Here is a 72089-nt window from a genome sequence, read left to right on the forward strand (position 1 = left end):
TCACATTATGCACAGCTCTGGGTGTCAGTGGGCTGTGGACAGAGAAATGCAATAGTACTATCAGAATACAGTGAAAAAATAATACACTGGAGTGGTTCTGTGCCTGCAAATTAATGAGGCAACAGCAGTAGTGTGCGCACAGCTCTGGGTGTCAGTGGGCTGTGGAGTGTCACACACACACACACAAAAAAAACACCACAGGAGGCCGATGTGCTAGCCCTCCAAAAGGGCTGTTTGGGGTGCTTTTACAGCTAGTGAGGAACAAGAACACAGGCCTAGCTAATGCTTTCCCTACCTATCTGCAGCAAGCCTGTCCCTGCTTTCACTAACAGTCAGCAGCCAGCAGAGAATTGATTCAATATGGCCACAACAACTGCTTTTTGATGGTGGGGGGCTGGGGGCTCCGGGAAGGGATGCTAGCTGATTGGCTGCGATGTATCTGCTGACTGTAAGGTAAGGGGTCTAAGTTTAGCTCAATGATAATGTATAGGGGGCGATTCGCACATGCCAAATGTTCACTGTTTGCCGCAAATGCAAATAGCCGGTGTTCACAGAATACTGCTCGCCAGTGAACTGTTCGTGCCATCTCTACTTGCTAATGGCAGGTAAATGTCTGTGAATTGACGCCATTATCTAGGAAATTGACTATGGTAAGGACATTAGCCTATGACCACTAGGAAGTTTAGAATGTGAGCAGGTAGTGACAAAAATGATTACATTTACTTTGTACTGTAGTGCATAAAATGTCAGCGTCACATAAATGCATAATAATATTACAATGATGCTTTTCTAATAGGCACAACATTAAATATTGTTGCTGGTGTGACTTTGCCAAATGCTGGTCTGTTTTGCTTTTGTTTTTGCTTGACTTTGCTTATGCTCTGAAACCAACTTTATCCATGCAAAACCTTTTTACAATGTACTATTTTACAGTTCATGTGAGACCTCAAACAGCCACTAGGTGGCGGACTCTGTCCACTTTCTTCTTACAGATCATCATTATTCAATGTTTGGTCATTTAGAGTTCTTCACCAAATCTGCAATGGAAGACTGTCATAACATGGAGTTATCATCTTTCCCTTCCACCTTAAAGGGAACATGAGGTAGTAGTGCGCCAGCGCAGAACGCTCCTGGTGCTCACAGCCTCACTGCACCTGTGCCGACTGGCCCTGACAGAAGGAGGAGGACAACGAGGGAGCAGCCTGGAGGAGGCTTTGAGGAAGGAAATGGTTTTTAAACTCGGTAAAATGTCATTTTGCTGAGTTTAAAAACATTTCTCCTTTGAATTTTTAAAATCGGTTTTCTGAATAACTACAAGGTCTTTTTGAAACATTATTTTTTACTTGTTCCCAGTATTCCCCTTAAAGTGACACTTAAGACAAAAAAAAATGAGTTTTACTCACCTGGGGCTTCCCTCAGCCCCCTGCAGCTGATCGGTGCCCACATCGAGTCGCTCCGATCCTCCTGTCCCCGCCGGTGGCTACTTCCGGTTTCACCGTCACCGGCCGTCAGGCTGGGAACGCGAGTGATTCTTCGCGTTCCCAGCCACAATATCGCCCCCTATGCTGCTATTGCGGCAAGGAAGGCCGCAATAGCAGCATAGGGGGAGATATTGTGGCTGGGAACGCGAAGAATCACTCGCGTTCCCAGCCTGTCCGGCAAGGAAGGCCGCAATAGCAGCATAGGGGGAGATATTGTGGCTGGGAACGTGAAGAATCACTCGTGTTCCCAGCCTGTCGGCAGCTGACGGCGAAACCGGAAGTAGCCACCGGCGGGGACAGGAGGATCGGAGCGACTCGATGTGGGCACCAATCAGCTGCAGGGGGCTGAGGGAAGCCCCAGGTGAGTAAAACTCATTTTTTTTTGTCTTAAGTGTCACTTTAACATATGTAGCAATTTTGGTGATGATAACATGTACTGGAGGCTTGCTATAAACTGCTAAAGTTGGCACAAAATGATGCGTAATTGCACAAAGTTACAAGTAGATCATTCAAAATTAGTTGAATTTCCAAATTGTATTTACAAATGGTCGTAATTGCGAAACATATTCAAAATTTAGTGTGATTGTAATTAGCAGATTACCATCATCACTAGTGGTGTACCATGCACAGTTTGGAGAACAATAGCATAATAAATATGTGCCCTATAAGGTATTATCTTAATGGATCAGGTACACAATTGATGAATACAATGTATGAATACTGTATGTACAAAAACATCACAACTTTAATGATATAGAAAATTCAATAAAAAATCTCAAACCGTATATAAAAACAGGAACAAAATATCAAATGGGAGTAAAAATCAGTCAAGTGTGTTATTCGATTCCACAAAATCTCACTTATGCTGTGACAAGTAGGACTGCAAGGATAATGCCTATATTTTCAGTTTAGCTGACTTGACTTTTTGGTAATGCAGCATTCCACCATTAGGGCTGTTTAGACGGGTTGTAAACGTGGCATTTTGGCGGTTGACAAAAGCGTGTTTTAAAAGGGATCAATCTCTGTTGCATTCAAATGGATAAACAACAGTGATAGCTTTTTGCGTTGTTCGCGTAAACACTGCAGTAGATGTCATTGTCTCGTCATACATGTAGCATCCCAGACAGCTGCTGTTCCATGTCTACCTAGAGGCTCAAAATTGAGCGCAGTAAAAACAACACAGATTTGGGCACAGCCAGCACCACCATAGGCCATAATAGGAATTACGGCTATAGAGGTGCTCAGTGAGTAATTTGAGCGCCATCAAAAATGGAGCACAAATTACTACAATAACACTGTAATTTGTCCGCCAGCAATAGCCGGCAGCCGAATAACATCTTTCCCCCACTATCAATGGGGTCTGGAGGGAGAATAGTAATTAACGCCGCCGGGACTTGTGCAGGAGCAGGGTGAGCCGTGTGCTCAAATCTCCCAGTGGCTGATTCATAGGTACACCTCAAAATGTGACGCCACAGCAAATTTCCCAGAACCCATGTCGAACGACTTTCTTCTTGGAAGCAGAAAAGCTTTCACCACCGGCTAAACGAACCGCCGCCAGCCGGCCCGCAGGAGCCAGTGTGAACAAGTCCTTCAATGCAGGAGGTGTGGCTTAGGACCTTTTTCGGTACTTGACGGCCATGGGTTGTGGAAAACTCGGATAAACATGGAGATTTCCTTTAAGGCAGGACTAGTGTTCATTGAGGGTCTCCCTCTTTTCTGCTGACCTCTGGCATTTCTTCATCTCTGCTGCCTTCTTTTGTTGTTTTCACAACGGTTTTTATAAGCATGTGGTCAATGTTAAATGCAGTAGCTCCAATGTTTATGACAGAACTCACAGCATCGTCAGAAGCATCCCCAGCTTTTTCTCCATACCTGGATCACAAATGATATGCGTCAGAAACAGTTCCTCATATTGCAATGAGTTGCAATAAGTTTACAGCACACATAGACTTGTTTCATGCTGCACTTAACAGATTTCACTGCACCATTTATATCACTAACTGTCCCTTGCCAGACATCACATGCGACACATGGTATATGCGCCACCACGTTATGGTGCTCGGTGTGATGGCGGCGCTTGGGGGAGAAAGCGGAGGAGGCCATAAGTTGGTGCAGCTGGACAGGTGAGATTTACAATACACAGACACTGGGGGAAGGGGGCGTTAACATCTGGGGGGTGGCCAGGTGGCCGGAATCGGCAGTGTCGCGAGGCACTAGATGTAGGGGGCTAGGGGCACCTTTAAAGGTAACCCGAGGTGAGAGACATATGGAGGCTAACATGTTTATTTTTATTTTCTGTTAAACAATGCCCATTGCCTGGCTGTCCTGCTGAGCCATTGCCTCCATTGCTAAATACGCACGATGCAATTTCCTGTCCAATTGACGGGAATAGGACGATTATTTCCGACATGTCCAATCTGCTCCCATTTGATAACGGATTGATTTTGCAAGGGAAAATCAATCCCATTATTGATTGGTATCTTTTTGGACATCTACATCAATATAACGTCCCGTCAGATTACTTGTCGGATGGGAAATTGAATCGTATGTACCCAGCACAAAACTTTTAGCCATAGACTGTGAACAAGCATGCAGATCAGATGATTCTGACAAAAATCTGATAGGTTTAGCCTGTTTCAGGTGTGTGATTTAGACGCTACAGACCAGACAGATCAGCAGGACTGCCAGGCAACTAATATTGTTTAAAAGGCAATAAATATGGCAGTAACAATGTGTCTCACACCCCGGGTTCCTTTTAAAGGAAACCTGAGATGAGTATAAAAGAAAAATGTATACGTACCTGGGGCTTCCTTTTGCCCCATGTACTCGGTGGGCTCACTCACTGTCCTTCCGGGCGGCTCCATTCTTCAGCAATCTTCTCGGTCAGGAAGGCTTGGGGGTGTGCACACGGCTGGGCATGCGTAGTGCAGCCTGATCACACAACTGAAGAAGATTGCGGAGCGACAGAGCCACCCAGGAGGATGGTGAGGGAGTACATGGGGCAAAATGAAGCCCCAGGTAAGTATAAATTCTTCTCTTATACTCATCTCATGTACACTTTTTAACCAATCAGTGGTATGATCCTTATTTAAAACTTCCTGCAAAAAGATACTTGTAACTTACAAAACTCTATTGCCCAACAGAGGGATAGAAATTGAACCAATCAAAGGCTCCAGTGGTTGGTTAATTACGCAGATGTTAGCTAGCTGGTCACCAGTTACGTTGCCCAGTTTCTAACTTTTATTTTTTTTCTCTAAATTGTGTGTTTGGTTCCTTTGGGAGGGCAATGGTAACTTTCAGAGGCTGATATTTTATGAAGGCAACATTAATATGGTATACTTGACAAAAGGTTTCTTTAACCTCCTTGGCGGTAATCCCGAGCTGAGCTCGGGGTATGCCGCCGGAGGTCGCCGCTCAGGCCCTGCTGGGCCGATTTACATTCTGAAAAAAGCAGCACACGCAGCCGGCACTTTGCCAGCCGCGTGTGCTGCCCGATCGCCGCCGCTCCGCGGCGATCCGCCGCGTGCAGCGGCGAAAGAGGGTCCCCCCAGCCGCCCGAGCCCAGCGCAGCCGGAACAAACAGTTCCGGCCGGCGCTAGGGGCTGGATCGGGCGGCTCTGACGTCAGGACGTCGACTGACGTCCATGACGTCACTCCGCTCGTCGCCATGGCGACGAGGAAAGCGAAACAAGATAGGCCGCTCATTGCGGCCTATCTTGTTACTTTCGATTGCCGGAGGCGATCGAAAGTACGCTACCGGAGCGCCCTCTAGTGGGCTTTCATGCAGCCAACTTTCAGTTGGCTGCATGAAATATTTTTTTTTTAATTAAAAAAAAACCACATTGCAGCCTCCCTGGCAAAATAAATAAACCGCCAGGGAGGTTAAAGTATACCTGAAGTGAAAAAAAACTTAAGAGACAATTAATTGTATATGTAGTATGGATGATAAATAGAACATTAGTAGTCTCATATTTTTATTTTCATTTTTAGAACGTAATTTCAAGATTGTGTCACTGCTGCTGTTTATAATCTACACTTTGCCTTAGTTAATGGAAAAGGATACACATTAACCTTTGAACTTTCCCACAGTAAAACTTAATTAGAATCCTTATTTCACTATTTCTCAGCTATTTTGGCTTCTATTCACTGTTCAGGAAACCGGGCTGAATTCGACAAGCTGTTGACAAGCTCTTTTTTTTTATTTATTTTTTTTAACTCTTGCTGTACTGGAAAGTGACTTCAGATAATTTCTTAGCAGGGATAGTACGTACTGTATGTGTATATGTTTATCTAATCATGTCACTTGTCACTTCAGGTACACTCTAATTAACTTTCCCTCTGAATTATACATTTTAACAGAAAGATTTCCAAGGAAGACTGACATAACACTCACTTGTATTTGACAGTATGTACAGTCTCTGTGGCCACACTCTTAGCAACATTCTTCCCAGCATTCTCCAGGCCCTGCCAGACTGTTACGAATCCTTTAAAATAAAATACCTTACTCAATATTTGTTGCAGTTGGTGGATTGTAGAGGGAAAAAAATGATCTTTATGATCTTGCAAATACCTTGTACACCACCAGTCACCACTGCTACAGCGCCATCTAATGGAGATTTTCCATCCTTGTCTGCCTTGAGAGATTGGGGAATGAGCCTGCTGCCGTGTTTCTTCACATGGGGACTCAGCCCTCTCGTAATGCTACACAAACCATCCACTAGAAGAGAAAACACACTGGGGATGATTACTTAAGTAGGACAACAGCGGAGAAGAAAAGTTATCCAGCAAATCTGGACTGCATTTTTATTTAAAGTGGGCCTGAGGTGAGAGTTATATGGAGGCTGCCATATTTATTTTCTTTTAAGCAATACCAGTTGCCTGGCTATCCTGCTGATGCTCTGCCTCTAATACTTTTAGCTATAGACCCTGAACAAGCATGCAGCAGATCAGATTTTTCTGGCAACATTGTCATATCTGACAAGATTAGCCGCATGCTTGTTTCTGGTGTGATTCAGACAGTACTGCAGCCAAATAGATCATCAGGGCTGCCAGGCAACTGGTATTGTTTAAAAGGAAACAAATATGGCAGCCTCTATATCCCTCTCACCTTGGGTTCACTTTAAATGTCTAAAGTTAGGCAAACGGGTGCAATTCTTCCCTGAGTTGTATCAAAATACAGTAAGGGCCCTTTTCCACTAGATGCGAAATAATCTGAAAATTGGGCCACTTGTGTTTTTCTTCTTAATTAAGAAGTCAATGTTTTTTCCACTAGTGCGGTTCTTTTTTCTCTGCATATTTGCTGTAGTTGTGCTATTATACTTTGTTAGGCGCACAGGAAAATCCCATAGCAATTGCATCGCTGTGCGATTCGGCAATTCCCCTCCAAGTTTTATTTCTTTCCTGTCAGAGATTGCAGATGCATTGCAATTGCACCAAACATCTGATGGATTGCGGCAAAATTAGGGCAGTGAAAACAGAAAGAAATACGGTCACATTGCGGTTCTTAGTGGAAAAGGGCTCCAAGGATTGTTGAAAGGTTAATGAACTAGAGCTATCGCCAGCACCACCAGTGCATGGACTTATCTGTAAATACTATTTCCAGGTTTTTTCAAATTCTATTAGTAATCACTCCCATAATCACCTTCAAGGGCCTTCAGTTTCAGGGTCACATGATTCCCCCATACTGATGGACAACCACAGAGCTGAAGCCATTCTGAGCCACTTTGCCGATGGTCAGTGCTGCCCCCTAAGAACCCCCATGGGACCGAGCGCTGTTAAAACAACGCAGGAGATTTGGGCTCTGCCGGCGCCACCATGGACCATAATAGAAATTACAGCTATAGCGGCGCTCAGTGAGTAACTTTGGTGCCTTCAGAAGACGGAGATGAAGTTACTTATAAAACACTATTTGGCCCCCCGCCAATAGCTGGAAGCCACATTACATCATTCCCCACCATCCATGTGGACCTAGAGGGGGAATAGGAATTAACGTTTCTGGGACTTGTGCAGGAGCAGGGTAAGCCGTATATCGGCTGTATCCTGCGCCCAAGTCTCCCGACGGCTTTGTCATACGTATACCATGGGACTCCCACATTACTGCATCTCCTGGCGCTGAAACCATGCTCTCTGCTGCTCAGTATTCTGGGTGGAGGTCCATGCCTGCATCTGCCATGCCTCTCATTTTGATGCATCGATTGTTTGTTTTATAGAATTGAGCTGCTATAGACCCATGCAGGGCTGCTATCAGATCCCATAAAAGTTTTGTAGGCTCCTAATAAGGTACACTTCAGAGAGGTGTAAACAGGGGAACCGAAGAGTGTTTTTATAATGATTACCACTATTAAAGCGGTCTAACACCCAGAATTACAACTTTGCTTTAAAAGATTGCTTACAGCTTACAAACTATTATGCCAGATTTTTTTTTAAGCAGAAATTCACTGAATGGGTTAAACATGACATTTTAGTGTTGGATTCAACTAGGTATCCGCATCCGTTCTTATCTTTTAGTTACAAATGTATCTTTATTTGTTATACAAATAGACCTTTGAAAAGCCTGCTGGGGAAGCCCTCTTTGTTCTCTCAGAGCAGTGTTTGTTTGTTACATTGTAGATAGATACATTTGTAACTAAACAAGCAAGCACGAGGAGGATCTCTAGCTAAATGCAGCACTAAAATGTCATGTTTAATCCATTCAGTGAATTTCTGCTAAAAAAAATCTGGCATAATAGTTTATAAGCTGTAAGCAATCTTTTAAAGCAAAGTTGAAATGCTGGGTGTTAGACCACTTTAAAAACACATACTGAGGAGATCAGATTACCAGCATAGCACCAATTAAAATGTATACTGCATTTGAAGGAGGGTATCACCTGATGTAAACCCATGTAAACTGGCCTCCAGCTCTGATTTGTCACTTGCTTGCTTTGTTTGCAAGCAATGAATGATAGAAGTGCCCTCTAGTGGCCTTTTGTAGTAATAAGCCTGTGGATTCACTGTAGCTCATCTGCTCACATTCCTTTTAAAGTGGACCTGAACTCTTGCACAGGACAAAAGGAAAACAGAGAAAATTGCACCTTATATGTTTTTAGAGAGTTGAATTCCCCCTCATTTGTGTCTAATCACTAGTTGTAATTTGCTCTCTCCCCTGTGTTGCATGACTGCCATTGGCAGATAAGCTCATTTGAAAGCACAGGTTGTAAACAATATGTCTGCTTCCATGAACCACGAAGAAGTAGAAACAGTGCAGATTTATGTTAGGATTTGTATCAGCTGTAACAGTGAAATGTTTTTGTTTAAAGGTTATTATGCTGGTGTGCATCTTTTAGAGCAGAGAGGGGTTCTGAGTTCAGGTCCACTTTAAAGCAGACCTGAACTCAGAACTTCCTCTCTGCTCTAAAAGATAAGCAACAGCATAATAACCTTTATAGAAAAACATTTCTTTGTTTACAGCTTAGAGAACTCCTGCAATAAATCTGCAGTGTGTCTACTTCCTGCTTTCATGGAAACAGTCAAAGGGTTAACATCCTGTGTTTACATATGAGCTGTGTCTGCGGACGATTGACAAATTTCTTTGCTGACACAGCTGAGAGATCACATTTTATTGGTGATTACTTACAGATGAGGGGTAATTATACAAGCTCTTCTCTCTAAAAACACACAGGGCACATTTATCTCCGTTTTCCTTGTGTCCTGTGCAAGAGTTCAGGTCCACTTTAATGGCATTGTTCACCCTTTTCAAACTGTGAATTATGATATGTGAAGTATGTGTGCAAAAGTAAGAAAAAAATACTATTAGGAACCCAAATTCATGTTCGTCATCAGTGGATGTCAAAGTGCCTGATTCACAAAGCGTTTCTGTTAAATTATCTCACCTTATTTATTAACTCACAATTTATCTCTCCTTAAATGACTTAGCTCATGATTTACCTTTCGTTATCTAACTTAACTTATGGTTTAGCTCTCCTTATCTAACTTAAATCATGGCTTAGCTTTCTTTATATAACTTAAATCATGGTTTAGCTCTCATTATTTGACACAACTCATGGTTTAGCTCTCTTTATTTGACACAACTCATGGTTTAGCTCTCCTTATTTGGCATAACTCATGGTTTAGCTCTCCTTATTTGACACAAATCATGGTTTAGCTTTCCTTATTTGGCATAACTCATGGTTTATCTCTCCTTATTTGGCATAACTCATGGTTTAGCTCTACTCATGGTTTAGCTGCCCTTATTTGGCATAAATCATGGTTTAGCTCTCCTTATTTGGCATAACTCATGGTTTATCTCTCCTTATTTGGCATAACTCATGGTTTAGCTCTCCTTATTTGGCATAACTCATGGTTTAGCTCTCCTTATTTGGCATAACACATGGTTTAGCTCTCCTTATTTGACACAACTCATGGTTTAACTCTCCTTATTTGACACAACTCATGGTTTAGCTCTCCTTATTTGGCATAAATCATGGTTTAGCTCTCCTTATTTGGCATAACTCATGGTTTATCTCTCCTTATTTGGCATAACTCATGGTTTAGCTCTCCTTATTTGGCATAACACATGGTTTAGCTCTCCTTATTTGACACAACTCATGGTTTAGCTCTCCTTATTTGGCATAACTCATGGTTTAGCTCTCCTTATTTGGCATAACTCATGGTTTAGCTCTCCTTATTTGGCATAACTCATGGTTTAGCTCTCCTTATTTGGCATAACTCATGGTTTAGCTCTCCTTATTTGGCATAACTCATGGTTTAGCTCTCCTTATTTGGCATAACTCATGGTTTAGCTCTCCTTATTTGACACAACTCATGGTTTAGCTCTCCTTATTAGGCATAACTCATGGTTTAGCTCTCCTTATTTGGCATAACTCATGGTTTAGCTCTCCTTATTTGACATAACTCATGGTTTAGCACTCCTTATTTGACACAACTCATGGTTTAGCACTCCTTATTTGACACAACTCATGGTTTAGCTCTCCTTATTTGGCATAAATCATGGTTTAGCTCTCCTTATTTGGCATAACTCATGGTTTATCTCACCTTATTTGGCATAACTCATGGTTTAGCTCTCCTTATTTGGCATAACACATGGTTTAGCTCTCCTTATTTGACACAACTCATGGTTTAGCTCTCCTTATTTGGCATAACACATGGTTTAGCTCTCCTTATTTGGCATAACTCATGGTTTAGCTCTCCTTATTTGGCATAACTCATGGTTTAGCTCTCCTTATTTGACATAACTCATGGTTTAGCACTCCTTATTTGACACAACTCATGGTTTAGCTCTCCTTATTTGGCATAAATCATGGTTTAGCTCTCCTTATTTGGCATAACTCATGGTTTATCTCTCCTTATTTGGCATAATTCATGGTTTAGCTCTCCTTATTTGGCATAACACATGGTTTAGCTCTCCTTATTTGACACAACTCATGGTTTAGCTCTCCTTATTTGGCATAACACATGGTTTAGCTCTCCTTATTTGGCATAACTCATGGTTTAGCTCTCCTTATTTGGCATAACTCACGGTTTAGCTCTCCTTATTTGGCATAACTCATGGTTTAGCTCTCCTTATTTGGCATACTGTATTTTCCGCCGTATAAGACGCACTTTTTCTCCCCAAAAAATGGGGAGAAAAAGTCCCTGCGTCTTATACGGCAAAGGCAGGGAATCCCCGACTTACGGACGCCCGCCGATACAAACCGCCGACCCGACGCCATCGGGTATTCCCTGCCTTGCCGCTGTGAGTCCTCCCCGCTTGTCTCCACCTCCCCCTGTGTCGCCGGGTCACCCCCCCTGTGTCGCCGGGTCCCCCTCTGTGAGAAGCGGCAGCGTCAGAAGCTTACCTCCTCCATCTTGCCCGCGGCGATTGAAGACCTCCGGCTCCTGTGGGCGGCTTCCTCTAGTGCCGGCTTGTAATGACGCGTCATCAATGACGCGTCATTACAAGCCGGCACTAGAGGAAGCCGCCCACAGGTGCCGGAGGCCTTCAGTCGCCGCGGGCAAGATGGAGGAGGTAAGCTTCTGACGCTGCCGCTTCGACAGAGGGGGGACCCGGCGACAGAGGGGGGGGGGGACCCGGCAACAGGGGGGGGACTCACAGTGGGATACACAGTGAGGAGGGCACTCGGGAGGACACTCGGGGGGCCAGGAGCACTTTGGGAAGACACTTGGGGGGGACAGGAGGACACTTGGGGGGGACAGGAGCACATTTGGGAGGACACTGGGGGACACTTGGGGGGCAGGAGGACACTTGGGGGTACAGGAGGACACTTGGGGGGGACAGGACACTTGGGGGGACAGGACACTTGGGGAGACAGGACACTTGGGGAGACAGGACACTTGGGGAGACAGGACACTTGGGGGAGACAGGACACTTGGGGGGGACAGGAGGACACTTGGGGGGGACAGGAGCACATTTGGGAGGACACTGGGGGACACTTGGGGGGGCAGGAGGACACTTGGGGGTACAGGAGGACACTTGGGGGGGACAGGAGGACACTTGGGAGGGACAGGAGGACACTTGGGGGTACAGCACTGACACATGGGGGTACAGCACTGACACATGGGGGTACAGAAAGGCCAACAAGGGGGTGACAGGAGGACACCTGGGGAGACATGGGGACACAGGAGGGCACCATTTGGGGGAGGTCATGTACAAGACGCTCCTGAAATATGGACGCACCAGGTTTAGTTTATATTTTTTTTCCCTGGTTTTTGCCCTCTAAACCTGGGTGCGTCTTATATGCCGGAGCGTCTTATACGGCGCGAAATACGGTAACTCATGATTTAGCTCTCCTTATTTGACATAACTCATGGTTTAGCTCTCCTTATTTGACACAACTCATGGTTTAGCTCTCCTTATTTGACACAACTCATGGTTTAGCTCTCCTTATTTGACACAACTCATGGTTTAGCTCTCCTTATTAGGCATAACTCATGGTTTAGCTCTCCTTATTTGGCATAACTCATGGTTTAGCTCTCCTTATTTGACACAACTCATGGTTTAGCTCTCCTTATTTGACACAACTCATGGTTTAGCTCTCCTTATTAGGCATAACTTATTGTTTAGCTCTCCTTATTTGGCATAACTCATGGTTTAGCCCTCCTTATTTTACATAACTCATGGTTTAGCTCTCCTTATTTGACATAACTCATGGTTTAGCTCTCCTTATTTGACATACCTCATGGTTTAGCTCTCCTTATCTATATCTATTTATCTCATGAATTATCTCCCCTTATTTGTTTATCTCCTGCATTAGCACTCTTTGCGGTTAAGGTAAAAAATAAGTAACCTTTGTGAATCAACCTCAAAGTGTTTTTATTTAATTTAAGGGGACCACATTTGCTTTTAATATAATAAATCCTGCTACTGTGCTGAATACATAACAGCAGCATTGATCACAAGGCGTGCCACGTATTAAAGAGGGGCTGTAGTGAAAATAACATAATTAATAAAATCAATTATTTTTTAACAATATTCGTTTACAAATTATTTTGCCAGAGTCTTTCCTCATCCGATATACAGCACATTTACAGTACATTTTGAAATGTAATTCACGTGTGGCAACATCTTTAGTCCTGTCAGATGATCTCTGCATGATGTTTGTTTGCCAAGAGTTCTAAAGACAGTAGAAAATATATCTGGTCTTTAAGAATGCTCTGAGGGTGAGGCTAAGCATTTCTGGAAGGGCAGGGCTACAATCAATGTACAGCAATATATAGATACAGGAAGTGTTTCTGATGCTGAAACCAGGAAAATGTCTGTAAAAGTGGGTATCCTAAATGATTTTCTACTTTATGTCACCACAGTGCCTCTTTAAATTACCGCAGCACTACTGACCATGAACAACCATTTTTTTTCAGTTAAAGCCCATTACCAGTATTTGAAAATAAATAAAACAAAAAACAAACATATGTACATTTCCTACTCCTGCAGAAGTAGAAAACTAGTAAATGAAAGGTATAAAATATAGTGCAAACGCTGTAACTGAGCGTCCAATCACATGACCTGTGGGTTAGGCTCCACCTCTGAGGTTTTTCATGATACCAAAAGTAGAATAGACTGCAGTGTGTTTGTTCTCAGCACTGCTTATACCACCAAAGTCCTGCAAGCTGATAATGAATGGGAATGTTTATTACCTAGGAAGTGGCTGACTTTCACTGCTCCACTAGTGGCCTGCTTCGCCACATGAAGACCTTTGGCCACGGTGGGGTTGACCTCCCGAGGTGTATCTTCTGGCGTCATTTGCTCTCTTAAATATGTACCACCTTTGTGAATGGCATTTCCTGCCATCTCTGCTCCCTTCGCCAGGCCAGAGCTCAGCCAAGAAGCCCCTGAAGAGAAAAACCAGCAGTGAGGGTTATTGTAAACTCCACAGAGAAACAATGTAATACGCTTCTAATTAGGTTTGACACCTGGAAGGTAGAGACTAATTATTTAATTTTAAACAATACATACTGCCTGGCTGTTCTTCTGATTCTCTGTCTAAAAGTGGCCACACAACTACCAGTTTGCTCATTTTATCAAGTCTGTGCTGCAGCAAGCATGCCCGATAGACGATTAGACTGATTTTGGGCCAAAATTAGTAGAATTTATCGATTAAGCAAGCTGGAAAATCTCGGCCTGACATGGTTGATCGGATGCATGGTGGTAATGGTGCGCAATGTCATGACGACTGTCAAATGCCATGGAACCCCTGGCTGATGCCCCCCTCCCAAATATTAATGCCCCCCCCCCCCCCCCCCCGCCTGTCCCCCGCTGGCCATGCATTAAGATCTTTCCCCCGTGCGGCCGCCACAATTGTCCAGCTGCTCCTGCTTCCTCCATTCAAGTTCCATGTGGCTGCCGTGCATAGCAATGCCGAATGTGCGACTCATACTATGTGCGGTAGCCACATGAGATGCAATCGGCATGCTTGTTGCTGCACCGATTTTATAAAATTATTGAATCGCTAGAATCACTAGATGTGTGGCCACCCTTAGAGACACAATCAGCAGGACAGCCAGACAATGTTGTTTAAAATTACATAAATATGTCAGCCTCCATACCCCTCTCAATTCAGTGAGAGTTTAGTAGGCCAACCATGGATGGATAAGACACACCTCCCAACTTTCTATGATAAGAAAGAGGGAAACGTAAGCCACACCCCTAATCACACCCCCAACACAACCCCTAGTCACGCATACCATAAAGATTTCATAGGAAAAATAAGTTGTTTTATAATTCAAACCCCACTGGTCCTTTTTATCCTGGTTCCTTTTCCTTCATACTAACATTTGGAAATAAGAAATATATCAATTTAAAGGATGGGGATAAAGTTTAGTCAATTTTACACAGTTTTCAGTAGAAAAATACATATATTTATATAGATTTGTTCATCAGTCCTGAATAAGGGACAAATGAGGGAGATGGAGGGACAGAGGGACAGGGTTCCCAAAGAGGGACTGTCCATCAACAAGAGTTGGGAGCTATGATAAGAGCTGGTGAATAAGCATTCAGATTCTGCATTGGTTGCATGTCTCTGTTCTTGAAATGGTTCAGCATATTGTTACTTTCTTTCGAAACAAAGTATAATTGCTTAGCTGGCAGTACAGAATCATTAGTATGTTTTCTGGTCTTTACCTTCCCGAAGCCCCTGTGCAACCTTCTCACTCCATGGCTGTACGTCCTCCGCCTGCTTTGCTTCAGGACCAGGCTCAGGTGCAGCAATAACATGCACAGTGTGACTCAGGTCTATCTCTCCCAGTGCTTCACCAGGCTTCAAAAACAGAGACAAAAGTGCTAATTTACTAAATGAGAAGCATTCTGAAGAGTGCTGAGCTTTAGCTTTGATGAATGAAAGAAAATATGAATGTTAATAATAATAATATTAAATCTATCTAGTGATCTCTTCTCAGCTCTCTACTTTTTACAGCAAGGTGCAGTTCATTTTCATCACTGCAAGGAAAGTATACTAATGTAGCTGACAGAGGAATGTGAACAAAACATAATGTTATCTCCTCTTTGGCTGCAGCAGCAAGCTTTCCTTTGAAGAAGAACTGTTTTAACCCTCCTGGCGGTCTATTAAAAACCGCCAGGGGGCAGCGCAGCAGTTTTTTGGTTTTTTTAAATCATGTAGCGATCCACCCCTCAGTGCTGCCTGGTGCTGATAGGCCAGGCTGCGCAAGAGGTCTGGGGGGCGCGGCGCGGCGGGTAGCGGCGCGGAGCGGCGGCGATCGGTGTGCACCCGCAGCTAGCAAAGTGCTAGCTGCGTGTAGAAAAAAAATATGCAAATCGGCCCAGCAGGGCCTGAGAAATCCTCCTACCCCGAACGTACCACCAGGAAGGTTAATGCTTTTCTGCATCAACTTTTTTGTGGTAGTAGATTTCATGCTGTAAATAATCATTTAGAGCAAAGAAGAAATGCTGAGTTTCAAACCACTTTAATTACTAAGTATGCTCAAAGTAGTGCATTGAGCCTGAGTACTCATGTACAGTACACACGAGCGCTTAGTGAAGTATGTCTCAGTATGGGACTTTCCTATTTTTAAAGATACAGTATGGATGTGGCTCCTTACTATCATACAGCTGTCTCGGCTATCTTCCTTCTAATTACCTGGATCCTCAGATCAGACAACTGACTCAGCAGATCGTCAAACATCTCCAGGTCAGCGGCTGGCAGCTCAGCAGATAGGACCACCCCTACGTAGGAGCTTGGAGCCTGGGACATCAGGTCTGGGAACATGTAGACTCCTGTGTTAGAGCGCAGTACTGGGGACTCAGTGCACATCAGTGGGTACAGCCAATCACACACCTGCCAAATAAAACACAATCTAAGGGTAATAAAGGAAAAAAACATATGGCTCAATTTACAAAAAGTAATTTATAGTGTATTTTACTCTGAGAAATGTATGCCGTATGTGCTTACATGTAGTTACAATCTTTCTGTAATGACGAGGGAGGTAAAATATGAATACTTACCTCAGTTCTGGGAATCCTCTGGATGGTTTAATGGCTTCCCAGATCCTGTTTGAGCTCACCGTTGCTGCCCAGGAGGACCTTCTTCTACTGCGTGTGAGGTCTGCACATGTCTTGTAGAATGAACCATTCAGGCTCAGAGTAAAAAAATCTGTGTAAGAGCAGCTTCTTTCTACTGGGCTTACATTGCCTTTACTCGCGCTTCTCTAGTCAAGATTCATTTGCATATGGTTGGAGTGGAAATTTTGGCGCCCAGCAAATAGTGGGTGCTGGTTCAAAGGGGTTGTTGGGTTTAGACATTACGCAGATAGCATGTGTGTGTGCGGGAGGGGTTTAGGCATTAGGCAGGTAGTGTGTGCGGGAGGGAGGGGGGAGGGTTATGGTTAGGCTTCGGCTGGGAGGGTTCTGTGTAGTGATGGGCTCACGCGAGTAGTCACAAGTCCCTAGGGACTCAAATTTGTGATTTAAATGAGGCTTAATTGCCTTATCTGTGCGGCTGGATGACAAGGGGTTAGTTAGGATTGGCCATAGTAAAATATCAGTTTTTAATACTGATATTTTACTATCGGCATTACTGGGTGCCCAAATTTCCAGGCGCCTTTATTGGTTAGACTGCAGCAGTAACAGCCACTGATTAGCAGTTGTTACTGTGCCAGCAGTAGTAACCGCCACTGATTAGCAGCTGCCACTGTGCCAGCAGCAGTAGCAGCCTCTGATTAGCATACGCCACTGTGCCAGCATTAGTAGCAGCCACAGATTAGCAGATGCCACTGTTCCAGCAACAGTAACAGCCACTGATTAGCAGATGCCACTGTGCCAGCAGCAGTAACAGCCACTGAGTAGCAGCTGCCACTGTGCCAGCAGCAGTAACAGCCACTGATTAGCAGCTGCCACTGTGCCAGCAGCAGTAACAGCCACTGATTAGCATACGCCACTGTTCCAGCAGCAGTAACAGCCACTGATTAGCAGATGCCACTGTTCAGAGCAGCAGTAACAGCCACTGATTAGCAGCTGCCACTGTGCCAGCAGCAGTAGCAGCCACTGATTAGCATACGCCACTGTCCCAGCATTAGTAACAGCCACTGATTAGCATATGCCACCGTGCCAGCAGCAGTAACAGCCACTGATTAGCAGATGCCACTGTTCCAGCAGCAGTAACAGCCACTGATTAGCAGTTGCCACTGTGCCAGTAGCAGTAACAGCCACTGATTAGCAGCTGCCACTGTGCCAGCAGCAGTAACAGTCACTCATTAGCATACGCCACTGTGCCAGCAACTGTAACAGCCACTGATTAGCATACGCCACTGTTCCAGCAGCAGTAACAGCCACTGATTAGCAGATGCTACTGTTCCAGCAGCAGTAACAGCCACTGATTAGCAGTTGCCACTGTGCCAGCAGCAGTAACAGCCACTGATTAGCAGCTGCCACTGTGCCAGCAGCAGTAACAGCCACTGATTAGCATACGCCACTGTTCCAGCAGCAGTAACAGCCACTGATTAGCATACGCCACTGTTCCAGCAGCAGTAACAGCCACTGATTAGCAGATGCCACTGTGCCAGCAGCAGTAACAGCCACTGAGTAGCAGCTGCCACTGTGCCAGCAGCAGTAACAGCCACTGATTAGCATACGCCACTGTGCCAGCAGCAGTAACAGCCACTGATTAGCATACGCCACTGTTCCAGCAGCAGTAACAGCCACTGATTAGCAGCTGCCACTGTTCCAGCAGCAGTAACATCCACTGATTAGCAGTTGCCACTGTGCCAGCAGCAGTAACAGCCACTGATTAGCATACGCCCCTGTTCCAGCAGCAGTAACAGCCACTGATTAGCAGATGCAACTGTTCCAGCAGCAGTAACAGCCACTGATTAGCAGCTGCAACTGTTCCAGCAGCAGTAACAGCCACTGATTAGCAGTTGCCACTGTTCCAGCAGCAGTAACAACCTCTGATTAGCAGACGCCACTGTTCCAGCAGCAGTAACAGCCACTGATTAGCAGCTGCCACTGTGCCAGCAGCAGTAATAGCCACTGATTCGCAGACACCACTGTGCTAACTGCTACCGTGTGTATATGGGTTTTTTCCAGTGGAAATGTCACCGGGATAGTGTACCTAATGACAAACAACAAAAAATTGTTTTTAATTTCGCTAGTTCAGCTCCCTAGCACTCTACAGAACAGCGATATGGCCCTTGCCCTAAAACGTTTCGACACCTCTGATCTAGAGGCTTTCTACTACTGAGGTAAGTATCTTTTGTTTGTTTTTTTCCCTTTAATTTCGCTTCAGGTTTAACAAATCTACAATTTATTAAGGACATTAATACAAGTCCACTCATTGATTTTTCTTGTAGTTCATTATTTGTAGTTCAGATTTGTTATTTGATATTGCAAAGAAAAACACTCAGCAACCACATGACAACACATCTACTAAAGTAAGATGTTTAGATTGCACGTGGGTTGATGAGTTGTACATGGGTTTTGATGTTGTTGCCAAGGCAGACAATTCATATAAACACTTAAAGGCAACAGTGGAGTATTGTACTGCATTACACAACAGTGAAACAAAAAAAACCTTGGAGTTAGGATGGCACTGTTTATTGACTAACTCCATAGGTTGAAAATGCTAACTTCTCAAACTGTTTAGATTTGTATGTCAAGGGTGACCCAGACTTTCATGACATCACTCCTGCACCACTCCGTTGGCCCTCCTCCCCCAGTATAGCAAGGGAACATGTCCACCAGCAGGCTAGTGATGTGTCTGTACAATGTCGGTCCTGTAGTGTCACCAAAGGGATCGATTACCGGTACCGGCCAGGTGGCTTGCCTCATGTGTGTACAAGGCTTGGCTGTTGCAAGTGTTACAGTACCATATGCTCACTTAGTTATGACCCTATGCTGCTTCCTCAGAGGCCCAGAAAATGATTTAATATAAATCTTGATGGACGAAAGGAGGAGGCCCAGCTCACTAGTGGGCTTGAAAGAGACAAGTTTGTGTGTAACAAGATGGAATATCTGGTGAAGAACTTGATTAAAAAAATCGTATAGTGCTTTTCTTCTGTCAGACTGAAAGCACTTGAATGCTGCAGGCAATAAGGGCACACTCAGTAGGATACGCTGGGAGATTTGGGAGTCTTGCCCAAAAACTCCTTACTGGTTAGGTACTGGCTGCAGCCTGCATTCAAACCCAGGTCTCCTGCTTAAAATAGTAAAATATCAGTAATTTAAATTACCAATATTTTACTATGCACTACCCGGCACCTATTCAACTCTTAATTCTCCGCTATAAGTTCCTAACTCCCCACTTAATGCCTAACTCTAAACTCCCCTATAAGTGATTTAACCACCTGAGCGGTCTGGACGAGCTCAGCTCGTCCAACACCGCCGGAGGTCGCCGCTCAGGCCCTGCTGGGCCGATTTTCATCAAATAAAAAGCAGCACACGCAGCCGGCACTTTGCCAGCCGCGTGTGCTGCCTGATCGCCGCCGCTCTGCGGCGATCCGCCGTGAGCAGCGGCGAAAGAGGGTCCCCCCAGCCGCCTGAGCCCAGCGTAGCCGGAACAAAAAGTTCCGGCCAGCGCTAAGGGCTGGATCGGAGGCGGCTGACGTCAGGACGTCGGCTGACGTTGATGACGTCACTCCGCTCGTCGCTATGGCGACGATATAAGCAAAACAAGGAAGGCCGCTCATTGCGGCCTTCCTTGTTTATTCTGGGCGCCGGAGGCGATCGGAAGATCGCCTCCGGAGCGCCCTCTAGTGGGCTTTCATGCAGCCAACTTTCAGTTGGCTGCATGAAATAGTTTTTTTTTTATTTAAAAAAAACCCTCCCGCAGCCACCCTGGCGATTTAATCAGAACGCCAGGGTGGTTAAAGAAGTCCCCCTACCTAATGCCTAGCACTTACCCCCCTTTAAGTGCCTAACCTTAACCCCCTCACAGAAAGTGCCTAATAAGATTGGGCACCCCAAACAACCAATAGTTGAAGCCGATCTTTTAGGATGAGCTACAGCCATTAAAAACGATGTATAGTCCATCAGCTACTAGCCACGTCGGATGACCAAATGTCCACATGGGCATCCGATTGACGGAAATTAACACAGGGGTGTTAGACACCTGCCAATCATGGCGCCCGATCGATCTGATCTGCAAGTCACTGGCTTCATTATTTTAACTGCTCCTTTTTTTGTCTTCCTGGGATAATTTTAATGTGTCATACACAATTCAATTCTTTCACTGGATGGAAAAAAACATTTACCAGGAAACACAGTTATTGCCCATGTAGACAATACCTTATATATACACTAGTGTAAAGCCTCAGTGATATTTTAGCATCAACACATGAAAAATAGCCTGTGTGCCTTACCTGGAGAAAAGCTGGAGGTCGGCTCTGAGCCAGTTCACTGCTGGTGTCCATAAACTTTATAATGCGTAGATAACCAGGATATGAGGGGGCGCTCACTTCTCCATCTGGTGTCACAAAGAAGATCTGGACCCCTCTTGGAATAAGAATGAGTTCCTCGGCATCTACCCCTAAACTCTGCACCGGGAGAGGCTGTGCCGCCATAGAATAGAACTCCTCCCCCACAAAAGACTGCTCCCCAGACTCCGTGCCATAGGAGACTGTGAAATGTCCATCGGTGGCCTGGGGGGTGTACACTGGTGGGGCAACTGTTCCCCCTAGGATGTGATTTACTGGTGAACCATTATTTGTCAGTATACCGGAGGCAGTGCTGACAGGCTCAGCAGGTAAGGTAGACCTGTTTGGAACTGGTGGTCGTACAGGCTTCTCATTCAGTGTTGGGAGTGTTGGGTACAGAGGCGTTGCTGCTGCAGCAGAAGGGTCAGGTACAACCCCAGTCATACTCTGCTGCAAGATGTTCAGTCTGGTATTCATATTCTGCAGTGTCTCCTTCATCTTTACTTGCATATGTCTGGCAGAGTCCCAAGCTGGCCCAATGCACTGGGGTCCCTGCAAGGAGACACCCAACCCTCTTGTCAGATGCTCCTGGCCTTGTCTGTAGAAGTTGCGGGCATCTTCCTTGTAGCCATTCTCATCTGCGAACAAACCTTTATTTATGTACAGAAAGGCTTTCCTGTATTCCTCCTCAATGCTGCGAATCAAAGCATTTTCCTGCATCTCTGGAAGTTCTTGATTCTCCATCACTGGAATGAGAAAAGTATGACTCAGTTGGTGCACACAGTACAAATGACATATTGATATATGGTAGGTGATTGCAGATAGGTGCATTATAGGGGAGGACTGGGACCTTTTGGCCTGGGGGGAAAATGCAACCCAGAGGCCCTTGAGCAGGAGGGGGGGGGGGGGGGGGAATTGGGGCGGTACGACAAATGAAAAAAATGGGCGTAACCATGAATGACATGTCAGTATGGACCAAAAATCTCAGAGGAATGCCATACAGAATTAAAATTAATACAGTTCTCTGATGGCAAAAACAGAATATATTCAGTACTAGCGAGACATACTGTACCTAATAATAACCTGTATAATATAATATAATAATAGCAACCTGTACCTATTAATGAAGGAAATGGGGAATGTAGGTTTGTTCTTAATCTAAATCTGTTCTTAAAGAGACTCCGTAGCAAAAATTGCATCCTGTTTTTTATCATCCTACAAGTTCCAAAAGCTATTCTAATGTGTTCTGGCTTACTGCAGCACTTTCTACTATCACTGTCTCTGTAATAAATCAATGTATCTTTCCCCTGTCAGACTTGTCGGCCTGTGTCTGGAAGGCTGCCAAGTTCTTCAGTGTTGTGGTTCTGCTATGAACACAGGCCCCTCTATGCACACTGCCTGTGTATTATTTAGATTAGGGCAGCTTCTCTCTGCTCTCTTATCTTTTACAAGCTGGATAAATCCTCCTCTGAGCTGGCTGGGCTTTCACATACTGAGGAATTAAAAACAAGGGCAAAGCTGTTTGCAGGAAGAAAAGAGCAGCCTGAAACTTCAGTGCATGGGGGAAAGAAACACACAAATGATCTCTTGAGATTCAAAAGGAAGGGTGTATACAGCCTGCTTGTGTATGGATGTATTTTCTATGTGTGGACATACTGTACATCAACCTACTTCCTGTTTTGGTGGCCATTTTGTTTGTTTATAAACAAACTTTTTAAAACTGTTTTTAACCACTTTTAATGCGGCGAGGAGCGGCGAAATTGTGTCAGAGGGTAATAGGAGATGTCCCCTAACGCACTGGTATGTTTACTTTTGTGCGATTTTAACAATACAGATTCTCTTTAAGTCAGAACACTAATTTCTATGCCTCTTCTGTCCCCCTCTATGTCACCTAATACCCCTGTGCCTTTTTTGTCCCCCTCTGTCTCTTTTGTCTCCTTCTGTGTCACCTCATGTCCCTTGTTCTTTTTTTCCCAGTGTTACTTTTGTTCCCCCGTGCCCCACCCCCATGGCTCCTGTGTTCCCCACTCCCCGCAGCGCAGCGGGAAGAGCAACTCACCTACTCCTGGGTGCCTGCATGATAAGCGTCCTCCTCTCCCTGCTTTCTCCTAATGCCAATGTCGCGTAATGATGTGACCAATAAAAGCCAGCAGTAGGGGGTACCAATGAGGAAGATAGGAGAATGTTTATCATGGAATCCGCCGCGCTGGGAGTAACCATGGTACCTGGAGGCTAAGCGACAGGAAAGTCACCATAGTTACTCTCAGCTTGAGGAGAGCAGAGAGATTTGCCATTGGATCGAGGACATGCGAGTACTACTCTTAAAGGGAGGGTCCGCGCTGGAAATAAAAAAAACTCCACTTACCTGGGGCTTCCTCCAGCTCCTGGCAGTCGATCGGTGCCCTCACCGCAGCTCCTCTCCCTCCCGGCATCCAGCTGTGAAGAAGCCGACCTCGACAGGTCGGCTTCCAGGTCAGCTTCTGTGCGCTCCACGGCGGGGGGTCACGTGGTGTAGGGACGTCATTGGGTCTTTACTGCGCAGGCGCAGAACTACGAGAACTGGCGAGGTCGGCTTCTTCACAGCTGGATGCCAGGAGCTGGAGGAAGCCCCAGGTAAGTGTTTTTTTTTTTTTATTTCCAGCGCGGATCTTCCCTTTAAGGGGGGCTGTGCAGCAGAGGGACAGCTCAGCCTGAGGCCCCTAAAGAGGGTGAGAGACCAGGCACGGCTACACGCCTCCCTGATCACACTTCCATAGTTGGAAATGTTCGCCACTTGCGCAATACCAATTTTTAGCAACTTCGCAAGCGCAGAATGCTCCCGGCTGTGGGAGCGCAATTCAGGAGGCACATGCAACTTTCAGAGGGAACAGCTGCTGAATGGATATCAGAGAGGGACAAGAAGGACAACAGAGGGAAACAGGCATGTGCAGAAGCGCATGACTGGCCAGATTACCAGGAGGAGGTTGTGTAATAAGACAACAAAGCGGCCAGAGAGGACAGCGAGGGAGAACCTCATAGGGCTGGAGGATGCCCCAGGTAAGTATAAATACACCAGTACACAACTCAGGTACACTTTAAAGAAAACCTGAATTGAAAATTAAAAGTCAAAATAAGCATACACAAGTCATACTTACCTTCCATGTAGTCTACTCCTAAGTGTCTTTCTCCTGTCCCACGTCCTGTTTTTTCACTGTGATCAAGGGAATTTTCCGTCCTCCATTTTAAAAATGGCCATTACCCATAACAGCTTTCTGGTCAGCACACTGTTCAACTGTAACATCGCCCACTTGAGCCATAGGAAAACATGGACATTACCTGGTACATCAGTTTTCCTCTCAGCTATAACTGACAGCAACTGATATTTTACTGACAGCAACTGATATATTTCAGATCTGACAAAATATTGTCAGAACTGGAAGGGGTTATTGTCAGAAGAAAATGGTGAGCTTCTGAGAGGAACTGATGGCAAGGTAACTATGTAATGTTCATTTGGAGTTATCTCATGTGTTTATTTTAAATATTTTTACTCAGTACAGGTTCTCTTTAAGGTTTCCTTTAAAGGACTTCCAATGCAAAGTAAGAAATCTATTTTTTAATCACCTAGGGCTTCTTCTGGCCCCGAGCAGCAGTCACAGTCCCTCGCGCAGCCCTGGTCCTCTTCAGTGTCCCTGCTGGCCGTCCACAATGATGGCTACCCACCAGGTGGTCGGGTCTTCTGTGCCTGCGCGTCCACATCTGGCGCATACTGGGCGTGTGCAAAAACTAATGCTCAGGCGCAGTATGCGCCAGATGACGTGGACTCAGGCGCAGAAGAGTCGACCCTGCCAGCAGGTAGACATCATTGTGGACGGCCAGCAGGGACACTGAAGAGGACCAGGGCTGCGGCGAGGGACTGCGACTGCTGCTCGCGGCCGGAAGAAGCGTGATTAAAAAATATTTTTTTTATTGTGCATCGGCAAGTCCTTTAAGTAAAGTGGCAAGTGTGTTATTGAGATAGTACAATATATCAGTGTGCAGTCAAACTAGAAGAATATATAAATATGCATGCCTTAAATACAAAGAGCCAGTGCTGCAAAAAGCTAAAACTAGCAGGCAGCAGTGAAAGGGTTACATGTACACAGAGCTGGCCAGTTCAAAACAGAGCAAACAAATGAAGAGGAGAGGAGGTGTCGGCTTACAAAGAACATTGTCTGATCCCTGATGTCTGGCTGCAGTGATCTGTGTCCTGTCCCTTCCAACTTCAAGAGGCGGGACGCTGGGAATCTGGGATTGAGGGAGAAACTGCAGCGTTCATTTCACCAGACAGGACTGGAATCCTCCGGCAGCCTGGCCACTTCAAATGACGCGCTAGAGCCACCTTTGCTCTCTCTTCACTGGCTGGCTGCTACTACAGGCAGGGGGCAGACCTCTGTTGCCTAGCAGCACCTCGAGATTCACCAACACGCACTGCATTTGGACGGGGGAGGCTTCTATGAAAAAGAGTAGGAAAAAATTCTGGCGGCCCTGATGAAAGGTGCAGGAGGCGGCCCGGGGGGCAATCGCCCCCTGTCCCCCCAGGCCAGTCCGCCTATGGGTGCATAACTGCAAATCATGCCCCCCCCAACAAAAAAAACTTGTATAGGCCCCCCCATGTTGACATCCAAGCAGTGATGGCTCCAGGATTTTTTTGGGGGGAGTGCTATGCAGGTGCTGGACCAATTTCTGGGGTAGCTGAAGGCAAAAAATGGGTGTGGCTATAACCTGCGTGCCGCGGCAAAGAAATGGGCGTGACCATGACCGGATGAGGGCCCAGCTAACTAATTTAAAGTTAACCCGAGGTGAGAGAGAGTGATATGGAGGCTGCCATATTTATTTCCTTTTAAACAATACTAGTTGCCTGGCAGCCCTGCTGATCTATTTGGCTGCAGTAGTAAACTGAATTACACCAGAAACAAGCATGCAGCTAATCTTGTCAGTTCTGATAATATTGTCAGAAATCCCTAACTTGCTGCATGCTTGTTTAGGGTCTATGGTTGAAAGAATTAGAGGCAGAGGACCAGCACGGCAGCCAGGCAACTGGTATTGCTTAAAAAGAGCTAAATATGGCAGCCTCAATATTATTCTCACCTCAGGTTCCCTTTAAAAGTGCATCGCAAAGACAGTGGGGCCAAGTTTTGTTGACCCTTTCCCCAGAAAATTCACATAATTGTGCAGGTTTTCTCAAGAAAATACACATAATGTGAGCCGATTTGCCTAGAAAATACGTTCAATCATGTCAGCAGATTTGACCAGAAAATATGTTCAATCATGTTGGCAGATTTGACCAAAAAAACACGTTCAATCATGTGGCAGATTTGACCAGAAAACACATTCAATCATGTGGCAGATTTGACCAGAAAATAGGTTCAATCATGCGGCAGATTTGACCAGAAAACACATTCAATCATGTGGCAGATTTGACCAGAAAATAGTTCAATCATGCGGCAGATTTGACCAGAAAATAGGTTCAATCATGTGGCAGATTTGACCAGAAAATAGGTTCAATCATGTGGCAGATTTGACCAGAAAACACATTCAATCATGTGGCAGATTTGACCAGAAAATAGGTTCAATCATGTGGCAGATTTGACCAGAAAATAGTTCAATCATGCGGCAGATTTGACCAGAAAATAGGTTCAATCATGTGGCAGATTTGACCAGAAAATAGGTTCAATCATGTGGCAGATTTGACCAGAAAACACATTCAATCATGCGGCAGATTTGACCAGAAAATAGGTTCAAGCATGTGGCAGATTTGACCAGAAAATAGTTCAATCATGTTGGCAGATTTGACTAGAAAATACGTGCAATCATGTTGGCAGATTTGACTAGAAAATACGTGCAATCATGTGGCAGATTTGACCTGAAAATACATGCAATCATGTCGGCAGATTTGCCCAGAAAATACGTGCAATCGTGGCAGATTTGACCAGAAAATACGTGCAATCAAGTGACAGATTTGAGCAGAAAATACATGCAATCATGTGGAAGATTTGACCAGAAAATACGTGCAATCATGTGGCAGACCTGACCAGAACATACACCTGCTAATATAAATAAAAAAAACAACACATTTACTCACCTGCAGCCAACCTCCTGTCCCGGCCTCCGTCCGGCGCGCAGCTCCCACGATCCTCTGCAGCCAGAAACTCAAACTCCCGCGCTGAGAGCAGGGCTACGGGGGAAATGGCGCCCGAAGCCCTGCACTGCAGACTCGGTGTCTCCAGAGCAGGGCTGCGCACGCCATTTTACCGTAGCCCTGCTCTGACGCTGCCGGCGCTGCGGGCTGCTGCTGCCGGTGAACTGACACGGCGTCTATTAGACGCTGAAAGTCAGTCCACGCTGGGGGGGGGGGGGGGGGGGGCGCTTTAGGGGTGCTTGGAGAATTTCAGGGGGTGTTTCAGCACCCCAAAGCACCCCCCTGGCGCCGCCACTGCACCCAAGTGTGGACATCATAATCTTCATACCCATAACAAGTGTAGCCACAAAAACACCTGATCTGAAGGATGGACCCTTTTACTGAAGGGAAGGAAGGTTGGAAGTTGGGGCCCCCTCACAGCTCTGGGTCCCCCTGAGGTTGCAGGGACTGCACCCCCCGTAGTTACGCCCCAGCTTGCAGAAATACAGACCGGAGCAGGCTGGGTAAAGAAAGGAGCAAATAAATTGACTTATGCTAGAGACGTACATCTTAAAAGCTGTGACGTCCTCCCAAATGGACCCAACATGTATAGAACAATAACCTATTGGCAAGCAGAGCTGGATTTATGGAAAGGCCACAAAGGCCCGGGCCTTGGGCGGCAGCTGGCCAAGGGCCGGCTGAACATGGAAGAGTGATTGCTGCATATGGAAGAAGAGGCTGCATATTGAATATAGAGGTTGCAAATAAGGAGCAACACATGGAAACAGGGAGCTGCTGCCCCAGGGGATCTGTATATAACTGGAGGAGGCAGCTGTACATGAAGGTTAGACATGAAAGAGGGGGCTGCACAAGGAATAGGAAGGGGGTGCTGCACATGGAAGATGAGCCAGCAACAAAATTGGCCTAGCAGCGGAAAAAGTATAAATCTGGCCAGGGGCGTAACTAGAAATCACTGGGCCCCCCTGCGAATATTTGGATGGGGCCCCCCCCCCATAGGTGCCAAATAATCGTAATGGGGCAGCGTTTCACTGTAAATTAATTGTAAAGTGGGCAGCATTTTACCAGACAATCGTAATGTGGGCCAGAAAATCGTAATGTGGGCAGAGTTCACCAGAAAATCGTAATGTGGGCCTTTAGAAAATCATAATGTGGGCAGAGTTCACCAGAAAATTGTAATGTGGGCACCAGTCACCAGAAAATTGTAACGTGGACAGCATTCACCAGACAATCGTAATGTGGGCAGCGTTCACCAGAAAATCATAATGTGGGCAGAGTTCACCAGAAAATCATAATGTGGGCAGAGTTCACCAGAAAATCGTAATGTGGGCACCAGTCACCAGAAAATCGTAACGTGAGCAGCAGTCACCAGAAAATTGTAACGTGGACAGCATTCACCAGACAATCGTAATGTGGGCAGCGTTCACCAGAATATCGTAATGTGGGACAGAAAATCGTAATGTGGGCAGAGTTCACCCGAAAATCGCAATGTGGGCAGCAGTCACCAGAAAATCGCCATGTGGGCAGCAGTCACCAGAAAATCGCCATGTGGGCAGCAGTCACCAGAAAATCGCCATGTGGGCAGCAGTCACCAGAAAATCACCATGTGGGCAGCAGTCACCAGAAAATCCTAATGTGGGCATCAGTCACCAGAAAATCCTAATGTGGGCAGCAGTCACCAGAATATCGTAATGTGGGCAGCAGTTACCAGAAAATCCTAATGTGGGCAGCAGTCAGTCACCAGAATATCATAATGTGGGCAGCACACACCAGAAAATCCTAATGTGGGCAGCAGTCACCAGAAAATCCTTATGTGGGCAGCAGTCACCAGAAAATCGCAATGTGGGCAGCAGTCACCAGAAAATCGCAATGTGGGCAACAGTCACCAGAAAATCGCAATGTGGGCAGCAGTCACCAGAAAATCCTAATGTGGGCAGCATACACCAGAAAATCGTAATGTGGGCAGCAGACACCTGAAAATCGTAATGTGGGCAGCAGACACCTGAAAATCGTAATGTGGGCAGCAGACACCTGAAAATCGTAATGTGGGCAGCAGGCACCTGAAAATCGTAATGTGGGCAGCAGACACCTGAAAATCGCAATGTGGGCAGCAGACACCTGAAAATCGTAATGTGGGCAGCAGACACCTGAAAATCGTAATGTGGGCAGCAGACACCTGAAAATCGTAATGTGGGCAGCAGACACCAGAAAATCGCAATGTGGGCAGCAGTGACCAGAAAATCGTAATGTGGGCAGCAGACACCAGAAAATCCTAATGTGGGCAGCAGTCACCAGAAAATCGCAATGTGGGCAGCAGTGACCAGAAAATCGTAATGTGGGCAGCAGACACCAGAAAATCGCAATGTGGGCAGCAGACACCTGAAAATCGCAATGTGGGCAGCAGACACCTGAAAATCGCAATGTGGGCAGCAGTGACCAGAAAATCGTAATGTGGGCAGCAGACACCTGAAAATCGCAATGTGGGCAGCAGACACCTGAAAATCGCAATGTGGGCAGCAGACACCAGAAAATCATAATGTGGGCAGCAGACACCTGAAAATCGTAATGTGGGCAGCAGACACCTGAAAATCGTAATGTGGGCAGCAGACACCAGAAAATCATAATATGGGCAGCAGACACCTGAAAATCGTAATGTGGGCAGCAGACACCTGAAAATCCCCCTGCAGAATTTCAGAGCGCCCCCCCCCCCCGGGGCCCGCTCGTGGCCGTTTTTTGGGGGCTGGAGGGGTGGCAGCATGAGGGGAAAGCCTTGCCCACAGTCGGCGGGGAGAGGGGAAGTTCCCCCCTCTCCCTCACCTCGGGGCTCTCCGCCTTCTCGCTCTAGCGGCTGACGTCACTTCCGCTTCCGGTCAGTCGCTAGAGCGAGAAGGCGGCGATGGAACGCAAGGAAGAAGGTATGTATCCCGCCGCCGCTGCTGCCCGCTGCCCACACACATTCACTAGCTGGAGGGGGGCGCAGAGGGGAGAGCCCCGAGGTGAGGGAGAGGGGGGAACTTCCCCTCTCCCCGCCGACTGTGGGCAAGGCTTTCCCCTCATGCTGCCACCCCTCCAGCCCCCAAAAAACGGCCCCGAGCGGGCCCCAGGGGGGGCCGGGCCCCCCCGCGGGCGCAGGCGCTGCAGGGCCTATTGTTACGCCCCTGAATCTGGCCTTGGCTGCCATAGCAAAGCACTGAGAGAGCTGGCATAATTGTGATTGCCATTGAGTAGGGAAGCATGGACTTTATCCTCTACAGGAGACTTTGACTTTATCTACCCCGTTCTGCATTAATGCTATTAAGTTGTATAGAGGGAAGGATTCATTTCAAGGCATTGTTAAACCTTAAGAGCTACTCCTCAATGTTAAAGAGACAGTAATGCTTCAGCAATACCACCTGCAGCATTACAAGTGATGGGAATTCCGGCTCTTCTTGGAGAATCGGCTCTTCTGAATCGGCTCCCATTAAAGAGCCGGCTCTTACGGCTCTCAATCGGCTCTTCATTAAATTTCACTAGATGCCACTCAGAATCGGAGTAAAAGCCCCGCCCCCGTCTCCATGACAACTCCAGACTGCTTCTCTGGCTCCGGCAATCCCCCCTGCTACTGCTCTGCTCCGCCCCATACACTCCTACAAGCTGCACAAGGAGGACTACATCTCCCAGCATGCCTCAGCGCCCTTTATTATACAGCAAAGCAGAGCTGTGTGGGGCGGCTGAGGCATCGGCTCTTTCAAAACTGAGAGCCGGCTCTTGTCGTTCGCAGCAAAGAGCCGGCTCTTAGAGCCGGCTCGTTCGCGAACGACCCATCACTATTAGCTATGAGTCTCATTCTAAAAAGAAATCCTCCCCCCTGAGACCCCATGCGCTGCCTGGCCAATCAGTGCCAGGCAGCGCTGAGGGGTGGATCGGGACTCCCTGTGACGTCACGACGTCAATGACGTCACTCCGTTCGTCGGCCACAGCGACGGGGGAAGCCCTGAAGGAAATCCCGTTCAGAACGGGATTTCCGGACGAGTCTTCATGCCGGCGGCAATCAGAGGGGTGGGAGGGAGGAAGCAGGGAGGGGGGAATCATGTAGCTAGCGCCAGGCTAGCTACATGATCGAAAAAAAAATATGCACAAAAAACGTTCCCACGGCCGCGGGAATCAGAACGCCAGGCAGGTTTTTAACATACATTACATAGTTTACTGAATATACTCCAACGATACTAGACAGAGCAGTTGAAATGGGTGCAAGGCGCGTCCTGTTTAAAAGGGCATCACCTATAATAGCGGGCGCCTTTTTAAATAGGATGCGTCTTAAAGGAAACCAGAGATGAGACATACTTAACTTTTTATACATTCCTGGGGCTTCCTCCAGCTGCTGGAGAGATACGTAGAGGGCGCACTTCTCTTGCGCAGACTGGCCGCGACTGGAGGAGATTATGGGACCAGTACCGGGAGCTCCAGGCAGCGGAGGACAGCAGCATGGGAACGATCCATGTGCACGGGGCTGGAGGAAACCCCATGTATGTATAAAAAGGTATGCCTCGTCTCTGGTACCCTTTAACACTGGGGTAAGGATAGTTGTCCACAGAGGGTTAAGGTCAGGTGGGGGGAGGGTAATCACCCCTAGGGGAGGGTTCTGTGTGAGAAGGAGAGGATATGTCATAGTAAAATATTGGTATATTTTACTATATGAATGTAGTAGAGTATCGGTAAATTTACCGATATTCTACTACCGCTATCCTGTGCCTTTTTCAGATGTACATATACTACACACCAGGGCCGGAATGTTTCCATTGCTGCACGATGCACAACGAAACAGGTAAAACTACACATTTACAGCAAAATATACTTTTATACTGTAAAACACTTAGTGCTGTTCCAGTCAATAGGAGCCTCAGGGCAAGGAAAACATAAGAACCTAAAACTGGTATTTCCAGCTGTGCATTGCGTCACACATCATTATGCAATCTGCCCGACTATAGTGACAACCTCTGCTGGTGACACAGCACATTCCCCCCAGCATAACCTGGAGTCCTCATAGGCAAACGCAGGTGGGGATTACAGCTGCCCAGACTCCCCCCTCAGACCAGGCCTGGTGCAGTGTCTGGGGACAGGCACAAGTTGAGACACCAGAATTTCTGCAGGGATCCAGCAGCTCACAGCACTGCCCCCTTTCTTTCCCTGCTACAGTTGACTTTGGATGTAGCAGCAGCGTGTGTATAGAGCATGGAGCAGCTCTGAATGAGCACAGCCCTGTGTCTCTGCTGTGTGAATGCTTCACTTTCTCCTTCATTACCAATGTCGGCTGTCCTCATTATTATCTGTATCCAAACTGCTCCTGATCTATCCCTGTTGTCAGTCAGTCGGACGGGAAAATGCATTGTGTGTATACAGCAAGATATCCTACCATATTATTATACTGTATTGTGCTTGGCTGAGGGAGACCTTTCAGAAATACCCCCCTTGAAAATCCTGGGTTTGCCCCTGAGTCCTATCGATAGGGCCAATAGGTTGCTTACCAGAAAAGTTCTGTTATTTCTTCAAAATATCAACACATTGATCAACAGATTCATAACATTTCAGTGGAAAGGCCTGCTTTCTAATTTCAGGAGAAATCTGTGACTGTGATATTCAGAAATGACCAATCAGCCTGATCATTAAGGTGGCCATATATCAGGCAACTTGGCGGCCGATTGACTATCCAATTCGATTATTGTAATCGAATTGGATGAAAATTGATGCCGCCAAATGCATGCCCGACCAACAATGCAACCAATTTCGGGGCAAAATTGGTTGCATTCTTGACCTCGCATGCTGCAAGATGTTGGTCGATCTGGTGCACAAATGTCCCCCCGGTGCCCCCTGTAAAGGATAAATTACCTGTTCACGGCCAGCGCTTGTCCCTCCGCTGGCTTCCGGGCGCATTCCCCTCGCCATACTCGCATGCCCCAAGTGGCTTCCTAGTACATGGGGCCTGTGTGTATATAGAGGAGATATCCTGGAGGCAGCGGGCACAATCGCAGGCTGCGGACAGGTCATTTATCCTTTACACGGGGCACCGGGGGGACATTTACATTACAGGGGCACAGGGTCAAGGCGGCGGATGCGGTGCACAAGACCGATTCCGGATCGATTTCAGCATAAAATTGATCGGGAATCGACCTGCGGTGTATGGGCAGATGACAGATCTCTCTCTTATCAGATATATATACACACACACACACACACACACACATACACACACACACATACACACACATACACACACACACACACACACACACACACACACACACACACACACACACACACACACACACACACACACACACACACACACACACACACATAAATACATATATATATATATATATACACACACACACACACACACACACACACATAAATACATATATATATATATATATATATATATACACACACACACATAAATACATATATATATATATATATATATATATATATCTATATATATATATATATATATATACACACACACACACACACTGGGAGCAAAACCCATATTCAACACATTTCAAAATGATATTTATAGTTTTATGACTTACATTTCAAAACGATATTTATAGTTTTATGGAAGTCATAAAACGATAAATATCGTTTTTAGTGCGGCGCCATTTTTTAACTCATAAAACAATAAATATTGTTTTATAATGCAAATTAATGCGGCGCCATTTTTACACTGTAGGCTCTGGCGCCATTTTTAACGGATCCCCTAGATCCTAGAGTATCCTTCCTTGAGTACTCTGCAGGGGTTCCTTGGAATTTTTCCCCCATCGTGAGGGAAGTATATAGACCATGCTTCCTCCAAAATAAATGCAGGGGTTCCTTCGAGATCAAAACATTGTTTGCAGGGGTTTCTTGAGATCAAAAAGTTATTTGCAGGGTTCCTCCAGGGTAGAAAGGTTGAGAATGTTTGTCCTAGAGCCTTTCTGGTCCTCTGTCCTGGTCCCCCTGCTGTCTGCTCTTTGGATTTGCCACCTTCGGGAGCCCTCGGAAAGCTCCAGGAGCGCAAGCGCAGTATGGAGCCGCCTATTTTCTGGAGCACTCAGAGACACAAGGGCTCCCGAAACCTTCTGAAGGTACCCAAAGGCATATTTCAACAGCTGGTTGAATACATGGAATGGGGGTTACAGTACTGGAACAAGGGTGCTGAGCAAGGGCAGGGGAGGCTCTATAGCAGGGGTGTCGAACTCAAATACAAAGTGGGCTGAAATTGAGCTCTGGGACCAAGTCGCGGGCCGACCTCAAAGTCTAGTGGCCACCTCTCTCCCTTATAAAGTTCCCTGTTGTCTAATAGCCCCCCCACCACCCCATATCCAGTTCCCTGATATTTAGTGGTCCTCCCTCCCTCATCTATACAATTTCCTGATGTTTACTGGTCCTCCCTCCCCATACAGTTTCCTGGTATTTAGTGGTCCTCCCTCCCCATACAGTTTCCTGGTACTTAGTGGCCCCCTCCTACCCCTATACAGTTCGCTGGTGTGTAGTGGCCCCCCCTTTCCTCTCTTATACATTTCACTGGTATCTAGTGGTGCCCCCTCCCTGGTGATCTAGGACTATAGCTTCTCTGGTGGTCTAGAGTGGGCCAAACATAATGCAAAGTGGGGAAACCACCCAAGGGCCAAAACTTATGGCTCCGAGGGCCAGATTTGGCCCACGGGCCGAAATTTGACATGTATGCTCTATAGGAAGCAGAGCCTTCCCTCTCCATAGGTATCTTATTTTTTTATTTCACTTCAGTATTACTTAGCTGCCTAAATTTGCAATACAAGTCAGTGAGCTGAACACAACTTCTTCTGGTGCAAAGTAATGCTCACAGCTAGTGATCACATCTATTAAGTCAAGTGAAAAGATCTGTAGATAACCAATTGATCTTGATTACAGTTCAGTGATCAAAATTGCCTGAGATGAAAATCTGATTGCCTTTTTATAAATGTTAAATTATAATATAGTGTTAGTGAGAAGAAGCAAAGTGCAGAAAAAAGGAATAGCGATCATTTTATAAGTATAAATTCCCCCCTAGGAGTGTTTGAATGTTCTGTTCCTCAGCAGGTAGTGTGCAGGTTGCTGGCGCAGCTACTCTCTGTCCTGTTGTCTGAGTAGGTGTAAAAGTTGGACTTCGGCTGGTATAAGCTGACTGTGTGTAGTGCAATGGTACTCACCAGTCCTATGTATCTTCTGCCTTTGTCTGGCTCTGCTCTGTAACATCCCACACACTCACCTGCTGATATTACCTGATAGCAGCACAGCTCCTCCCCTCTCACACCACCTGACTGACTCTGTCATAAATGCTGGTTACAACACAAACTGTCACGAGGTAAAGTGTGGCTATTAACCTCCACTGTGTACAAATGTCATCACATCACACAACTGTCCCAACTTTGTAATGTAGATAAAGACTGCTGTCTACATTATTATCATTTATTGTGGTATTTTATGTAGTAGTCAGTATCCACATACAGTACGTGTACACATGTAGGCTGCTTTCACATTATGCATGTAGCGTTGGGCAACAGGATCGCAACGGAGGGGCAAAGTCGCAATGTGCATCAGGAGTGTGATGCGAGGCTACAATAAATGATTCAAAGAAATTTGTGTTCTGGAAATAGCTGCTTGTAGAATATCGGTAAAATTACCGATATTCTACTATTGGGCAGTGGTAAATATGATAGCAAAATATCAGTAAATTTTACTCAGATTTTACTATCACTACACCTAACTCTATTCTCACATGATATCTACCTCTACCTATGCCTAAGACCCCCCCCCCCTTTCCCCATGAAGCCTAAAGCCTAACCCTTTTTATGTGTGAGCCAAGCATTACTCTGAGGAATGTTTTGCCAAACCGAATACAGTGTGTAGTATTAGAGTAAGTAGTCAACAGTGCCCTGTCAGTAGGTGAGTGATTTTTGGTACTGCTGTTATGCACCTTAAGCTAGTGATTCAATTGCACATTAATTAGTAAAGGCTATGCTCTGCTTGACTGAGTGCAGAGGGAGTGTGAGGGGCAAAATTAACCAGGGGTGCCTCTCTGAACCCCACCCCCCTGTAAGCAGCATTAGGGGCCCTTAATTTCTGCCAAAGAAAAAAAAACCCAGGGCCCCTGAGCTAGCTGCTGCTCCCAACCCCCCCCCCCCCCCCGTGTCTCTTCACCCAATTTTATTGTGGTCCCCGCTGTCCCCACAGAATTTTTGGCAAGCTAGCGACTCTGTGTGTTCCTGTCTTCATCCTCATAGGAGCCCCTCTCCTCCATGACCGGGCGCATGTTACTACATAATCACATGCCACCAGGTCACTGAGAAGATGTGGCCAATGGGTATGGAGACAGGAACGTATGGCCTAACAGAGGAGCGCGCCTGCAGGCATAGGTGAGTATCTACACTGAAAAATCTTCAGCGGCACCGGAGATCAAAATAAAGAAGGGGGAAGGCCTGGGGGGGGGGCAGGGGGCCTGGCGGGGAGTGGTGGCTCCAGTTTCAGATTTTTTTGGGGGGGCACAATGGCTGGCTGGGTGATCAAAATTGATGTTTGTATGACAAGCTTTAGATATTTTTTGCATAACTCGGGTGATACATCCAGATGCATTAACTATAAGGGATCTTGCAAGGATTGTGAGGTATTTATGACAAATAGATAAGACCCTTGCTTTACTTAAAGTGAACCTGAGACGACAGGAAAAAAAAGTTTTATACAAACCTGGGGCTTCCTCCAGCCCCCTCCGCGCAGATTGCTCCCACACCACAGTCCAAAGCCTCCTAGATCCTCCGGGAGCAGCCCTGTTCTACAACTATGCGCAGAATGCTCTCAGCCGTGGGAGTAAGATGGGGGAGCATACTTGGCTGCACTGTGCCTGTGCCGACTGGCTAAGGAGAACGGGGCTGTTACCGGAGGATCTAGGAGGCTTTGGATGCCGGCATGGAAACGATCTGCCAGAGGGGGCTAGAGGAAGCCCCAGGTATGTATAAAATGTTTGAAGTGAGAAGAATATGGAGGCTGCCATATTTATTTTCTTTTAAGCAATAACAGTTGCCTGGCTATCCTGCTGATCCTCTGCCCCCAATACTATTAGCCATAGAACCTGAACAAGCATGCAGCAGATCAGGTGTTTCTGACATTATTGTCAGACCTGACAAGATTAGCTGCATGCTTGTTTCTGGTGTGATTCAGATACTACTCCAGGCAAATAGACCAGCAGGACTGCCAGGCAATTGGTATTGTTTAAAAGGAAATAAATATGGCAGCCTCCACATACCTCTCGCTACAGTTGTCCTTTAAACTTACATAAACTCAGGCTGACATGGAGAGTTTTTACAGACCCAACCTTGTTCAGCATATGCTGTATGCTGCTGGAGCCTAGAAGCCGTCAACTGTATGTTACTGAGCAGAGGGGGGGGGGGGGTTTAGACTACTCGTCAGGAGTGGCACAGTGATTCCTAGGGGTGCCAGTTGCCTATCGTGCCTCACTGTAACACCGGCACTGCTGGCTGGGGGCACAACACCGCCCATGTGGAAGAAACAGCCCTGACCATACTACTAAAACTTCCACGCTTTTCCAGCATTTGTTTTAATGAATACTTTCCCAAATAAAACATACATGCAATTAATATTAGTAATGAAAGCATATGGAATAAAAAACACGGTAGCAGTAAAAAAGGGTGCCAGCTGAGGGTGTACGAAATGGCTGCCGCCATAGACTCTAATGCAATTATCATGAATACAGCGAAAAAAGGGTGCCGGCTGAGGGTGGACGAAAAAAAGGGCGCCGCACTAGACTCTAATGCAATTATCATTAATACGGGGAAAAAAGCAGAAAAAAGGGTGCCGCAATAAATATTGTTAACAACATTAGAACATTAAAGTTTTTGAGGCATGTTATTAATTTAGAAGCTTGCAAAGTTATAGTTTTTTTCATATTATTTTGTTTGTATGTATAGATTTTACTTTATCAAAGATATTATCATTTCAATGTGTAAAAGGGTGTTTCTGCAGAAGGAGTGGTTAGGGTTAGGCAACACCCGGGGGAGTGGTTGGGTTAGGTACCACCCAGGCAGCGGTTAGTTTTAGGCAACACCGGGGGGAGGGGTGGTGGTTAGGGTTAGGCACCACTAGGTGGGTGGTTAGGGTTAGGCACCACCCAAGGGGTGGTTAGGATTAGGCGCCACCAGGGGAGGGTTCTGTGTGAGAGTAGGGTTGGGTTAAGCTGTATTGTTGAATTATGTAATGATTTTTAATATTAATATATTTTCGTTATTATTTCCCATCTGTTTTTACAACAGTATTTATTGTTAACCAAGTTTGAGAACGATGTTTATCGTTATCAGATTTTGTTATCCACCGGCGCCATTTCGTTATTCAGCCGGGCCCTTTTTTCACGGCGCCCTTTTTTCATGCACACAAAAATACAAATAACACAGATTATATAAGATAAGGGGTTGTTAATAAATAGCATAACTATTTAAACTAAAAAACAGATATTAACTTTAAGCTTAACAGGTACTTTCCCAGGGAATGTTGCACACATATTTGCCAATAGATTTTTCTAGTTGAAAGTTGGTTGCTATAGTGATGTAATCACCGGTTAGTACTACTCTGTTTATACTAGCAATCACACCACCAGATGAAGTCACCAAGCTGACATTACAAAGAATACAGCATGACAAGTATTTTCTATAAATGAATCACACCTGCATGACAGTGATGATGTAATGACCATGACAGAATCAACTCACCCGAGCTGCAGAGCAAGCAGCATGTGACTGGTGACACCTATGGAGGGGGAATCTTTATACTCACACTGAACTACATGGTTAATATTTTACTCAGAGCAACAGGATGCAATAAATTTAAGTGACTGAACTCCATGAAACAAAGGTGAAAGTCTACAGAAATGAACTTAGGTATAGCTTATATCTCTAATGCTGGGAATACACGGCTCGATTCTGAGTCATTTAGATGGCTCGATAGATAATTTCCAGCACATCCGATTTCCCGCCCGATCATTTCGCCGCTCGATTCTGCATTGAGGACCGTGGAAAAAGATAAGAAAAATGAGCGGAAGATAAGAGAATCGCCTGCAGAATGGAGCGTGGATTCCATCGAGCGGAAGAATCGAGTGGCAAAATTGAGCCGTGTATGCCCAGCATAAGTCCCACCCTGCTTCAGACTGCTCAAATATTATGAAAGATTTGCACATGAGATAATACATTCTCGTGCCATTTCTGGACTGTTTGGTGTACCTGGCATGATATCCACACAATACTGCATTGGCGTACGAGAGAAATTGCCGCCGGGAGACTTGGGCACAGGATACAGCCGATATATGGCTTATCCTGCTCATGGGCGTCCGCACATATGGCAAAACCGGGCATCTGCCCGAGCCTGGCCGCCCGCTGCCCCCCCCTGGCCGCGTGCCCGTGCAGCCAGCAGGAGGGGAACACGCAGAGAAGAGAGAGAGCGCTATGGGCACAGTGGGGAAGGGCGGACGTCTCCCCCCCCTTCCCTCACCTTAGGGGTCTCTCTCTCCCTCGCTGTCCCCTCCGGAATGAAGTGTGCAGCGGCTGGCAGCGGTGGGCGGAACTTACCTCCTCTCGCTCCTGCGCCGGAAGTTCTGGTGCCGCACTCTGGTCTGGATCAGGCCAGAGTAGCGGCTAATCCATCCGGCGCGTGCGACGAGAGGAGGTAAGTTCCGCCCACCGCTGCCAGCCGCTGCACACTTCATTCCGGACTCCGGAGGGGAGAGCGAGAGAGGGAGGGAGAGCCCCCTAAGGTGAGTGCCCATAGCTCTCCCTCTTCTCTCCGCTGCTCCCCTCCTCCTGCACACATGGCCACTTTTTCTGGGGACATATCCCCCTGGCTACATATACCGGGACATATACCCCTGCCTACATATACTGGGACATATACCCCTGCCTACATATACTGTCTGGGACATATACCCCTGCCTACATATACTGTCTGGGACATATACCCCTGCCTACATATACTGTCTGGGACATATACCCCTGCCTACATATACTGGGACATATACCCCTGCCTACATATACCCCTGCCTACATATACTGTCTGGGACATATACCCCTGCCTACATATACTGTCTGGGACATATACCCCTGCCTACATATACTGGGACATATACCCCTGCCTACATATACTGTCTGGGACATATACCCCTGCCTACATATACTGTCTGGGACATATACCCCTGCCTACATATACTGTCTGGGACATATACCCCTGCCTACATATACTGTCTGGGACATATACCCCTGCCTACATATACTGTCTGGGACATATACCCCTGCCTACATATACCCCTGCCTACATATACTGTCTGGGACATATACCCCTGCCTACATATACTGGGACATATACCCCCTGCCTACATATACTGGGACATATACCCGTGCCTACATATACTGGGCACATATACCCCTGGCTACCTGTTCTGGGGACATCTCTACCCCTGGCTACCAGTTCTGGGGACATCTATACCGCTGGCCACCTATTCTGGGGACACCTATAGACCTGGGGCTACCTATTTTTGGGGAACCACTGCTGTCAGATTGAGTGTATTTTGGGGAACTGCTGCCAGGTGAGAGGTGTCTACATATTAAGGGGGCATTCTGCCTATTTATGTGAAAAGCTGTCTATTTATGTGCCTCATGACTGCTGAATTTGTCTTGTTGCGGGCCTCATGGTTACTGACTTTGTCTTGTTGGGGGCCTCATGATTTGTTGGGGGCCTCAAGATTGCTGAATTTGTCTTGTTGGGGGCCTCATGATTGCTGAATTTGTCTTGTTGGGGGCCTCATGATTGCTGAATTTGTCTTGTTGGGGGCCTCATGATTGCTGAGTTGGTCATGTTGGGGGCCTCATGATTGCTGAATTTGTCTTGATGGGGGGGGCCTCATGATTGCTGAATTTGTCTTGTTGGGGGTCACATGATTGCTAACTGCGAGACTATGGAAAAAGCTGAATCATCATCATATGAGACAATAGCATTAAACCTACTTTTTCTGCTTTTTAAAACAGAAAATGAAACTGGGAGGTTCTAAAAAAAATGAATAATTTTTTTCAGGAGTACGATGGATGAAATTGTTTATCTTCACAGTTTATTTTCAACTTAATTTTCCATAATGTTCATGTATGAGTTAAAACGTTTGTATTTAGTTTAAATTGCTGTTGGCACTTTGTGATAGTAAAGTGACTTTGCAGTTTGGACACTCGACCTCCAAAAGGTTCGCCACCATTGTCCTAATCTAATGTCCCACCATTGCTTAGTTCATGTAAACTTGTCTCCACCCACGACCACACCCACATTCTGGTTCATGACCACACCCATTTTTCGGCGCGGCGCGCTACGCGCGCCGCATGACGTAGCTCCATTTTTTGGCGCGCTACGCGCGCCACACAACACCAGCCCAAATTTTTAACTCCCCACTTTTTGCCCCCCCCTGGAAAATTTTCTGCGGACGCCCATGATCCTGCTGCTGCACAAGTCCCGGCGGCGTTAATTACTATTCCCCCTCCAGGTCCACGTGGATGGTGGGGAATGATGTAATGTGGCTTCCAGCTATTGCTGGCGGACGAATTACAGTAAAAGTACCTTCAGTTCCGTCTTCTGATGGCGCCAAAGTTACTCACTGTGCGCTGCTATAGCTGTAATTCCTATTAAGGTCTATGGTGGCGCCGGCTACGCCCAAATCTCCAGCGCTGGATTCCTAGTGTTCGCTGCATTGTATGTGAGAATAATCCTCTGTAACCAGGGTTGCTCGTAAACTACGCCAGCGCGAATGTACGCATCGTACTACGCAACTACGCGTCGTAGTTCGTAGGCGAAGTTGAAGAACTACACTTACGCATTTCCGCGTAGTCGTAGTCCCGCTATGCGTAGCTTCGCCCGCTACGCGTAGTTGACGTATGTATTGCGAAGTCAACTACGCGTGCGGTAACTGCATTGATACGGGTCATTGCACTTGCGCAGAAATTTTATTGCCCTTTGTACGCATACAATTTCGCATTGGATGTTGGAATGTATGCTTATATTAGTTTGTGTATGCGCATAGTTAGCAAATTATTGCGGAAATTTTTCCGCATAAGGGCATAAGCGGTCGCATCAACTACGCTACGCAATACGTGAAGCTTGCGTATTTTAATGCGTAGTCTACGGTATGCTAACGTAGCGAAGTGGCTGATTTCGGAGCCGTAGATTGCGAAGCGTATTTGCGTAAAAATACGCGTAGTTCCAGCGTAGCGAAGTTGGCTGCCTACGACCATCCCTGTCTGTAACTATTGCAACGTTTGAAAGAACTTTTTGTGAAAAAGCACACCTGAATAAAAAAAAAAATTAACTCAAGAAGAGATAATTGTCTGCATAGTGGCAAGGTTATAAAGAAGTTTCCTGGTGTCTACAAACCATGGGGACCCCCTGCAAAACTCCCCAGTGTCCAAATTCTTTCCCTCGCCTATGCTTGGCGACCCTCACAGCCTGGGGGCCCATCTAGCAAGGGTCATATAACAAATGTGGACATCATTATCTTCTCACCATAACAAGTGTAGCTACAAAAACCCCTGATCTGAAGGATGGACCCCTTTATCGGAGGGAGAGAACTAGTACTGGGGGCCCCCTTACAGCTCTGGGCCCTCCTGCTGTTGCAGGGGCTGCTGCCCTGTAGTTACGCCCTTGGTCTCAGTGGTTACATTTTATCTCTGAAGTTTGTACAGCAAATCTGTCTTCCTGTAGCAGAGCAGTGTGCTGCCAAGGGGATGGCTGGTGGTAACAGTAGCATAAATAAGACAAAGGCCTCAATTCTGGTAGGGTTATCAAACAAATTACCTCATGTACAGCAAGTTACCTCATGAGGTAATGACATTTAGCAATGCTGGTAGGTTTTAGTCATGTTTTACCTCATGAGGTAAATTATGAGGTAATTTGCATTAATTTTACAGAAAATAGCTATTAATAGTTCAGAGGCAGTGGGGGTGAAGTCCCTGGAAGTGAAAGAGCCAGGGCTCGCCCGCATTTGCCTCTAGTTATCGCATGGTGGTTTGGGGGCCCCAGCCAGTGAGAGAGACCTGGGGCCCCCGGCTGTCATGTGGACCAGTGTTTGTGATTTTAAATGTCTTTTTTGCAGCTTCCAGGATGTGGTTGACAGGTGAGTGGTTAGGGAGGGACTGTGTAGGAGATGCCTACATGCGGCGGTCCCTGTAAAAGATGTAATCAACGATTACGTCCAACCGAGCCTCCCACCTGAATGCTAATTTATGCAATTCCTGCTAGATTTGGTATGGGAGGCAAAGGGTGTATGACCGTACACCTGATTGGCTTATTGGCGCCTGCTGACCAGATAAAGGTAGGAAATTGCTTGAACTGGTAGTGAGCAAATGTGTGTGTTGCAGTGAGAAGAGCCTGGAAGTGAGAGAGCCAGGGCTCGCCCGCATTTGCCTCTAGGTATCGCATGGTGGTTTGGGGGCCCCAGCCAGTGAGAGAGACCTGGGGGCTGTCGTGCGAACCAGTGTTTGTGATTTTAGAAAATAGCTATTCTCATGGAAATTAGGGGGCAAGTTAGCACATAATTTACCGATCAGTTTAAGACCTACCTGTACCTGGAAGTAAAGTCAATTTCTGTGCATTTTGCAGTTTTTAGTGGAGTTCCTATTGCTGTTTTAGTGGAGTTCATAGTCAGGCTGTGAAATAAAAAAGAATAGTAGAAATAAAACTCCAAATATTTACTGGATTTTTTTTAAAGGGGATGCCTATAAATTTACTTTCCATAGGCTGCTATACCTTCCCTCATCAAAAAAAAAAAAAAAAAACACATCTTCCAAGGACTATACTAACTTACATTAGACAATTAAAGACTACAATTATTTATATTATGCTTACCGCTGATATACCCCATGTTTTACCTCATTTTATGCATTTACCTCATGTTCGGAAATGGAGAAAAATCTTTCAGAATTGCTTAAAAAAAAGGAAAATACCGCATGAGGTATTTCACCTACAAAAAAATGTTTATCTCACATAAATGTATCTCCTCATTTGCTTAACCACTTGAGGACCACAGTGGTAAACCCCCCTAAGGGCTCGTTCCCACTGTTGCGACGCGATTTCGGCCGCATTCCGACGCTTGTAAAAACGCATGCGGATGCGTTTCCGCATGCGTTTTTACCCGCGATTTCGCATGCGATTTCGCATGGCAGGGTGCCATGCGAAATTAACCATGACACTGCCAGGGCAAAATAAAATTGAAAAAGGTGCGAAATCGCACGCGAAATCGCGGGTAAAAACGCATGTAACAAACGCATGCGTTTTTACTATTAAATACATTAGCGGCGATTCGCACGGATTCCCGACGCAGGCGAAATCGTTGGCTCTTTTGTGCGTTTTTTTACCGCTGAAAAAAACGCACCTCAACAACGCTACAGTGGAAACAGGCCCATCCACTTGCATTACATGTGCGGATCTGCATGCGTTGGACGCATGCAGATTCGCGATAGTGGGAACGAGCCCTAAAGATCAGGCACATTTTTACTAAAATGGCCACTGCAGCTTTAAGGCCAAGCTGCAGGGCCGCACAACACAGCACACAAGTGATCCCCCCCCCTTTTCCCCCCACCAACAACAGACCTCTCTGTTGGTGGGGTCTGATCGCCCCCAAGTTGTTTATTTTTTTTAAATAAATATTTATATCTTTATTTTCTTATTATTTTTTCCTATTTATTTATATATATATATATATATATATATATATATATATATATATATATATATTTTTTTTTTTCCCCCCAATCCCTCCCTCCCCCCAGCCGGGCCAATCACAGCGATCGGCTGTCATAGGCTTCTGCCTATGAGAGACGATCGCTCTCTTGTCCCCCAGGGGGACAGCTGTCCCCACTACAGAGCTGCTGCTGATTGCAGCGCTGTACATGTAAATAGACGGTGGAGACTGAAGGCGGGGAGGAGCTCCGCCCCTCGAGCAGGAGATGCGCGTGCAGCCTGCGCGCTATCACCTGCAAACTGCAGCCCCAGGACTTGACACCAATTGGCGTTAGGCGGTCCTGGGGCTGCCGCTGCGGCCACGCCCGTTGGCGTGGGCGGTCCTCTAGAAGTTATGGTGTGTGTACGTGCCCATAGATGCCAGAATGGAGGCCAAAGGGTCCTAATTCAACTTTTTCTCCTGAGTTTTCTCCTAGGTGATATTTTCAAACTTTATCAATAACCTTTTAAGCCACCAGCAAGCAAGAATAATTTTGACAGTTCTGTATTTTTTCAGACCACAAGACACACCTGACCATAAAATGCACCTAGGTTTAGAGGGCAAAAATCGAGGGAACAAAAGATATGCTAAACCTGGTTTGTCCATGGTGTCTTATGGAACGGGACCATGGCTCCATCATTGGGGCCAATCACTGCCACCAGTTTGTTAAATGGTGCCAATGGTCTAACGGGCGGGACCATGGCTTATCAATGGGGACAATCACTGTACAGCTCAGTAACAGATAAGGATTCTCAGCTGCACACACCTATTTCACAAGGAGGTGCAAAGAACGATCAGTCCACCAGAGGACCAGGTAGGACACTAGTACATTAAACGACATAGATCAGCACACTCCATTAAATGCAAATCTTCTTGCTCTTTTATTGCAATAGATATCTAAACAGTGTAAAATGTGATGACAAGTACCAGTCACTGGCAACAGATTATAAACTCCCAAAAACCATCAACAAGCCTGCTGGTAGCATTGTCCATTAAGCTGTAGGAAGATCAGAGTCCATAGTCCATAGCAGTGTCGATTAAATCATGGCAACAGACACTGGCCTAGAGCTGTTTCGGGCATCCTGCCCATTCTCAAGCCAATAAATGTGCACTCCCCCTAATGGACTCTGACTTTCGTACAGCTTAATGGACAATGCTACCAGCAAGTTGTTGGTGGTTTTTGGGAGTTTATAACGCCTATCTGTTGCCAGTGACTGGTACTTGTCATCACATTTTAGATTGTTTGGATAGCTATTGCAATAAAAGAGCAAGAAGATTTGCATTTAATGGAGTATGCTGATCTAAGCTTAATGGACAATGACAACTGTTATTTTGGTATCGGTTGAAAAGGGCGCCTCAGCTGCCTGTATGAAAAGGGCGCCGCCATAGACATCAATGTTATTTCTGGAAATATGGGCTACAAGGTGTAGAAAAGAGCGCCCGAGTTTTTATATAGGCTACAAGCGGGCGCCCCTTTGTAGCCCATATTTTTCGGCTACAAGGTTTTGGGCTACAGTAGGGTGCCCCTTTGTAGCCCATATTTTTCGGCTACAAGGTTTTCGGCTACAGTAGGGCACCCCTTTGTAGCCCATATTTTTTATTCGGCCGAGTTTTGATATAGGCTACAGGCGCTGGAAGCCAAATTATTTCATTCCCCCACTATCCATGGTGGCCTGGAGGGGGAATAGTAATTAACACATCCCAGACTATTTTTGTAGCCGAAGTTTTTATATGGGCTACAAGCACTGGAAGCCAAATTATTTCATTCCCCCACTATCCATATATCCATAACGGCCTGGAGGGGGAACAGTAATTAACACGTCCCGGAGTTTTTTTGTAGCCGAAGTTTTTATATGGGCTACACCAGGCGCCTTTTTTGTAGCCGAAATTTTTATATGGGCTACACCAGGCGCCTTTTTTGTAGCCGAAGTTTTTATATGGGCTACACCAGGCGCCTTTTTTGTAGCCGAAGTTTTTATATGGGCTCCACCAGGCGCCCTTTTTTACAGGCGCCCTTTTCATATAAACCCGTTATTTTAAACAGAAGATGAAAAATGATCTCCTAGGAGAAAATTTTGGTGAAAAAGTGAATTGAATAATGGCCAATATGTATAAGTTGACCCCAGAATTTGACCCTGTTAAATTGGAATTTTTTTACTCAAGTCTACCCAGCAAAATTAATGGCAGCACTTTTGGACAATCTTAATTTATTCAATAAAAATCAACATTTATTCAAATGTAGTCAACAAATTCTGGATTATCATCACAGCTCTCAAATCCTGAGTTCCAGCATGGATTTTAATCTCCTTTTTCTGTGTACAACAATATACATTTATAGAGAGTCTAGCACTTGCCAACCCTTATTGTTTTGTTTCTAGTGGGGTCTTTTAAAGGGAACCTAAACCAAAAAAAAAAATAAGTTCCACTTACCTGGGGCTCCTACCAGCCCCCTACAGCCATGCCGTGCCTTCGCAGTCACTCACGGCTCCTCCAGTCCCCAGCCGCCAGCTAGTGTCGTTTTTTGACGACTCTGAGTTGGCGGGCTGCTACACGTACCTTTGCATGCGTTCCCGCTGGTGCAAGATGCTATCGCGGAGGGCAACACGTATCTTTGTACGCGCACCTGCGACGCGTACAAAGATACATGTTGCTGTCCGCGTGCAAAGGTACGCGTGGCGGCCCACCGACTCCAAAAAACAAAACTAGCTGGCGGCGGGGATTGACTTGTGTGAAAAATCTTTATATTCGATCTAACAGAGTAATCTAACAAAATTATCCAATTAAAAAAATGAAAAAATTGTACCATGTATGGGCACCGTAAAGCCTCATAAACTAGATTTCTATTGACAAAAACAATTATTTCCTAATTGCTCTGGATCACATGTTGGTGTATGTATAAGTAGTACCGATTCCTACAGTGTAGGATACAGCAACGCCGCCCTATTTAACATAAGTGCTACAAATCTCCACTGCTCAAAAAAATGCCTAGATGCATTTTCTACGCATTGCATCAAGTAATATACACACATTGTAGGCGACATCTGGTGCCTCTCTCTCACTCTCTCTCATCTTAGGGGTGTGCTGGGTGTCGAAGAGGCACAGCTTGCAGAAGGTCTTGGTGGGCAGGGGAGTTGCTCTCTTGTATGTGTAGGGAGAAGCTGGTGATCTGGGGGTCAAGAAGCCGCCTAGAGATTTCACAGGTGACCTGACCTGCCACTCCTCATCCTTCGGCCATGCCTTGCTCCCCAGAGGACACCTCCCATCCTCCTCCCTGCCAGGCTCTCTCCTGGAATGCCGAGTCCTCTCCTGGAATGCCGAGTGCTGTGGACATCCTCATCTTTGCCAAAGCTGGGAGAGAAGCGCAGCTAGATCAGCATAACCTGAGGGGTTACAGGAGGCGGCGTGGTGATCGTGGTGTCGGAGAGGTGGGGGATGGGACACCTGGCGCTGGTCTGAACTGTATTATTCGGACCATAAAACACACAAAAAAAAGTGTGTCTTATGGTCCGAAAAATACAGTACCTTTTTACCTACGGTACTTTTTAGATCTTTTCAATTGCAAATTGCTAAAAGGTTATTTCTTACATAAAATTAAAAATGATCTCAGAAAAAACTCAGAAGAAAAGTCCATTCACATTGTTTGTTTTCATTGGCTGCGGGAATGCCCATTGCGGTTCTGCAACGGACATTTCTAACCTGCACGGTAAGTAGTGAATAGCGCATGCGTTAACATATAAAATGATATGGCACATTTTGCTCTGCAGCAAGTGGGAATACCATCAATGGATCACTGAAGTGGGTACAGCACATTGGCTACACGGTGTCTGCTCCTTCATAGTGAGAACAGCTAAAATCAGAGTGGGAATTCATTCAAATGTTTAAATGTTTGCTCCCCTGCCTCATTGCTTGTTTGTTGTGTATTGCGGGCCTATTTGTACTGTATGTGAGGAATTAAAGAGACTCCGTAACAAAAATTGAATCCTATTTTCTACCATCCTCCAAGTTCCTATACCTATTCTAATGTGCTCTGGCTTACTGCAGCACTTTCTTCTATTACCATCTCTGTAATAAATCAGCTTATCTCTCCCCTGTCGGACTTGTCGCCCTGTGTCTGGAAGGCTGCCAAGTTCTTCAGTGTTGTGGTTCTGTGATGCATCTCCCCCCTCCAGGCCCCTCTTTGCACACTGCCTGTGTGTTATTTAGATTAGGGCAGATTCTCTCTGCTCTATTATCTTTTACAAGCTGGATAAATCGTCCTTTGAGCTGGCTGGGCTTTCACATACTGATAAATTACATACCGGCAGAGCTGTCTGCACTCTGCAGTAAGAAACAGCCTGACACTTCAGTGGATGAGAGCTGAAGGGGGAAAGAAACACACAAATGATCTCTTGAGATTCAAAAGGAAGGCTGTATACAGCCTGATTGTGTATGGATGTATTTTCTATGTGTGGACATACTGTACATCAGCCTACTTCCTGTTTTGGTGGCCATTTTGTTTGTTTATAAACAAACTTTTTAAAACTGTTTTTAACCACTTTTAATGCGGCGGGGAGCGGCGAAATTGTGTCAGAGGGTAATAGGAGATGTCCCCTAACGCACTGGTATGTTTACTTTTGTGCGATTTTAACAATACAGATTCTCTTTAAGAAAACTGTTCAGACAAGAAAAACACTCCACGGTAAGTCTAGATAAGCATTTCCTAGGACTCCAAAATGAGTCTAGAATAGATGAAGGAAAAGGCTGGTCAGGCAGGAGGAGAGAGAAGACAGCAATCTGTGCATCAGAATTTCAGCATTTAATGAATCAAAATACAGTAAACCCTCATTATCCAGAACTCAGTTAGGCCTGAGACACACCAGAAAAGCTCCCCAAACGCTAGAGGTTTCAAAAGCTTTTCCCAATGTAATGCTATGGGTTTTTTTTTTACAAAACCTCATCACTCCAGTGTGCACAGACACATAGGATAACATTAGCAGGAGGTTTCAAAAACTCAAAATGCTCAGAAAAACTCCTCTGGTGTGCACCAGGCCTTAATCAGAAGTCTCAAGCAACCTGAAAGAAAATTCTGGCCTTGAAGGATGCATAAATCTACCTTTTACACTTCTTTATACAATAATAAATATCCGTTATAATAAGTTAAGTCTGTCCTTTGTCTTAATTTGTTTTTAGTTACTGAATTTCAACATTACGAGTAGGGTCACACTTGTTCTAAAAACGTATCCGTGGCTCCGTTTTTTATCCTGGATCAAAACCGGAGCCACGGATACCAATGTTAAAAATAGCAGCCGTCTTCGCCTAAAAACAAACGGATCCGTCTGCGTTTAGGGGGATCCATTTTGAAAAACTGAACGGACGTTCCGGATTTACAACATTTTCACGGACCTCGGATACATGGAGGGGTAGTGAAAGGCAATGGCAAAACGATTCCCCCTCTACACAGGCATATTTGGACACAGAAACGGATCCGTTTTCTGTGTCCCAGCCCTGCCTGTGGGTGGGGAAGGGGCTGCCATGCTGGAGGGGGTAGCAGGCAGATGGGGGCCAGCATGCACAGTGGCAGGGAGGGGGGTTGCCCCCCTCACCTGGTTGCCCCCTTCCCCGCTCCCCATCCAGCTAGTTTCATTCATAAAATCATTTAAAATCAATTTGCCAAGGTGATGACGACCCCCCTCCCCGCCGCTGTGCACGCTGGCCCCCTTCCTGCCTGCTATCCTCTCTAGCATGGTGGCCCCCTCCCCATGGGGATACGTTTTCATGGACTGGAAATGTATGCTGCAAACTGCTATTTTGCAAAAAAACGGGGTGAAAAAAAATTAGAAAAACGGATCCGTTAGAAATGGATCCAATCTGCACACGAATCTGCAGACGGACAAGTGTGGACCTAGCCTTATACAGAGTTTATGGTAAGTATACAGTGTGGAGTATAGCACTGTTTTTTTTTTTAGCTAGGCCTATTTTTAACATTGCCTCTCAAGCCACCAGAAACTACACTTATCCTGCATCAGCCAATCCCCACTGGTACCTGATAATGGGCGTTTTACTGTAATCTACTGGATTTCAATAGAGGTAAAGTAAAGGCATCAAGTGATTTTGGCAGCCGATCGACTAAGAGACAAATCTCTATCTCATCAAATCTGATCAGAGAAAGATCTGATGGCCGCCATAAACCACAGACGGATTTCAGCATGTATTATTTCGGGAATTAGCCTAATGACGCCACCTCGTCCCCCCGAGCTGCATCCCCCCAAATAAAAAGCAATACTGCCCTTTTTTGTGACAACAGATAAGAATTCTAACATTTTCAATACATATTACAGTTGTGACACACATAATGTGGCCACTAGGTGGAAGACAAGCACTGCTTTTAGCTTTTTTTTTTTTTTGCATGTGAATGGGTAGCATATATGGAATGACGCTATTAGCAGAAATCTACCAGATTTGTACCGGTATTTGCTTTAGGCTTTTTCAGATACAGACTGTTATTCTAACATCACTCCACCAAGGTAAAAAAAGTGAATCTTTCTTAAATGAAATGAAATAAACAAAAACAGAATAAAGAAGCATTCTAGTAATTCTGCTTTGAGCTGTTGCTCCTGTTATCACATCTATGCACCTGCGGAAAACAAAAGTTTGCTTTCTTAAAGCAGAAAGAATTTGCGATAATTCAGGTTGGAGTGAGCTTGAGATGTCTCCCAGTGCATCACTGCAGAATATGTGCAAATTAACCATTGTTGCCCTTAGAAGCTAAACACACCTCCAGAACCGCTGGAATGCAGTGATGTGTCAGCTTGTTAATTTGTACAGAGCCATAATAATCCAACATGCATACAGACTGTTTCGGATTGTTTGATCCTCATCAGTGCATGGCATGGATTAATTTGGCTCTATGCAGTAGGGCTTGTAACACCGAGAGGTACAGACTAACCAGCAAGCTCATGGTGACCCAGAACTCATTGGAGTGTGTGAGGGGCTACAATGGTCCTAAAAGCCCCCTTACTAAAATACTAAGGAAAACAAAAGTTTACTTTCTTAAAACAGAAAGAATTTGCGATAATTCAGTTTGGAGTGAGCTTGAGATGTCTCCCAGTGCATCATTCTTTCTGTTTTAAGAAAACACTCAGCCATAAAACACTTTCCTGTTAGTAATTGGCTTCTCGGAGCAGGAAAGAGATAAAAAGGATCAATAATTCATAGATTTGAGCTCTAGCATACTTAAGTGAAGGTGTCATTGAGCAGAGACAAAGAACAGTAAAACCCTAAAAACTAGATTTAAATATAAAATAAAAAAAGTAGGATATCTAAAAAAAAGTCATTTTTAGGAGGACGTTAGATACAATTGTTATTCTCATGAGTTTATTTTCACCTCAGATGTCCTTTAACAGCCAAGAAACAACGAGAGACAGCTTGAGATAAGGTTTTACTGCAGGAAAATTCAAAAGGTGTGGTTTTAAAATTGCAACTGTGACAGTATTATGCAATTTTATAAAAAAAAAAAAGAAACTGTATAACTGAAAATAAAAATATGAGACTCTTTTCTTTACTTCTAATGTTCTATTCATTTTCCGTACTACACATCCAATTCTTTATACCAAATGTTTTGCGTTTGATTCCCCGACGGCTACTTCAACCTGCAGCAATCAGCAATATGGATGCCCTCTTACAGATCGGGGTTATGGAGCAGCCCCCCAAAGGTAAGTAAATGCATGTTCCCTCCCCCCCACCCAAAAAAAAAAGAAAAAAAAGAGCCCACACCATTAACAGTTTTTTGTTTTTTGTCAATTCTCAAATGTGATGCTTGGTTGCCTTTAACAAATGCCTAATGCAGTTAGTAAGAAATAATACATAAAATATATATAAAACAAATACAAGTATAAAAGCTCATTAAGGTACAGTCTTTGTTCAGCGACTAGCAGCATGAGACACACAGCAGATGGCAGAATTGCTACAAAGAAACAGAATACAAACACAACTGTCACTTTCTTCATCTTAATTACTATATAATAGCAAAAGCTATTCCATCTACACTCATATATTCATTTCAAATCTACACCCTGCTTGGCTACACAATAGTGTGATAGGAATAGCAATTTTCACAGTGTGTCACATTTATATAAAAAGCACTAATTCAGGCAGACTTACTATGTGAAAGCTAATTTGTACTGCAGAAACCACGTTACATATGAGAGGTGATGGAGATGTCCACCATAGCCTCACACACAAGAAATAACTCAGGATGCCACGTTACATATGAGAGATGATGGAGATGTCCACCATAGCCTCACACACAAGAAATAACTCATTATGCCACGTTACTTATGAGAGGTGATGGAGATGTCCACCATAGCCTCACACACAAGAAATAACTCAGGATGCCACGTTACATATGAGAGGTGATGGAGATGTCCACCATAGCCTCACACACAAGAAATAACTCAGGATGCCACGTTACATATGAGAGGTGATGGAGATGTCCACCATAGCCTCACACACAAGAAATAACTCAGGATGCCACGTTACATATGAGAGGTGATGGAGATGTCCACCATAGCCTCACACACAAGAAATAACTCAGGATGCCACGTTACTTATGAGAGGTGATGGAGATGTCCACCATAGCCTCACACACAAGAAATAACTCAGTATGCCACGTTACATATGAGAGGTGATGCAGATGTCCACCATAGCCTCACACACAAGAAATAACTCAGGATGCCACGTTACATATGAGAGGTGATGGAGATGTCCACCATAGCCTCACACACAAGAAATAACTCATTATGCCACGTTACTTATGAGAGGTGATGGAGATGTCCACCATAGCCTCACACACAAGAAATAACTCAGGATGCCACGTTACTTATGAGAGGTGATGGAGATGTCCACCATAGCCTCACACACAAGAAATAATTCATTATGCCACGTTACTTATGAGAGGTGATGGAGATGTCCACCATAGCCTCACACACAAGAAATAACTCAGGATGCCACGTTACTTATGAGAGGTGATGGAGATGTCCACCATAGCCTCACACACAAGAAATAACTCATTATGCCACGTTACTTATGAGAGGTGATGGAGATGTCCACCATAGCCTCACACACAAGAAATAACTCAGGATGCCACGTTACCTATGAGAGGTAATGGAGATGTCCACCATAGCCTCACACACAAGAAATAACTCAGGATGCCACGTTACATATGAGAGGTGATGGAGATGTCCACCATAGCCTCAAACACAAGAAATAACTCAGGATGCCACGTTATTTATGAGAGGTGATGGAGATGTCCACCATAGCCTCACACACAAGAAATAACTCAGGATGCCACGTTACATATGAGAGGTGATGGAGATGTCCACCATAGCCTCAAACACAAGAAATAACTCATTATGCCACGTTACTTATGAGAGGTGATGTAGATGTCCACCATAGCCTCACACACAAGAAATAACTCAGGATGCCACGTTGCATATGAGAGGTGATGGAGATGTCCACCAAAGCCTCACACACAAGAAATAACGTAGGATCATAAAATAAAATGTATTCTCAAGACAACCTCCTTTAAAACCCATCTGAAAATACCATTTAGCAACTTAGAAATGAGATTGCGCAAATGTCACCTGTTTGTGTGAAAAAAAGGTGTCTTCAAATAAAAATCCTGTCTGAATTTGTTTTTCACATGACCAGAAGCTTCTGAGTGCAGAAACTGATTTTCACATGACCAGAAGCTTCTGAGTGCAGAAACTGAGCTTCAATGTGTATAACTGCTGCTGCTGCTTGAATTGCATCATTCTGCAAAGGGCAGGCACAGACTGAAGGCCTGTTTACACAAGAGCGGATGCAAAATGGAAACAGAATCGCATCTGCTAGGCGGATGCATTCCCGTCCGTAATGCATCCACCCCAATGATTCATACCGTCAGCTCCGCGTCCGCTTTGATCACGTGTCCTGCGCTGATCACGACCACTCGTACGCATCGCCGCTCACCTGTCCTGCTGCCACTCGTTCCATCTATATTCAGCCCGGAGGCCAGCAGGAGCATGGGGTTATCTATAGGTTGCATTAGGCCAATTCTCTCTAGCAACAGGGAGAATTTTCTTTGGTCCACCATGAACCAATGAGAATTCTCCCTGAGGATTCCCATTGCTCTTTTGCAGCCCAATGGAGATCCCCATAGTCTGCCGGCCACTTGGCTGTGTAGGAGAAACCGAGTGGCAGCGATTTCACAGCTGGACATGTAAAATTTACATCATGACCGTAATCAAAATGGGAGAAGCTGACACGGCAACTAACCTAGTCAGTTCTCATAGGCTTTCATGGCATGCGTTTTCCCATCCGGTCCGGCAAAATGTGCCAAGTTCAGACGCTACATTCCACTTAGCGTTCAGCCGCAAGCGGATTTGTTTTGTTTTTTTTTTTAACAAGTGGAGGTGGATCCTATTTTTCACATTAGGATGCACTTCCTGCACTGAGCAGAGCTTAAAAAATGTCATGGACGGGTACCTTTTTTAAGCAAGTGTAAACCAGCCCTGATTCTTATTGAGAAGAGTGTAGGTTCACATCATGCCAGGTTCACAATGTGGATGGTCACAGTGGATCCAATATATGATCTGCTGTGTCCGACCACGTAAGTATGGTGTCTGTTGTAGAAGACATGTGATAGACACCATGCTATCTATGACATGTCCGTATTCCTTGCAGTGTCTGGAAAAGTCGTGCGGCATTGGGGCTTTGTGTTCTATAACTGCAATGGAGACAACAAATGCATTCAAAGCAGACACATCTGAACAGATCCTTTAGATAAGGTCCATCAACTTGTTTGTTGGTCTCCATTATGGAAAACGGTCTGAATTGGCTTCTACTGTGAACCTAGCTTAATTCTAAAGGTGGCCATACATCAAGTGACTTGGCGGCTGATCGACCAACTGATTCGATTGTTATAATCAAATCGTATGAAAATCAGTGCCCGCTCAACGATGCAACTAATTTCAGGTCAGAATTGGTCACATGTATCGACTGGACATGCAGCAAGATGTTGGGCCGACATGCTCGATCGGTTGCATGGCGGTAATGACACGCGATATGGGGACGAGAAACAAACGCGACTGAACCCCCAGTGCTGCCCTCCTAATGTAATATGTGCCCCGTGCATGAATACTTTACATGTTGGTGTCCGCTGCTAGCTCCGTGCTCTATTCTCCATCCACATACACAGGCCCCACGTGGTTGCCGATATATACGCGGGTATCCATGTGCAATATGCTGGAAATCACGGGGGGTGCATGTATGCAAGGAAGAGGACAGCGGCGGACACTGACAGGTAAAGTATTCATGCGTGGGGCGCCGGGGGGGGGGGGCACATTTTACACTTGGGGGGGCAGTGCTGGAGGCAGCTAAGCGATGTCACTAGGCCGATTTCTAAAAGATTTTTATGTTGAAATTGGCCTGCGGTTTATGAAGCACAACAGATCTCTCACCAATCAGATTTGTTCAGAGAGAGATCTGTCTCTTGGTCGATCTGCCTACACACGGCCTGATGTATGGCCATCTTTACTGCTGTTCCTTCCTGTTAATTTGCTGCAAGTGTTATATTCTAGTGGACCAATACTGCATGACTTCCTGCTAATAATTACTGGCAAGCTATTATCTTCTTCCTGCTGTATTTACACTACAAAAAGGCAGGACCCAGGCTCCTGCCATCATGTGTAACCCAAAGTATATTATATTACTGTTTAAAATTGACATATTGAAGAAACTAGGATTAAAACTAAAGGAGCCAATGAAGTGACAAAACTTCTCACAATAGTATGGAATTTAGCCCTAATTATGATTCTCAGCCAGGGTGTCATCTGCCAAACTGTACTTGAAATACAAAAATACTGTATTCTAAGCCTTGCTGAGGTAGGTCTTGAATTTAGGGTCCCGACTACCTCTCCTCTGCCAAATTCCCTTGAAATATGGGGCTCTCAATGTGCAGGACATGGTTCTAAATTTGGATCTCTACCAAGGTGTGATGTTCCAATTTCTACTTGTGCTTTCTCCAGTCGTCAACACCTGAAGGAGGCAGGTTTTGGTTCTAATGTTGGTGTCTTGCCTTGTCTTTTACCAGTTTCTCTTGAAATATGGAGCTATTGACCTGTCAGCTTCTGGATGTACCTCTAAATATGCGAGTGAGGGGTAGATTGTGTCTCAGGGACTCCCTGTATTAAGCATCCACCTTATACGCCACATGGTTCATATTCTCTAGTGTGTAAAAAGTCATGACAAAAAGGCTAGAAGTGGCTCTGTGGCCTTCCCTCTGCTGTCTCGGGCCTCCCTGGATCTCCCACTCATGTAATCAATATATCTGTCTGTAGATCACCTATGGTAATAACCATGCCTGTAGATCTTCCTTCTCACTCCTATTGGTGGAGGAGGCATTGCTACCATCCTTCTTCAGCGCTGCTTCCAAGGACTTAAATCCAGTCAGACCATGCCAACCATGCTCAAAGAGTCCACCTTCCTTGTCTGATCCGTGACACTTATCTTTGTAAAATATTGTTTTCCTCCTTGGGGTTAAGGCATGTACACACATGATAACCATCATTCGAAACATCCGCTTTAGCTGAAGATCGTTATGTGTACAACAATTACCAATTTATCCTGCTCAAGATACCTGAGCAGAACAGATCAAAAAATAATTTTTACCCCCCTACCCCTTGCCCCGAATGGTGGAAGCCATTCCGTCGTGCACCAATTCTTGTCCCTCTGCCCCCTGCATAGCAAAATAACACACCGCTAGCCGAAGCTGTGCGCTCCTTATATAAGCAACTTGCGTTTTAACGTCACTCTACAACACTGTTGGACTGGTTCACTTTCAAATAAGGGGTGTCTGTAATTTTTTGGGCCACTTAGCAGATTTGCCTAGGTAAAGTTCCCTCAAGAGAAGCTTTTAAAAAATAATGAATCCCACTGTTTCTTGTCAGACGAATGTTGTTACTGCGTTACCACATAATGTGATACAAAAATAATTTATACTGGCAGAATTGGTAGGTAGATGTTATGAATCAGGATGATACTAGTTATTGGCTAACTTAGAAGAAAAGCAGTAAGCTTTCGGCTATGAAGCCTTCGTCAGAATGATTCCTGTATACTGACAAAATTTAGAACACAGCTTATCTATACTGGGCATTACAAAGGATATACATTGTTCTACCATAAACGTCAGATGATGCCTCAATTACAACATCAAGAATGTTTCACAGGCATGCCAGCTAATTTATGACCAAAAGATAAGACCACTACAGGAATCAGTCTGACGAAGGATTGAAACCCGAAAGTTTACTGCATTTCTTCTAGGTTAGCCAGTAAATGGTTTCATCCTGATTCAAAACTTCTTGCTTTTACTGATGGTTAACACGGTACAACACACTACTGCTTCCACTGGTAGATGTTAGGGCCAGTTTTATCCATTTAGAAAAGTAAATCCACAGACTACATATACTGTACAAAAACTCATGTGACAGAGAAGAGAAATATGCCATAAACGTTCAGAGGAGAAGTTCTTTCAGAAGCAGCTTTGACATTTCCACACGGTTTGAGTTTCAGCCCTGACTCATCCGCCTCTTAACAGGTAAAAATGGGACTTTAATGATAATGCAATTACACAGAGTTTTATTAAGCTGGAATCCACCAGCAATCATAAATTGCACTTGAGACTTAAGACAATTACATAGATTGAACATTTTGAAATTGCCATTCTGATGTGATTTTTTGAGAGCATAATAGCCATAAATAAAGCTGAGTGCAATATTAACTTGAGGAATTATTTAGAAGATAGGCTCGGTGCTAATTAGCGGCACGACTCATCACTCCTCTGCCTCCTCTACACCTGGAAGTTTATGTAGTTTCACTCCGCATTACATCACGAGTCCAATTAAAATGATGTACGGCCCTCTCCATACCCCGGCGAGGAGGGGAAGCCAGCCATGTAGCTGTTATCAGCAGATGCACATAGGGCCAGATCCATACTTCCATAGTCCCATTGATTTTTTTAATTCAAAACAAAAACTTTCCAAGAAAAATGTCAGGAGCAGAGAAACCTGGGAATGAATTTGTGCTGTTCATGAACTGAATGGTAATGCATCTGCTGTCCAGAGAAATGGGCAGTGTGTTGTTCTACAGCCAGCAGTGGTGTAACTACAATTCATGGGGCCTTCCAGCAAAACTTTGATGGGAGCCAACAATGTTTACACCCCTTCCCTTGCCTCCTCGTGAAGCCCTACAAGGCCCGGGGGTCCATTTCACAAGGGTCATAAAACAAGTGGGGCCATCATGGTCTTCACACCCATAACATGTGTAGCCATAAAAACACCTGATCTGAAGTATAGTCCTTTGTACTGGAGGAAGGGAAGGTTGGTAGTTGGGGCTCCAAAACAGCTCTAAGTTGGCCCCCCTCTAGTTACGCCACTGCACACCAGGCATAAGTGAAAGGGTGCATGCCAAATTATGGGTTGCAGGGGCATAACTAGAAATCACTAGGGCCCCCTGCGAAACTTTGGATGGAGACCCCCTACCTCCCGCTTTCTGCACAGGTAAACTAAGAACCAATGTTATTCAATTGGCTAGTGCACACTTGAATGTGTTTTGCTCATGCAGATAAAAACAGACAGCAGTGAAGCACTGCACACATTTTCTCTATTAATTACATTCGCTTCTGTAATAAAATGTGCATGTTTTCACACATACAGACACACATGGGGGTTGATTCACTAAACTGTGATAACTCAAATATCCCACTTTATCAAAGATCACACTTTATGAAAAGATATCACACCTCATCAAAGATATCTCACCTTGGGTTTGATTCTATCCCCGTGCCACCTTATAGACGCATCGGGTGCGCCATTTTAGTCGCACACCGCAATGCAACATTTTGCGCGCAAAGTTTTGCGCTCGGGACTTTGCGCGCGAGTTCATTTTTACACGCCTAAACTCACTTTAGGCGTGAAGAGGGGCTTTTCACCAGCGTGCTAACAGTTAGCACAGCTTTCTGAATTAAGCCCCTTATCAAAGTTAACACGCCTTATCAGAGTAGCATAGCGAGCGCTACAAACTTATGCCTGCTAATTGGCAATGGCACTCGTCCTACCCTGAGCCCCTGCCAGTTCGTAGCGCTCGCTGAGCTACTCTTATAAGGCGTGTTAACTTTGATTAGGTGTGATATCTTTGATAAGATGTGATATCTTTTCATAAGGTGTGATATGTTTTCATTAGGTGTGATATATTTTCATAAGGCATGATATCTTTTCATAAGGTGTGATATTTGAGTTATCACAGTTTAGTGAATCAAGCCCTAGGTGTACAGAAAACTGAATAGGGGCTGTCTACAGATCTTTGTCTGCAAAACTTTGTATGATTCCTTATCAGTTGCTGAGCAGATGCAGTCATTAGAAGAATTGTGCAGAGTGCTGAAAGTTTTTTCTCTCCGTGAGCTTAGTTGTCAGTCTCTCAGGACAGGAAAAATAAACTTCTCCCCCCATGGGGCCCCCTGAGGCTTCTGGGCCCCCTGCAGCTGCATCCCTTGCAGGGTCTATTGTTACGCCCCTGATAGGTTGGATTTGTTACACTTGTCTATTGTTTGTTCACTGTTTGCTGTACTAAAACACAGAGCAGTGCATGCAGAGTGAACCACCCTGAGGGCTCTTTTCCATTAGAAAACGTGTTTGCAAGTGCGCTGCAATTGCACTTCTTCCTAATTTCCACTACTGCGGTTGAGCTACTATACAAAATATAGGAGCTCAATTGCACCGAAAACGAGGCAGGACGGCATTGGAACTCATGAGAAAATCATGCCGCAAATGGATCGCACTAATGAAAATGGTCACCACCATTGTACATTACTGTTAACTTATCGCGTAATTCTAACTTGTAGCATGCAGGCTCTGAATTAAAGTCTTTATATCCAGTCTCCATTGCAGTTCACACTCATAACGTGTGCTTTATGTAATTGACCATTGTTGTCCTAGCCTAAATGGAAGTAAATTACAATTATATAGCTTATAGCACCTTGAAGGGAACAAAGGTGGTTTCAAGAGCCTTTGGTTTAGGTGGCAATGCTCTGCTATATCACCTGCTTTGGGCAGTGGTTTGCATGCCTGATGCTAATGCAAAAACTACCTTGACTCTGCAGTTGGGTGCCTAAGCAGATTCCAGTGGGTGAACAGTGGATTGGGCACCAGGGACGACACTGAGGTACCAGGAAACATGATAAAAGCTGAATAAATGTTTACTCAACTAGTAAAAACAACAATAACAATTATATAGCACTTTTAAAGTAATACTAAAATGAACCTGAAAAAAGTTAGATACTTGTCTACATAGAGGATCCTACAGAGCTTTCCCGGTCCTCTTCTCATGTCCTTGGTCCACTACTGTCCCCCGTCAAAACTGTTCGACCAACTGGTTAAAAGCGAAAGCCCACACCTTCGGGAGTCCTCGGAAAGCTTCAGAAACACTCGCATCTCTGAGTACTTCCAAGGATGAGCAGGTGCACATTGTGCATGCATGAGTGCGCTTTCGGCTCTGTGCGGTACGGATGTGCCTGTCTTCGGAAGCGCTCAGGGTTGTGAGTGCTTCTCACGAAGGCATGGACTTTCACAGGGGTCCAGTAGTGGGCTGAGGACCAGGAAGGAAATATGGGATCCAGAGCCTCCCCTCTCCATAATATCTAATGTTTTTTTCTTTGGTTCACTTTAGATTTGCTTTAATCGCTCGATCAGTGTCAACATTTATACTGTAATGTGCCTACTGTTTATATCCCATCATAACCGCCGCTATGTAAAATCAGAGGGGGGAAATATCTTGTCAGTAGTGATGCTGTCTCAGAGACTTCTGTATAAATAGTCCTGTCTCTTCCTTTTATTGCTCTCTGAGGATTAGAGATCCTCTGTTTACAAGTGTTCAAAACAATTTCTTGTCCTTTGCCTTGCAAAACATTATGGATTTGGAAAGGCTGTTAACTTGGTTCAATCTCAGGTGGAGTGAGTCACTGGATGTTCTTCTATAACAAGATTTTATATGGGGAATCAATACGAGTTAAAGGGTTCTTTTATACAGCTCCATTTCTGTGAAATCATCATAGTTGTGGTTTTTGTCCATTTCGGGAGCCTAGTAAGGGGCCGTTATTTCTCATCTCTTTTGTTGATCAACTTTGACCCTGGGGGGGCTCAATTTAAAAAAAGGACGGTATGACTGAAGTGAAATATTAGAGATAGTGGTGCAATGCAGAGCAGCGATATCCTGTAAAAAAAGATCCGACCAATTACAATGTGTTTCCTTTCTTTGAAGTGTCTTCAAAGTATCTTAAAATCCACAGGAAAGACAGGAGCAGGCAGAGGCTCGGATAGCGGTTACTGCAGGCAATTTGCATCCTGAGTCTCATGTGGAATTCAGAAAATTGATCAATCCAGTACAACAACAACTCCAAGCCCCGGTTATAAATAAGCCTTGGTCAGGAGGTGGGATAGAATTATGAGAAGCAGCTCGGTGTTTGAAAGGCTGCCGGTGATGCGAGAAAAAAAATCCCTATTACAGCAAAGTCCCCGTTATTCGGAACTCAGGCTCAACTAACTGGCATGCCCTAGGGGAATAACGGGGACTATTTTTTGGAGGGTATACTTTCGATGAAGAAGTCCGCACACAGACTTAAGGAGCAACCAACGTGACGTTTATTGTCCCATCACATACATATGCAATAAATGTCTGACCTGCATAGGCTGATAGAGATGTCGCGAACCTCCGATTTTCGGTTCTTTCGCGGAAGGTTCGGTTTGCCGCAATAGACTTCAATGGGGAGGCGAACTTCAAAATTTTGAAAAATTTCTGCTGATTGGAAAAATGATAGAAAAGATGTTTCATGGGGTCTAATACCTGGAGGAAGACATGGTTGAGTAAAATACACATCAAAAGTACCAGAAAAAATCTGAATTTAATACAAAGCAGTGTTTTAAGGTCAGAAATCTCACTGAATGTTCAATTGCAGGCCTACACTACTTTATGACATCAGGAATCCTCCCTCACTCCCTCCTCCCAGAGGGAGGAGGGTCTCATCTTCCAGGGAATTGTAGTATTTCAAAAGCCAGCTTACATTCTATGGCTGGGAATTGAACCCAGGCTGGGCTGGGAATTGAACCCAGGTCTCAGTGTGCGCTAGGTAACTCATTTAACCACTATACCACCAACAACACTACATGCTGAAGCCAGCCTAGCATGTACCATTGTGATATACCCAAGAGAAAAATGATCTCTGTCTCTCTCTCGCTCTCTCTCTCTCTCTAGGACTTGATGCCATTGAAGTGAATTTTCAGCTTAACCACTTGCCGACCGCCCACAGCCCATGGGCGGCGGCAAAGTGGATGCCTTAAGGACCGCAATACGCCTTAGGGCGTTGCGTCCTTTTCCTATGCCGGGGGAGCGATCGCGTCATTGATGACGCGCGCTTCCCCCGGCAACTGGCTCCGCCCACCCACCGTAACATCCCGCCGGCCATACGGAAGCGCCGGCGGGATGTTAACCCCGCGATCGCCGCTACAAAGTGTATAATACACTTTGTAATGTATACAAAGTGTATTATACAGGCTGCCTCCTGCCCTGGTGGTCCCAGTGTCGGAGGGACCACCAGGGCAGGCTGCAGCCACCCTAGTCTGCACCCAAACACACTGATCTGCCCCCCCCGCCCACTGATCGCCCACAGCACCCCTCAGACCCCCCCCCTGCCCACCCCCCAGACCCCTGTTTGCACCCAATCACCCCCCTAATAACCCATCAATCACTCCCTGTCACTATCTATCAACGCTATTTTTTTTTATCTCCCCCCCTGCCCCCTGCCCCCTCCTGATCACCCCCCCACCCCTCAGATTCTCCCCAGGACCCCCCCCCAGACCCCCCCCCCTGTGTACTGTATGCATCTATCCCCCCTGATAACCTGTCAATCACCTGTCAATCACCCATCAATCACCCATCAATCACCCATCAATCACCCCCTGTCACTGCCACCCAACAATCAGCCCCTAACCTGCCCCTTGCGGGCAATCTGATCACCCACCCACACCAATAGATCGCCCGCAGATCCGACATCAGATCACCTCCCAAATCCATTGTTTACATCTATTCTCTCCTCTAAACACCCACTAATTACCCATCAATCACCCATCAATCACCCCCTATCACCACCTGTCACTTTTACCTATCAGATCAGACCCTAATCTGCCCCTTGCGGGCACCCAATCACCCGCCAACACGCTGAGATTGCCCTCTGACCCCCCCTTATCAATTCGCCAGTGCATTAATTACATCTGTTCTTCCCTGTAATAACCCACTGATCACCTGTCAATCACCTGCCAATCACTTATCACCCATCAATCACCCCCTGTCACCCCCTGTCACTGCCACCCATCAATCAGCCCCTAACCTGCCCCTTGCGGGCAATCTGATCACCCACCCACACCAATAGATCGCCCGCAGATCCGACATCAGATCACCTCCCAAATCCATTGTTTACATCTATTCTCTCCTCTAAACACCCACTAATTACCCATTAATCACCCCCTATCACCACCTGTCACTGTTACCTATCAGATCAGACCCTAATCTGCCCCTTGCGGGCACCCAATCACCCGCCCACACGCTCAGATTGCCCTCAGACCCCCCCTCCCCCCCTTATCAATTCGCCAGTGCATTAATTACATCTGGTCTTCCCTGTAATAATCCACTGATCACCTGTCAATCACCTGCCAATCACCTATCACCCATCAATCACCCCCTGTCACCCCCTGTCACTGCCACCCATCAATCAGCCCCTAACCTGCCCCTTGCGGGCAATTTGATCACCCACCCACACCAATAGATCGCCCGCAGATCCGACATCAGATCACCTCCCAAATCCATTGTTTACATCTATTCTCTCCTCTAAACACCCACTAATTACCCATCAATCACCCCATATCACCACCTGTCACTTTTACCTATCAGATCAGACCCTAATCTGCCCCTTGCGGGCACCCAATCACCCGCCAACACGCTCAGATTGCCCTCTGACCTCCCCTTATCAATTTGCCAGTGCATTAATTACATCTGTTCTTCCCTGTAATAACCCACTGATCACCTGTCAATCACCTGCCAATCACCTATCACCCATCAATCACCCCCTGTCACCCCCTGTCACTGCCACCCATCAATCAGCCCCTAACCTGCCCCTTGCGGGCAATTTGATCACCCACCCACACCAATAGATCGCCCGCAGATCCGACATCAGATCACCTCCCAAATCCATTGTTTACATCTATTCTCTCCTCTAAACACCCACTAATTACCCATCAATCACCCCCTATCACCACCTGTCACTTTTATCTATCAGATCAGACCCTAATCTGCCCCTTGCGGGCACCCAATCACCCGCCAACACGCTCAGATTGCCCTCTGACCCCCCCTTATCAATTTGCCAGTGCATTAATTACATCTGTTCTTCCCTGTAATAACCCACTGATCACCTGTCAATCACCTGCCAATCACCTATCACCCATCAATCACCCCCTGTCACTGCCACCCATCAATCAGCCCCTAACCTGCCCCTTGCGGGCAATCTGATCACCCACCCACACCATCCGATCGCCTGCAGACCCGCAGTCAGATCACCTCCCAAGTGCATTGCATCTGTTCTCTCCTCTAAACACCCACTAATTACCCATCAATCACCCCCTGTCACTGCTACCCATCAGATTAGACCCCCATCTGCCCCTAGGGCACCCAATCACCCGCCCACACCCTCAGACCCCAGCCCTGATCACCTCGCCATTGCATTACTTGCATCTATTCCCCCCACTAATCACACCTTGAGACACCCATCAATCACCTCCTGTCACTACCTGTCACCCCCTAGCACACCTACCCATCAGATCAGGCCCTAATTTGCCCCGTGTGGGCTCCTGATCACTCGGCCAAACCCTCAGATCCCCCTCAGACCCCCTTCCGATCACCTCCCCAGTGCATTGAGTGCATCTATTTTCCCCTCTAATCACCCCCTGAGACACCCATCAATCACCTCCTGTCACCCCCCTAGCACTCCTATCCATCAGATCAGGCCCAATACAACCTGTCATCTAAAAGGCCACCCTGCTTATGACCGGTTCCACAAAATTCGGCCCCTCATAGACCACCTGTCATCAAAATTTGCAGATGCTTATACCCCTGAACAGTCATTTTGAGACATTTGGTTTCCAGACTACTCACGGTTTTGGGCCCGTAAAATGCCAGGGCGGTATAGGAACCCCACAAGTGACCCCATTTTAGAAAAAAGACACCCCAAGGTATTCTGTTAGGTGTATGACGAGTTCATAGAAGATTTTATTTTTTGTCAAAAGTTAGCGGAAATTGATTTTTATTGGGTTTTTTTCACAAAGTGTCATTTTTCACTAACTTGTGACTAAAAATAAAATCTTCGATGACCTCGCCATACACCTAATGGAATACCTTGGGGTGTCTTCTTTCTAAAATGGGGTCACTTGTGGGGTTCCTATACTGCCCTGGCATTTTAGGGGCCCTAAACCGTGAGGAGTAGTCTAGAAAACAAATGCCTCAAAATAACCTGTGAATAGGACGTTGGGCCCCTTAGCGCACCTAGGCTGCAAAAAAAGTGTCACACATGTGGTATCGCCGTACTCAGGAGAAGTAGTATAATGTGTTTTGGGGTGTATTTTTACACATACCCATGCTGGGTGGGAGAAATCTCTCTGTAAATGGACAATTGTGTGTAAAAAAAATCAAACAATTGTCATGTACAGAGATATTTCGACCACCCACCATGGGTATGTGTAAAAATATACCACAAAACACATTATACTACTTCTCCTGAGTACGGCGGTACCACATGTGTGGCACTTTTTTACACCCTAAGTGCGCTAAGGGGCCCAAAGTCCAATGAGTACCTTTAGGATTTCACAGGTCATTTTGCGACATTTAGTTTTAAGACTACTCCTCGCGGTTTAGGGCCCCTAAAATGCCAGGGCAGTATAGGAACCCCACAAATGACCCCATTCTAGAAAGGAGACACCCAAAGGTATTCCGTTAGGAGTATGGTGAGTTCATAGAAGATTTTATTTTTTGTCACAAGTTAGCGGAATATGACACTTTGTGAAGAAAAACAATTCAAATCAATTTCCGCTAACTTGTGACAAAAAATAAAATCTTCTATGAACTCACCATACTCCTAACGGAATACCTTGGGGTGTCTTCTTTGTAAAATGGGGTCATTAGTGGGGTTCCTATACTGCCCTGGCATTTTAGGGGCCCTAAACCGTGAGGAGTAGTCTTGAAACAAAAATGACCTGTGAAATCCTAAAGGTACTCATTGGACTTTGGGCCCTTTAGCGCAGTTAGGGTGCAAAAAAGTGCCACACATGTGGTATTGCCGTACTCGGGAGAAGTAGTATAATGTGTTTTGGGGTGTATTTTTACACATACCCATGCTGGGTGGGAGAAATACCTCTGTAAATGACAATCTTTTGATTTTTTTACACACAATTGTCCATTTACAGAGTTATTTCTCCCACCCAGCATGGGTATGTGTAAAAATACACCCCAAAACACATTGTACTACTTCTCCCGAGTACGGCGATACCACATGTGTGGCACTTTTTTGCACCCTAACTGCGCTAAAGGGCCCAAAGTCCAATGAGTACCTTTAGGATTTCACAGGTCATTTTGAGAAATTTCGTTTCAAGACTACTCCTCACGGTTTAGGTCCCCTTAAATGCCAGGGCAGTATAGGAACCCCACAAATGACCCCATTTTAGAAAGAAGACACCCCAAGGTATTCCGTTAGGAGTATAGCGAGTTCATAGAAGATTTTATTTTTTGTCACAAGTTAGCGGAAATTGATTTTAATTGTGTTTTTTCACAAAGTGTCATTTTCCGCTAACTTTTGACAAAAAATAAAATCTTCTATGAACTCACCATACTCCTAACGGAATACTCCCAGCCACGGCATGTAAGCTGGCTTTTGATATAGTACAATTCCCTGGATTAAGCAAGCTAATTTTTCTCTTGGATTGATCATAATGCTACATGCTAGGCTGGCTTCAGTATGTAGTGTTGTTGGTGGTATAGTGGTTAAATGAGTTACGTACCGCACATTGAGACCTGGGTTCAATTCCCAGCCACGGTATGTAAGATGGCTTTTGATATAGTACAATTCCGTGGATTAAGCAAGCTAATTTTTCTCTTGGATTGATCATAATGGTACATGCTAGACTGGCTTCAGCATGTAGTGTTGTTGGTGGTATAGTGGTTAAATGAGTTACCTACCGCACACTGAGACCTGGGTTCAATTCCCAGCCCAACCTGGGTTCAATTCCCAGCCACGGAATGTAAGCTGGCTTTTGAAATACAATTCCCTGGAAGATGAGACCCTCCTCCCTCTGGGAGGAGGGATTGAGGGAGGAGGGAGCAAGGGAGGAGGGAGTGAGTATAAGGAATAACAATCAGCTAGGTACAAACCTACAAGATCCTAACTAAACTTTCCCTAGCAGAGTCTGTCAGCAGCTGTCCCTTAACTAATTACTGGAGGCAGACGAGTAAGTAAAACGACTGCAGAACCTTGCCTTTTATAAGGGGGAGGGCTCCAAGAGTGAGTGTAGTTTGATTGGTGACAATGTGCCTGCTGACTGTGATGTAGAGGGTCAAAGTTCTGCTCAATGGAGCATTATGGGGCGAATCGAACTTCTGCAAAAGTTCGCCTTCGCCGGCGAACGCGAACCACCTAAAGTTCGCCTGGACCCGTTCGCGGGCGAACCGTTCGGGACATCTCTATAGGCCGATGATCATTTCGGGGCCACAAAGGGTCCCCTTTGTCAAGGCAGATAGCAGAGAGACTCATACAGCTTAACAGTGCAAAATACAGAAGTATATGCCATCAATGACATCCCAAATACCACCCATAGGCGGTTACATCAATCAAAAAAACGTTATTCATTTAAATTTCCATCACAACAAACATTGCATAGGTACCCAGACCTGTCCATCAGCCCTCTGTTTCATCCGAGTCGCTCCCATAGCATAAATGTCAGTAGTTGGTAGCGTAGTTAAGGTGTATGTGTCTCTCTGCTATCTGCCTTGATAAAGGGGACCCTTTGTGGCCCCAAAACGATCGTCGGCCTATGCAGGTCAGACATTTATTGCATATGTATGTGATAACAGGGACTTTGCTTAAGTCTGTGTGCAGACTCCTTCATCGTCAGTATACTGTTGAGCAGCCTAGGAGCCCGACACCAGCATACCCATTGATGTGAGTGCGGTTCTTTGTTGAATTATTTTCTTGGGGGGGGGGGGGGTAAAATACTCACAGAGTGTCCAGCACCATCTTCTAACCTTCCTGTCGCTCCTAGCGGCTTCCCGGCGTCCGTGCATGGCGGGTGTCAGGTGACACGCTGGGATCTGTGCACAGGGGTCTGCGGACAGAAGCTATGAGCGACAGGAAGGTTAGAAGACGGCGCTGGACACTTTCTGGACACTTTTGAGTATTTTGTTTTGCACAGGGGAGAGGTCAGTGCTTTTTCAGATGGTTGCTCAAGCAACCGGCAAACACATGTATCCTGCACCAGACGATCCCCGCTGGTGCCAGATGCCGGGACTTTGCTGTACAGGGTCATTTACAGTAGGTGGACCTATAGTCCCAACAAATACTATGCTGAATTCAAAGCTTTATTTATCTCAAGTATTTTCCTTATATTATGAAATGAGTTATCTTCCTATTTGTCTTGTGATTTGTACGAAAAAAAAAAAAAGAGAACAGTACTAAAATAACATATGCCTTGTATTTTAAGTTTTGAGATCTCCAGAAAGTTTTCGGTATCTTACCTGTTGTGCCCGAAAACAAACTAAAACAAAAAATTACAAATTTTTACATTAAAATTGTAACACAACTTGTAATTGAAGCCTTGCTAGTATTGTATGACTTGTGCATAAATCTAGGACAGAATTGCAGTCATCATACAACATGACTTAAAGAGGAGCTGTCAGGCAGCCATACTATCTCAGAAAAAAAAACCACATGTATAAGTAGATAAATACTTGCTCTACTTACATAACATATGTATTGCACTATCCACGTTTAGATTTTAGTGATTTTTCTACAGTAAAAAAGGAGAAAAACCTTCATAGCAATTCCCATGTTAAAGGGAACCAGAGAGGAACGGGGGGTGAAAAAAGGAAAAGATTTCATACATACCTGGAGCTTCTTCCAGCCCCATAAGCCTGAATCGCTCCCACGCCGCCATCCTCAGCTTCCTGGATCCGCCGGTACCGGGCCCGTCACTTCCGGCGGACGCGGCCAATTGTTCGCATCACAGGGGCTCCCTCCATACACGTACGCATGCGGCTGCGCAGTAGGCAGCCACATGCGTATCTGTATGGAGAGAGCACCCTGTGATGCGGAGAATTGGCCGCGTCCGCCGGCCGACTCGCCGACTCGCGGCAATGACGGGACCCGGTGGCGGCAGATCCAGGCAGCGGAGGACGGCGGCGTGGGAGCTATCCGTGCGTATGGGGCTGGAGGAAGCCCCAGGTATGTATGTGTCATCCTCTCTGGTTCCCTTTAAGTGTGGCAATTTTGAAGCCAATCCTGATGTAATTTCCTCCCTTACTATCCTCTGCCTGATTTGTCCGCCCTTCACTATCGAAAGTGCATGGTCTCAGCATGAGAAATATTGGCCAATCAGAGAGGAACAGAAGTGTGGGAGGGGAAAACAAGAGGGAAAGAGGCTTCAGCCAATCAGGCTGCATTAGTTAAGACGGAGGGGAAATAGAGACGCAAAAAAAGGACAACCCAGTATGCCCTGTAACTTCCTTTTTACGTACCAAATTTTGTGTGTACCAAATAAGAGTCAGGTAAACTGGGGAATGATCATTTATCAACAAGAAAAGTAATAGTGATTTTAACTTTTGGATTGCCTGGTTAGCATCCTGATTACTTGTTTACCAGATAAAAATAAATAATTGATTTTTTATTTTATGCACGACTCTTTAAAGGGAAGTGAGAGGAATGCCATGGCTGCTATCTTCATTCTCTATATAAACGATGCTAGTTGTCAGGCTGCCATGCTGAGATTTTGGTTTTAGTTATTTTTGAGATACAAACCTGCAGCAAGCATCCAGCCAATGGAGTCACAGCATCTGCATTTTGCTATACTAGAGGCAAAGGATTAGCAGGACAGCCAGGAAACTTGCATTGTTTAAAAGGAAATAAATATGTCAATTGCCATATTCCTCTCACTTCAAATGTGCTTTAACCATTTATGCTACCTGGATGTGATTGTCATATCCTGACGGCTGCTGTTGCGCTCCTGTGCGCCTGTGTTGCGCCCCCCCCCCCCCCCCCCCCCGTTAGCCCGGAGATCAGTGAATGGGAACATACAGTGGGTTGCAAAAGTATTCAGCCCCCTTGAAGTTTTCCACATTTTGTCATATTACTGCCACAAACATTAATCAATTTTATTGGAATTCCACATGAAAGACCAACACAAAGTGGTGTACACATGAGAAGTGGGACGAAAATCATACATGATTCCAAACATTTTTTACAAATAAATAACTGGAAAGTGGTGTGTGCATAATTATTCGGTCCCCTTTGATCTGAGTGCAGTCAGTTGCCTATAGACATTGCCTGATAAGTGCTAATGACTAAATAGAGTACACCTGTGTGTAATCTAATGTCAGTACAAATACAGCTGCTCTGTGAGGGCCTCAGAGGTTGTCTAAGAGAATATTGGGAGCAACAACACCGTGAAGTCCAAAGAACACACAAGATAGGTCAGGGATAAAGTTATTGAGAGATTTAAAGCAGGCTTAGGCTACAAAAAGATTTCCAAAGCCTTGAACATCCCACGGAGCACTGTTCAAGCGATCATTCAGAAATGGAAGGCGTTTGGCACAACTGTACACCTACCAAGACAAGGCCATCCACCTAAACTCTCAGGCTGAACAAGGAGAGCGCTGATTAGAAATGCAGTCAAGAGGCTCATGGTGACTCTGGACGAGCTGCAGAGATCTACAGCTAAGGTGGGAGACTCTGTCCATAGGACAACTATTAGTCATGCACTGTACAAAGTTGGCCTTTATGGAAGAGTGGCAAGAAGAAAGGCATTGTTAACAGAAAGCATAAGAAGTCCCGTTTGCAGTTTGCCACAAGCCATGTGTGGGGACACAGCAACCATGCGGAAGAAGGTGCTCTGGTCAGACCAAAATGGAACTTTTTGGCCAAAATGCAAAACGCTATGTGTGGCAG

The 72089-nt window shown here is 45.5% G+C and overlaps 1 protein-coding gene across 2 annotated transcripts; it reads right to left on the minus strand.

Moving 5' to 3' along the window:
* Nucleotides 1–2208: 2208 nt before the first annotated feature.
* On the minus strand, nt 2209–35258 carry LOC137545635 (spartin-like). Of its 2 annotated transcripts, none has more exons than XM_068267082.1 (8): nt 35178–35258; nt 20781–21580; nt 16067–16264; nt 15094–15229; nt 13611–13805; nt 6052–6198; nt 5875–5965; nt 2209–3353 (listed from the first exon to the last, which is right to left on the minus strand). In XM_068267082.1, exons 1-8 carry the CDS (start codon nt 35221–35223, stop codon nt 3176–3178), a joined length of 1791 nt encoding a protein of 596 aa, XP_068123183.1. In that variant the 5' UTR covers nt 35224–35258; the 3' UTR covers nt 2209–3175. The 2 variants fall into 2 exon arrangements, with proteins under 2 accessions (XP_068123183.1, XP_068123184.1); XM_068267083.1 differs by lacking the exon at nt 35178–35258 and adding an exon at nt 25013–25032.
* Nucleotides 35259–72089: the final 36831 nt, after the last annotated feature.

The sequence above is a fragment of the Hyperolius riggenbachi genome, chromosome 2, assembly GCF_040937935.1.
Source record: "Hyperolius riggenbachi isolate aHypRig1 chromosome 2, aHypRig1.pri, whole genome shotgun sequence".
Classification (NCBI taxonomy): domain Eukaryota; kingdom Metazoa; phylum Chordata; class Amphibia; order Anura; family Hyperoliidae; genus Hyperolius; species Hyperolius riggenbachi.

Excerpts from the sequence above, each read along its gene's own strand:
- LOC137545635 (XM_068267082.1), bottom strand. The coding sequence starts at position 35,223 with ATGTTACAGAGCAGAGCCAGACAAAGGCAGAAGATACATAGGACTG. Across the intron at positions 13,806-15,093 it reads TGCACAGGGGCTTCGGGAAG|GGGCTTCTTGGCTGAGCTCT; the intron begins GTAAAGACCAGA and ends TTTTCTCTTCAG. Across the intron at positions 6,199-13,610 it reads GAAAGTCAGCCACTTCCTAG|TGGATGGTTTGTGTAGCATT; the intron begins GTAATAAACATT and ends TTTCTCTTCTAG.